Raw genomic sequence first — 60,948 nt, forward strand, 5'->3', positions numbered from 1 at the left:
ATTCTATTGTTTTATTCCAGGTTTTTAGAACATAGAGAGGGCTAAATGCACAAGCACTGTGCTGTCTATCATGCTTTAAAGGATCAGGATATTTACTGTATTTTCTGGCGTATAAGACTACTTTTGAACCTCAAAAAAATCCCCCAAAAATGGGGGGTCGTCTTATACGCCGAGTATAATATCTCCAAGGTAACCTAAGTATAAGTATTACCGGTAGATGAAAATTAGGGGGGTCGTCTTATACGCCCAGTCGTCTTATACGCCGGAAAATACGGTATTTATTTATTTTAGGGTTACAACAATCACTTTAAGATCGTTATTGTACATACCGTAAATAAGACATCCCCTGAAAATAAGCCCTAGTGTGTTTTTTGCAGCCAAAATTAATATAAGACCCGGTCTTATTTTCGAGGAAACACGGTATGTCTTTTGTATAAAAATATTTTTTCAACTGTACTGTAAATTAAGCATGTATTTTTGAATATACGTCCTTTTTGTATCTATGGAAGAGATAGTAGGTCCTGAAAAAGCTTTTATTCCGTGAAAAACATCAACCTCTTTTAGGGCTCTTTCACACGGGCGCTCCGCTTGTCCGCAAATCATCCTATTTTTTTGCGGACATAATGTAAGTCAATGGCATTGCGGATGTCAGCGGAATACCATCCGCTGACATCCGATTTTCTTCCTTTCAGTTCTGTTCCGTTTTTTGGAACAGAACAGAACCCTATTTTTTCCTCCGTTCAAAAAACGGAAAGGAAGGAAAATCGGATGTCAGCGGTGTCATCCGCTGACATCCGCAATGCCCATAGACTTACATTATGTCCGCATATAATCCGCAAACGGATGGAATGATATGCGGACTTACGGAGCGGATGACACAACTGTCATCCGCTCCGTGAAAAAAAAAAAGTCCCGCAGCGGACAAACACAGCGGAGCGGCCGTGTGAAAGAGGCCCCACTGTCTTGTCTAAAACCACCATGGATTGCATCCGTTAGGTAGAGAATGATTGAGGACATCAATGTATAGACACACAAGAGAAAAATGTTTTTATTTACATTTTTTTAGTGGATAAAATAAAAATTGGTATACTTTTTATAATGTATTCTGTGCTTATTGGCAGGGTATCTAAAATCCTATTTATACATAGATGTACTACTTTTTGACTCGAAGGATGAGACCCTCCATTAGCACATATATATAGAAAGTACCTTCCCCACATGCACACCATATTTTGGATGAGCAATACTAGAGGAGGAGAGGTGTTCTGGGGGGGGGGGGGGGGGAGTGTTTTAGATTAGGAGAGGTGTTCTGGGGGAAAGTGTTTTAGATTAGGAGAGGTGTTCTGGGGGAAAGTGTTTTAGAGGAGGAGAGGTGTTCTGGGGGGGAAGTGTTTTAGAGGAGGAGAGGTGTTCTGGGGGGGGGAAGTGTTTTAGAGGAGGAGAGGTGTTCTGGGGGGGGAAGTGTTTTAGAGGAGGAGAGGTGTTCTGGGGGGGGGAAGTGTTTTAGAGGAGGAGAGGTGTTCTGGGGGGGGAAGTGTTTTAGAGGAGGAGAGGTGTTCTGGGGGGGGAAGTGTTTTAGAGGAGGAGAGGTGTTCTGGGGGGGAAGTGTTTTAGAGGAGGAGAGGTGTTCTGGGGGGGGAAGTGTTTTAGAGGAGGAGAGGTGTTCTGGGGGGGAAGTGTTTTAGAGGAGGAGAGGTGTTCTGGGGGGGAAGTGTTTTAGAGGAGGAGAGGTGTTCTGGGGGGAAGTGTTTTAGAGGAGGAGAGGTGTTCTGGGGGGAAGTGTTTTAGAGGAGGAGAGGTGTTCTGGGGGGGAGGTGTTTTAGAGGAGGAGAGGTGTTCTGGGGGGGGGGGAAAGTGTTTTAGAGGAGGAGAGGTGTTCTGGGGGGGAAGTGTTTTAGAGGAGGAGAGGTGTTCTGGGGGGGAAGTGTTTTAGAGGAGGAGAGGTGTTCTGGGGGGGGGGGGAGTGTTTTAGAGGAGGAGAGGTGTTGTAGAGAAGGAGAGCAGATGTACAGGAGAAGTGTTCTAGAAGCGCAGAAAGGTTATAGGGGGTTTAGTAGATCCCAATGTATCTGTTCACAGAAGTATTGCCTTGTATAAATGTACAGTATGTACGGTATATATCTGTTCAGTCTTATCTGACTCTCTGTGATTATGTGGACCATGTCTGATATGCTTAAAACCCTTTGCCATAGAATTTCCTTGGCATTTTTTTTTTTCTTTCATTTACAAGGTAGGCCATCGGGTCTTTTTTTCTTAACTTTCCCCAATTGCTCAGCCTGGAACTAAGATGCAGAATGCAGTAACATGTGAATACTAAGGACCAGTTTAGACAGGATCCAATTAACCTACCTGTATGTCTTTGGGAGGGCTGGAGGAAAGCAGACTATCTAGAGGAAACCCACGTGAGCATGGGGAGAATGTGCAGAATCCATGCAGATAATGTCCTGGACAAGAACCGAGGTCCCCAGTGCTGCAAGGCATGTGTGTTAATCATGAAGTCATTGTGCTGGCCAGGCCTTTCAGTAAGGCCCTTTTGAAGACCAGTGATGATCAATGTGTAGTAGCTCATAACAATTAATATTCATCTTTCACTGGCCTTATGCTGACCGTACATGTATTGATCTATCACACACTCAACTTTCTGGTCCAAAGATTCAACCAGAATGTGAAAACAGCCATTTCCACCAGACTGACAGATGTTTAGTCCGCTTTAGGCTATGGCATGCCTCCCTGCACTATCATTGCTCTATAAGCTGTTCTAATGAGTAAGTCCGATTGCTCAGACTTGTATACACCCGGAACTCTCTGTACACATGCATGCAAAAATATTTGAAATACTATCCATGTCAAGTAGAAAACTGTTTGAATGATCATTTCCGATGAACTTTTCTGTTTACCATTTCTTGTAGAAAATCTGATTTGTTGCAAACACCATCAAGCAGTGCAAGACATAAGGAGATGACAGAAGAAAGTGTACAACTCCAGGTAACCCTTCATATGAGATTTCCTATGACGATGTGCTGTGTTTTGCAGAACAGGATTCTGGGCTGTGGCTGCTTTTGACACACAAGAGTTTAGTTTGGAAATGATTGCAGCAGTTAACAATGGGATATTACTAGTGGCTAAAATGTAGGTTTTGGCCCCAATTCACACAAGTGCTCCAATCAGGTCAGGCTGTCCATTTTCCAGCCAGACCCTCCATTCTCCTACAGATTGCCAAATGTAAACGGACTTGTGTCCGTGTACACCCGGATACTTCCAGGTCTGGTTTGATCCAGCAAAAAAAAAAACAAAAAATGAAGGGCTCTTTTCCCCCTCCGTCTGGCCAGATTGGATCGGAGGGCAGTCAGGTGTAAATGGACAGCTGTTCTGTTTACATCCGGCTTCCCATAGAGCAGAGCGGGCTCTCTCTGTGTTGCCTCTACTTAACAGGAGGACAACCTGACCTGACAGGATAACCTGTCATCTGCCGCTTCACACAGCTCAGCATGGGATCAGTGGACAAGTCCCCTGCTGAGCAAAATGGGATGTGTGTTACTAATTGACTATAGTGGATATTTGCTAAAACCAAGGGCAAAATCTGGTGCAGCTTTGCATAGAAACCAATCAGCTTCCAGGTTTTAGGGTCCTTTCACACGATCCGCCTTCCGATAAGCTCCGTTCTCTGCTCAGCGGTTATTGATCCGCAGATCCCCGCTGAGCAGGCAGATGACAGCTCCGTCTCTGCGCTGTGTGCGGAGAGGGAGGTGTCAGAGCCCCGCTGCTCTCCATAGGGGAATCGGATGAAAAAGGACTGCCTGTCCGTTCTCATCCAATCCCATCCGATCTGATCCACTGGACGGATGGAAAATAGGGTTTCCATCCGTCCGGATTTCACGGACAGGATCAGATGTGAATGTCAGCGGAGATGTCTCCACTGACATCCGCTTCTCTATAGGGATGCATGGAGGATCCAATCAGATCCGCCTAAAAAACTGACAGGCGGATCTGATTGGATCGTTTCGTGTGAAAGGACCCGAATTGTCAAAGCTTAATTGAAAAAGCTGAAGTTAGAAGCTAAGTTGCCTACCATGTACAGCGGCACCAGTTTCTGATTGCTCCAGTTTTAGAAAATCTCCACTTTGGGCCAGTACACAGGCAGGCCTGTCATTAAAACAGTGTTCAACCCAAAAACAAAAATGTATATTGCAGCTTACAAATTCTTAGATGTGGTGGTTGTATTCCTTTTTATTTAAATTTTTTTTTTTCCTTTTTTTTTCACCTGTTTGTCAGGCCAGTATGTCTGATATTTTTTCCAACATCCTTTAAAGTGGAACTTTAATCTCCAAAATTAAAATGGGTTGGATAGGCCGGGATTTTAATGCACATGCGGCCCGGTGGGGAGTTTTAGGTGAGTATAGTTCCACTTTACCAAACCAAGCTCTCAGGAAAAAGTGGCAGTTAGAGGGTTGAGACAAACTTTTTACACTGACAGGGGCGCTTACAATGGTCAGCTTTTATTCATTTATGTAAAATCTTTATCCCAAAAGGGGAAAAAATGTTTCTGAAACTGCTCAAAAGGTGTTTAGCTTCAATTTGTTAGGTCCATTTGCTAGTGCATCTAACACTACCTTCTTCCCAGATTGATAATGCTGCTGTCTAAAGGTGTCTCTGCTGCTCTTCCGTCCACAAAGGATGTGTATTACTGATTGGATCTTCAGGTGAAAATGACCTTTTGGAATAAAGTTTTTTGTTTTTTTTTATATAAATTAATAAAAACGGACTATTGCAAGCACCCCTGTCATTGTTAAATGATTTGTCTCAATAATCTAACTGCTACTATTGCTGGTCTGTTTAAAAAAAAAAAAACACTTTACTGGCGATTACCAGGTGAAAAAAGAAATAAAAGAAAACTAATGTCGCCTCCACGTTTAAAGATTGCCAAACTGCAATATATTACATTTTAGTTTTTGAGTTTATAACCGCTTTAGGAGATCTTTTAGATGAGTGCACCACAGGGACTGGTGTTTGTGTTTTATTCCTTGACATGATTGTCAGCATTATATAGTGCATGTCTGTTGAGGAGAAGGGCTGGTCACCAAGTTGCCTTAAAGCCTAAATGCAGTAAAGGAAAAAACAAAATCAGAGCAAGGGACATTACTTGAAGTCAATGGGATGTATCCCTTATGCTCTGGTCGTCTGTTAGCTAAAATCCTCCTCTATTATCGCCCTGCCCTTTCCACCCATGTCACCATAATCTTGGTGTTGTGAGGATTAAAAGAACTAAATGCCAGTTCACACTGTTCTGACTTGTCAGGCGACTTGGTCCATGCTGTGCAATGGTTCCTGTTCTAATAGGAGCGACTCAAGTCGCTCCGACTTAGAAAAAAGTTCCTGCACCTTTTTTTGCAAAGTCGAAGCGACTTGCATTGACTTCCATTAAGTGAAGTCGTTGCAAGCCGCGCCAAAGTCGGGTCGGATCAGTGTGAACCGACACTAAAGGAGCAGTGGCAGGAATTTATCAACAGTGCTCAACTATGCCCACCCTTTCTCTCTCTCTTCCCCCCCCCCCCTTCTCCATTCATAAAGGCCATAATTATGATACCCATAGCATATTTAGCCTGCGACTTGGTGTACTCTTGACAAAATTCCTTTATTGGCTACACATAAAAGGACACCGTATCCAAAATGCAACGTGTTTCGGCTCACCTAGCCTTCCTCATGCCAAAAACGCATTGCATTTTGGATACTGTGGCCTTATATGTGTAGCCAATAAAGGAATTTTGTCAAGAGTACACTGAGTGGCTGGATATATATGCTATGGATTTCATGTCTTGGGAGTTGAACACTTTAGTCAGAGCACCAGTCTCCAGCTTCTGAATTTTAACACAGCAGTTGAGCTTGGGTAAGGTCAGCTATATAATTATGATATGTATATACGTGTATAAATAGGCAGAAAGGATAACCTGGCTGAATAATTTCTGCAGCTGCAGTGCATTCTACATTCACAGACCACATTTTATTGTTCCACAATTTACAAGTTTGGTTGAAAATCTTTCAATGACTTGGTGGATCAAACTGAAACCCGGCTTGTTGTTATATAGGCCAGCTGAAACGTCTGATCTCAATAAAGCTTAGTAACCACTAATATTGCAGCTGTTATTAAGATTGGTATTTTTATTTAAAAATGATCACATATCAATTTGTTTTACTGGTGAACAATTACTGCTTTTTGTTGTACAAGTTTGTTGAAATCAATTTACATTTCTAATCATTTTACAACAGCAGGAGCTTGAAACGCTGAAGCAGGTGCATTCATCCATCAAAGCATTGGATCATATGACTGTGACATTATATAAGGTAAATACAATGCTCTTCATGTAATATTGAGCTGCCTGAAAACCAATTTACATACATTCCTTAATCTGTGTGTTATTCCTTACCTAGGATATTCAGTAATTCCAGACCCAGATTTAAATCAATATTTGTAAATGAGCAAACTGAAGATTGCTTGGTGAATTTTAAGTGCACAGACTATGGACATGAAAGTATTTGCATATTCTTAACAAGCAGTAAAAGAGCTTTAGGCAGCCCATAGATTCATCATTTTCTGTCTTTCAACCAGTGGGTTGAAGGAAAAAAAATATGACCCAATTCCCCCATCCACTCATTCAATGTGGATAGGGCAATCACTCCTGCTGAGTTATTGTTAACACACTGATCAGTCCTGCTGGCTATAGCAGCCAACCCAATCAACAGGCTGGTTGCACAAAAGTTGGATCGTTAAATCGACTTCTGTACAACCAGCCTGCCCCCATACATGGATCAAAATTTGTCTGGTTCATTTGTCTGGTTAAAGTCATGTAATAACAATACAGCTGCATATACTTTGCAGTAATTAATTCTCAAAGATCACATTGTAGACACTAAAGTTGTCAGTTGGTTTCTAACAGCGTAGGCAAGGCTTTGATTGATCAATTTTCTTTCCTTCCAATGCCTCCCGCAGCGCCATTGTATTCTGCTGTCAGGGGTGTGGGGGGAACAGGGAGCCTTCCAGATTGGCAGAATAAAATTACTGCTCCCGGATTTAGCCACTGGCATTTGTATTCATTTGTATGCAGAAACATCCAACAAGCTGGTTGTACCCAAGTCAATTGATGGATCAACTTGGGTAAGATCTGCCTGCCCATACATGGAACGAAATTCAGCCGGTCCCTACTGAACCAGCGGAATTTCGATCCATGTATGGCTGGTTTTAGAATCATCTGCTGGTTGTTTGCTATAGGGCAGGGGTTAGCAACCTGTAGATCGCAGACAGGTGACTGGTAGATCGAGGTCTGGGCTTTTTGGCGTGTCATTCCAGAGCATCAAACAGAGTGCAATGCAGAGGGACTACTTGTAAAGTTGAAGCTGTAAGGGGGAGCCAAGGGCCACATAAGCCGATGCCTTCTCTGTAGTGCTGGCTCCTGTTCCATGCGGAGTGATGCCAACTGCACTCCACCTGATCTTCAGGTCAATGTGAAGCAATACACTAGGCATATTAGTATAGGGCTGCTTTCACACTTATGTGCTGTGGGTTACCCGCACTGCGGGTGCAGTGCAGTGTACCTGCAGCTTTCCTGTGGGTTTGCTGTGGTTAGCCAAAGACTTATATTATATGCTGTGGGTTTGGTGTACTTTCTGAATGCAGGAGCTTTCAGAAAGTGCAACACACCGGCAGGATATAATAGAAATCTATGGCAAAGCGCAGCTAACCCAGGAAAGTTGCAAAATGCGCTGCACCCATGGTGTAAACCGCAGCACATCTGTTTAAAAACAGTCTTATAGGGGTACTCAGAGCAGTAGGAGTTAATTTACACTTTCAGTTTGGGGGGTGGTAAAACCCCATAGTTTAGTCCATGTTTTCATCACCCGCACCCCCACCCCTGGCCATTGGTGTACACATGTCGCAGCACCAGCAGGAGTTTTACGCCATTTCATGGTTGGTGGGTGTAGCACTTGTCAAACATGACTCATTCAGGTAAAGGTCGCTCTGCCAGTGCCCTGCAACCCTGTGCAGTACAGCAAACAAGGGGTTAAAGAAGGCAGTGTTGTGTTGCTTTCTCACCCCTTGCTTTAACCCCTTGGCCCCCAAATAAGCATGCAGAGTGGCCCCATTTACTTGGCTGGGTTGTGATTTGCACCCACCAAGAGCAACAGGGACTTTAATTCTTGCTGCAGCATGTGTATATCTTTGGCTGCTGCCTCAGCAGCTAAAGGGGGTAGGAATTGGGGTGGTAAAACCACGCCTCAACTGCAAGGTTTTATCACCCAACTTTACGTGTGAATGTTTGGGGGAAAAAAGGAGAGGTTGGAAACGGCGCTACCTGGTATTATAGATGTGCCAAGATGCTACAAAATGATCTTATTATAAATAACAATATTTCTCTATCGCTCATTGACAGACGTAGTTCTCGGTGATACAGCACCTTCGGGTTATGTTGCCTCCACAGGAGTAGGACTAGACAGGAAATAAAATGCTCTGGCCACACCCTAGGGGCAGTCCCAGAGGGTATATCCTCTCTCTCTCTGCCTCAGCAAATCAGTTTTTTTCTGTCTAGTCAGGAGTAAGGACCTAGATACCTTGCTGGGATCTTCGGTCCTGGCAGGATTTTTTTCTTAGAAAATAATTTTTTAAGACAGCTTTTTTTCTCCAGTGTTCCTGTGAGATCTTCAAGCAAGAAAGCTGAACTGGGCGACGGGCTGGATGTTGAGATCCAGTGGTCACCCCAGTTCAGCCTACGAGCGCGTGCAGGCCATAGCTCCGCGCTGGGTCGGCCGCGACATAGTCCCACTGGACGGGGACTGACCCTGCGAGTTAAACGTCTCGCTGAAACGCCAAAGACCATGAGTCACGGCGCCCGTATTGGTCGACAGCCCTCCTACCTCGGTGGAGAGGGGTACTGTCAGGAGTTGGCGCCCGCCTGGTTCCGGTATGGTGAGTAGTATGTTCCCCCTTTCCCCCTGACGGGTCTTGTGGTGAACGCGGGCCCCTCTCTGTAATGGTAAGGATGGGTTCCCCTCTATCCTACAACATGTCACAGATCCCCCTAATTGAGTGTGATTTTTGTGTACAAGAAGCCAGGAGGCTTGGTTTGGGAGCTGACAATCTAATTGTAAAGATGTGTAAATGATTGTAGTCAGTGGCAGTACTAGAACTTTACTGTGATAGTATAAGGTATCCTACCTGTCAGTAGCCACAGGGCGATGTCTATACATGTATACTGCATTCCAGATCATTCCTCCAGCTAAGCAGCGGTCCGCATACGGCCCGCTAGGGTCCGGTACCTCCGACCACGCTGACCACCATGAGGGTGAAGGGTTGCGAGGCCGAGATCCTTCTGCAGACATGCCGCTATTCTGTGCAGGCCGCCGCCATTGTCTGGTAGATCGCACGAGGCCGCCATTTTGGTGTAGCCTCGTGTCTCCAGCATGGGGGCGGCCATGTTTGAGGTGACTCAAACACCTCATGGAGCCAGGGGGAGGAGCCGGCAGGCGTGTTAAGGGGCGGAGCCGCCTCTTTTACCCAGGAAATAGGGCCAAAGACTTCCTGTCTGTAACAAGACAAGCACTGAGCAAGCTGATGAAAACTTCTGTGCATCAGGGATGAGCCTTGGGGTCTGTCTCTCTCTCTGTGGGGTCCAAAAAGGCAGGTAACACTGAGGGGCGCTGTTGCGACTGGGGGACAAAAAAAAAAAAAAAAAGTTTTTTTTTTTTACTTTGTCATTTTTTTTGTCGCTGGCAAGTGTCTTGTATAATCATTGACCCTGCCGCATAGGTATCCCCACCTGATCCCCTCAAGGTGGCCGCAGGACCCTCCAGTACCCCACTTGTTTTTAATGCATTATCGGCAGTTTTGGAGTCTTTGGTATCCCGGGTGGAGGTGGCCTGTCAGGGACGGGGGTCAAGTAGCGACCCCCGCCTACCCCTATTGTTTATCAGATACTTCAGATACGGATTCGGAGCTGGTCAATGCAGTTGCAGGTCCCTCTTAGGGGGCTGTTGTCTCAGGTAATATCTCCTCAGCAGTGAGGAGCATGTTTCTGCCTCCGCCATAGCACAAGAGTGGTGGATGCACTAGTTGTGTCCGTCCGGGAAACCTATAGTCTTGAGGTTACACCGGCAGAGGTAGCTGAGACTGAGATTCCTTTTTGGTACTTGTTAGCCTACCAAAAGGGCGAAGGATTTTCCTTTACCCAAATGGGGTCGTTTTGAAACCCCTGTTATTTCCAAACGCATGGCTAGGTGCTATCCGTTTGAGGAATTCCTCTTTATAGGATAGACGGTACCACCTGCTGTCTTGCCACAGACTGTTAGGATAAAAAGACCTCGTAACTAACGAGGACCTTCCTTTTCTGCTCATATAGAGTTGTTCGTTCCGCGAGGGCGGGCGATAAGGCGATACCCTCCAAAGCCCCTTTAGAGGGGTTTCAAAGGGCGCTGGTCGGGTAAACAAAGAGTCCGGCTCAGCCAAGCCTGAAGAATATAGCCTGATGCGCCCCTACCCATCTCTGGGGTGGGGGGGGGGATGTCTTCACCGGTTTCTGGAGGACACAGGATCGAGTTTCGATCACTTCCACCGGTGCGATTCTTCCCTTCTAACATTGAACGGTTTCAGGGGTTCTATTCGAACCTATTCACAATGCCCAGGAAAGAGGGCAAGGTGCGTCCAAATCTGGACTTGGGAAGAAATAGTCCATCCGTACAGTGGTGGCCTCCCTGCATCAAAGAGATTTCCTGGCGTCCATAGACATATAGGATGCCTATCTTTATATCCCCATCATCGCAGGACATCAGCGTTTTTTCGCTTTCCCAAAGATCATCCCTGGTTCCCACCAGGAGACTGAACTATCTGGGCCTAAGGTTGGATACATCCTGGGCAAGAGAGTTTCTCCTTGCTGGGAAACTCCAGAAGGTTCAGTCAACGATTCGGAAGTTGCTGTCCGTCAATTGGCTGGGACTGATGGTGGCCTTCTTAGAGGCAGTACCGTATACCCAGTCTCATACCCGAAATGAAGGAGATTCTTTTTTAATGGAATCAGAATTCCGATTCCCTGGACAATCGGATCCGGTTGAGCGAGCGGACCAGGAAGTCTCCGATGCTCAACCAGGGGAAGTCCTTTCTTCCGATAGTATCCAGATTACCAATAAGGGTATCGGAACTGAGAGCGATCAGATTTTGTCTGATTTACTGGATCGAGCAGCTCTAGAGCAGCCCGATTCGGATCCAATCGCATATGGCCTCTTCATCCAGAGGTTTTTTCCCTAGCTGTCCGTTCATTGGGACATCCCGGATGTGGATCTGTTGGCACCTTGGCCTAACAGGAAGGTGCGGAGGTTTGTAGCTCGCGCCACGATCCTCTAGCGGACGCAGCATAAACGCTGATCGCCCCGTGGGGGCAGTATCAGCTACGGCATGCCTTCCATCCTCTCAAGTTGCTGCGGGAACTTCTTCGCAGGATAGAGGTGGAGGGAATTCCAGTTATTCTGGAAATTCCGGATTGACCTCGTCGAGCCTGGTACGCCGACTTGGCGAGGCTAGTCGCGGATGCTCCTTGGAGACTTCCTCTCAGGGAGGATTTGCGGTCTCAGGGACCGATCTTCCATCTTGCTTTACAGTCGCTGGCTTAATGGCCTGGCCATTGAGACCCAGGTACTGAAGGACAAGGGAGTGTCAGCTTCAGTTATTCCTACCTCCAGTTAAAGCAAGGAAAGCGACTTCCAGCACATGGAAGTCTTATATTGCATGGTGTGAATCTATTGGATTTCCCCCACATACCTATTCGGTGACCCGAATTTTTGTCTGTCTGCAACAAGGGGTTGAGCAGAAACTATCCTTGAGCACGATCAAGGGTCAGGTTTTCGGCGTTAGCAATCTTCTTTCAAGAAACCTTTGGCTAATCATTCCTTGGTGCGGAATTTCATCCAGGGGGTGCGACATCTGGCTCCGCCAGTGCGCGCACCCTTACCGCCTGGTATCTTAATTTAGTGTGGTCGGTTCTTCAGAAACTTCTCTTTGAAGATATTAGGGAGATTCCCTTGCTTACATTCCCAGAAGGTGGCCTTCTTGGTGGCCATTACTTCTGTACGCAGGGTGTCAGAACTGGCCGCATTATCCTGTCGTTCCCCAGATCTGGTGGTTCATAGGGATAAGGTGGTTCTTCTTTCGAATCCATCCTTCCTTCCTAAAGTGGTTTTCGTAAGACGGACTCACTTTTTGTGATCACGGATAGCCCTTGAAGGGGGTTGCCTGTGTCTGCCGCAACCATATCTACATGGATCAGTCAGACGGTGGTACAGGCTGATTCTATTAAGGGTCGGAATCCTCCGTTCCCTGTTAGGGCGCACTTCACTCGAGCGCTCAGTACTTCCTGGGCCTTTCGCCATCAGGCGTCAGTGGTCCAGGTATGTAAAGCGGCCACCTGGTCGTCGGTACATACCTTTTACAAAATTTTATAAAATTGATGTGATGGCATCGGCGGATGCCTCATTTGGCCGCAAGGTTTTGCAGGCCGCAATTTGAGGAGACCGGTGGTCTACCTCGAGGGTTTTTTTCTGTTTGAAAATTTTTTTTTGTTGAGTCTCATCATTAAGGATGAGCATTGTAAACTTCTAGTTGGCACCGGTTGGGCCTTCTAGATTTGGATTTGATTTCCATTTTCCCACCCCTCATTTGTGATACTGCTCTGGGACTTTCCGAAGGTGCTGTATCACCGAGGACTACGTCTGTCAATGAGCGATAGAGAAAAATGGATTTTTGTAAAATCTTACCGTAAAATCCTTTTCTCTTAGCTCATTGACAGACGTAGTACCCGCCCCTCTGTTTTTTTGAGTTGGGTTGGGTTAAATTCTCTAAAGACTGCTTTTATGACATAACTGATTTGCTGAGGCAGAGAGAGAGAGGATATACCCTCTGGGACTGCCCCTAGGGTGTGGCCAGAGCATTTTATTTCCTGTCTAGTCCTACTCCTGTGGAGGCAACATAACCCGAAGGTGCTGTATCACCGAGGACTACGTCTGTCAATGAGCTAAGAGAAAAGGATTTTACGGTAAGATTTTACAAAAATCCATTTATAATAATAATAAGGTGCAGAGTTCAAAAACGCAGAAACAAAATCGCAGAGACAAAAAATGGGCTAAATGTGATACGCCCCACAAATGCTTGAAGTGTTTTGAGAAAATAAAGCTAATATCACTAAGTGCAAAAAAATATAAATTTTTTTTGGGAAGTGTAACAGAATGTATCAGAACAAGGATGTGCACCAGAATCTTGAGTGATAAAAAATGAAAAAAAGTGCCAATAAATGGTATAGTGAAGAAAAATGGGGGAGAGAGGGGCCCCCTATACAAAAGATATTTGTGCTGGACTAATGTCCGTGATAAAGTGTGGAGGTGAGTATCAAGGAACATAGGTGCCTGTTCCTAAAGTGTCCACTAGATGTAGCACTCACCCTTAATATACACCCTAAATGGCAGAAAATGATACGAGAGTGGATGTAATTCCACACAGGGGTGGATGGGGTCCAAGCTGTGATTACTGAGCCGAGGTTCCTGGAATCCTCGCGGATCGACAAGTCTCATCTAGGTGCTCAAACACAGAGAGAAGATCCCCATAGTGTAGTAAGTACAATCAAACCAATAGGCAAGTAGTAAAAACTCACGGTTCAGTCTGATTCAGCAGTATGTTGCAGGGCCTTCCGCACTCCAAGGGAATGGCAGAATGCAGACCGGAAGTGACACGTAGAATACCGCCCTACGTACGTACTCTAGTCAGTCAGACTGCTCCAGTAGAAGTCCAATGACGAAACGTACGTAGGGCGGTACTCTACGTGTCACTTCCGGTCTGCAGTCTGCCATTCCCTTGGAGTGCGGAAGGCCCTGCAACATACTGCTGAATCAATCAGACTGAACCGTGAGTTTTTACTACTTGCCTATTTGTTTGATTGTACTTACTACACTATGTGGATCTTCTCTCTGTGTTTGAGCACCTAGATGGGACTTGTCGATCCGGGAGGATTCCAGGAACCCCGGCTCAGTAATCACAGCTTGGACCCCATCCACCCCTGTGTGGAATTGCATCCACTCTCGTATCATTTTCTGCCATTTAGGGTGGAAATTAAGGGTGAGTGCTACATCTAGTGGACACTTTAGGAACAGGCACCTATATTCCTTGATACTCACCTCCACACTTTATCACGGACATTAGTCCAGCACAAATATTTTTTGTATAGGGGGCCCCCCTCTCCCCCATTTATCTTCACTATACCATTTATTGACACTTTTTTTCATTTTTTATCACTCAAGATTCTGGTGCACATACCTGTTCTGATACATTCTGTTACACTTTCCCAAAAAAAAAAAATATATATATTTTTTTGCACTTAGTGATATCAGCTTTATTTTCTCACAGCACTTCAAGCATTTCTGGGTCGTATCACATTTAGCCCATTTTTTGTCTCTGCGATTTTGTTTCTGCATTTTTGCACTCTGCACCTTATTATTATTATATATTGTCTCACCATTTATATGTTTAAGAATAAGATCACTTTGTAGCATCTTGGCACATCTATAATACCAGGTAGCGCCGTTTCCAACCTCTCCTTTTTTTCCCAAATGTTGTGGGCTCCTAATTTTTTAGGGGCTGGTTGGTGGCAGCTTCTACACCTATATACATTTGTCTCCATCACTCCATAGCGCTGGTCACCCCCCATTCATACCCTTTACGTGTGAATGACCCCTAAGGCTGCCGCTGCCGAATGCAACCAAGGGATCGTTCACAAGTGCAGCAGGCACTGCTACTCCTCTGAAAAGCGATCAGAATGTGTTTGACAGGTGGTGAAGAGGCGATATGTTGTCCCCTCAACACCTGATTTTTAAACCCATGATTGCTGTGCAATGCAAGTGATTGTGACACTGTAGTACGGCAATTGGAGGTTTAAGCCTGCGTTTACACTGGGTACAATTTGAAGTAGTTGGATTTAGCCCCCATTCACATTGGGCCGATTTAACATGTGATTTGACATGTCAAATTGCATGCCAAATTTGAACCTATTGCCGGCAACGGCACCGCATGATTTGGTGCAACGCCGCACCGGTTCCCAAAGGTAGTTTCTGCTCTTCTTTTGGTGACTTCAGGGGTAATTTCAATAGACATCTGTGCATGAACCCACACAGATGACTCTCAAATCGCCCCCAAAGCCGGACTGAAATGCCGGTTTGAAATCTGAACTCGCACGATTTCAAACCCTCATTCAGTGTGAACCTAGGCTTAAAGCCCGACTTCAACCACTACTTCAGCACTACTTCTGTGAGATTTGTAACGATTTGTAAAGGCTTCAGTGAGCCGGGCTGTCCATGTCACGGGGAGGAACAGTGATGTTAAGAACACAAGTTTAACTAGCAAAGGGTTAATATTTAATTTCTTTCAGGGCTCAAGTAGTGTGTAGACACAGGTACGATTTGCAGCATGAAGTAAATTATAGTCCATGGCAGTGAAATCGTGCTGAAGTCCTGAAAAAGTAATACATGAACTACTTCTCAAAACGCACTACTTGAAATCGTACCTAATAAGACACTGCCATAGAAACACATTAGATGCTACTCCAGGTACGATTTGTAAATCGCATGTTGTGACCAGGGGCTAAATCTTAGGGGCTAAGTGTGAGGAGGCAACACTGGGCAACACTTTTTTTTTTTTTTTGCGGGACTGCGACATTGCGGCCAACAGATCGGACCCCTGACTGACATTTTTGACACTTTTGGGGGTACCAGTGACATTACTACTGTAATCAGTGCTATCAATATGCTACTGTCAAAATGACACTGGCAGGGAAGGGGTTAACTTTATTGGTGATAAAGGGGTTGAGTGTGTCCCTAGGGGCGTGATTCTAACTGTCAGGGGGCGTAGCTTGTTAGATCATCACAGAGACATATGATCCTACATAGCAGGATCGTAAAGCCTCTGTGATGATCTAAGGGAGAATGACAGATGGCTGTGTTTACATCAACCGTCTGTCTTTCTCCCTCTGCTGCGGGAGATCGTGAGTGACCGGCGGCCACCGGAGCCGCTGGTCACTCGCACTAGCTCCCCAGGAAACTAGTGGGGGCGGGAACACGCCGCCGGCAGCGCGCGCTCGCCCCCCCACAGGCGGCTGAGCGAGTGACGTATGGATACGTCACTTTGCCCAGCAGCGGCAGAGTGCAGCAGTATATGTGCGGTGGGCGGGGCGCAAGTGCCTACCCCTGCTATAGAGGGTTGGCAGACTGCTCACTGTCACTCTTGACACTTCTTTAGCATTTTTTGTTATATTCCTCAACCTTTCCGACTCGGTAACGGTCCACCATGGGATCTGGATATTCTAAGTTTTGTTTTGCTGGACTACAGAACACCCTCCATAATATAAAGGAGATGTTTTTTGCAGTTCAACAGAAGGGCTGACAACATTGTTTGGGATATCATTATAGCAGAAGCAGTGCTGGGAGCTCAAACAGGAAGTCAGGAGCTCACTGAATTTCTGGTTGGGATGGGCTCAGGCGTGTTCGAATCATACCCACCAGAAAGCCGTCACTGCACACCAACAGTCAGTGGCAGTAAGGCATTGCTCAGCCTGCAGCTGCATATACACACGCCGTCTATGTTTGGCGGTGTGCAGTCACGGCTTCCTGGCAGGTACGATCCGAACACGCCTGAGCCCATTAATCATTTCTGGCAGTTCAACAGGTATTTTTTTGTACTTTCAAAAACAAAGCATGGAGAAATATGTATGCATTGCAGAGATGTATGTCTCCCAGACACACACTTAAAGCAGAAGCAGATGTAAATGAAGTGCCAGCCATGTGTACTGTTTTCAGTGAGTCAGCAGACTCCCAGACTTGCACTGTGAGAGGCAGCCGTACAGCCAATGTGTGACACTGCAAATTATATAAAATTAGCAAATGTGTCTGCCACATTCAAACATTATTTACATCAAGTTGATCTCATACATGTAAATCTAAAAAAAAAAGCTTTCACGTGTCTTTACTTAACTTTTCATTGAACATATGCAGTCATTTTCTGTCTTGGGCAGCAAAAGGAAAATGCTATTGTTAATATGAATCATTGAACTGAGTAGATTATTGCATCATCTAAAAGTAAAACACTTTTTTTGGATAAGTAGCATTAATCTGCTGCCCCCTGTGGACAAATCTACATGGTGATCGAAAGTTTGGGCACTCCAGGTAAAAATTTGTATTAATGTGCATAAAGAAGCCAAGGAAAGATGGAAAAATCTCCAAAAGGCATCAAATTACAGATTAGACGTTCTTATAATATGTCAACAAAAGATAGATTTTATTTCCATCATTTACACTTTCAAAATAACAGCAAAAAAAATGGCATCTGCAAAAGTTTGGGCACCCTGCAGAGTTAATATCTTGTACTGCCCCCTTTGGCAAGTATCACAGCTTGTAAACGCTTTTTGTAGCTAGCCAAGAGTCTTTCAATTATTGTTTGAGATATCTTTGCCCATTCTTCCTTACAAAAGTCTTCCAGTTCTTTGAGATTTCTGGGCTGTCTGTCACGCACTGCTCTTTTAAGGTCTATCCATAGAATTTCAATTATGTTGAGATCAGGAGATTGTGAAGGCCATGGCAAAACCTTCAGTTTACGCCTCTTGATGTAATCCCCCGTGTGTTTTGAGGTGTGTTTAGGATCATTATCCATTTGTAGAAGTCATCCTCTCTTTAACTTCAGCTTTTTCACAGATGGCATCAAGTTACCATCCAAAATTTGCTGAAATTGTATTGAATCCATTTTTCCTTCTACTCATGAGATGTTCCCTGTGCCACTGGCTGCAATACAACCCCAAAGCATGATTGATCCACCCCCATGCTTAACAGTTTGGACAAAGGTTCTTTTCATTAAATTCTATGCCCCTTCTTCTCCAAACGTACCTTTGCTCATTCCGGCCAAAAAGTTAAATTTTAACCTCATCTGCCCACAGAACTTGTTTTCAAAATACATCAGGCTTGTCTATATGTTCATTTGCAAAGTTCAAACGCTGATTTTTGTGGTGAGGACGAAGAAGAGGTTTTCTTCTGATGACTCTTCCATGAAGACCATATTTGTAAAAGTATCTCTTTATAGTGGAATAGTGTACCACAACTCCAGTGTCTGCCAGATCTTCCTGGAGGGATCGTGCAGTCAAACGTGGGTTTTGAATTGTTTTTCTCACAATCCTGCGAGCTGTTCTGTCTGATATTTTTCTTGGTCTTCCAGATCTTGCTTTAACTTCCACTGTTCCTGATGACTGCCATTTCTTAATTACATTCCGAAGAGAGGATATTGACACCTGAAAACGCTTTGCTATCTTCTTATAGCCTTCTCCAGCTTTGTGAGCGTCAACTATTTTCAGTTTCAGTTTTCTAGACAACTGCTTAGAAGATCCCATGGTGCTGATTGTTGGGGCAAGGTCAGATGAGTCTGGGCATTTAAAACCTTTGAGAATGACATCACCTGGTCTTCCCAGACGATGATTGAGAACAATCCATGACACTGGCAGGTCTCAGCCTTGCAAAGGGGGAGTGCATGCTATAAATTCTGCAGGGTGCTCAAACTTTTGCAGACGCAATTTTTTTGTTTTCTGTAATTTGTAAATGTAAAAATGTCAATGATGGAAATAAAATCTAACTTTTGTTGACATATTATAAGAATGTCTAATCTGTATTTTGATGCCTTTTGGAGATTTTTCCATCTTTCCTTGGCTTCTTTATACACCTTAATTCAAATTTTTACCTGGGGTGCCCAAACTTTCGTTCACCACTGTAAGCTTTGAGACTGAATCAGGCTAATTGGTTGCTGTTTGCCGAATCTCCTAGCTGGCTGAGTCCGTGGCAGTGTGTGGGTGAAATATCCTGATTTCACCCTATGGAATCTCCTTCTACGTCTCGTTAGCCTGATGCACTTTAAAATAAGATTGCCCTATGTCCTTAATTTGTTTAGGATCTCAGTCGGCTGACCTTTCTAATTAAGTTATATTTTTTTTCCTACTATCATAATCTACTTTATAGTAAATGGGATTATATTTTCTGGACCTATGGTTTTGGTTTTCTTAGCGGATAGGTGGTATTAGACTGTTATATTTCTGAAAGCATGTTAGGATTTAATGCCTCGTAATGTCCTAGCCTGTGTTATCCACAGTTTTCATTTTAATAGAAGATCTGTTCAATCAAATTATTAAAGGCAATATATACAGTTCTTTGCAAAAGTATTCGGCCCCCTTGAACTTTTCGACCTTTTGCCACATTTCAGGCTTCAAACATAAAGATATAAAACTGTAATTTTTTGTGAAGAATCAACAACAAGTGGGACACAATCATGAAGTGGAGCGAAATTTATTGGATATTTCAAACTTTTTTAACAAATAAAAAACTGAAAAATTTAGCGTGCAAAATTATTCAGCCCCCTTAAGTTAATACTTTGTAGCGCCACCTTTTGCTGCGATTACAGCTGTAAGTCGCTTGGGGTATGTCTCTATCAGTTTTGCACATCGAGAGACGGAAATTTTTGCCCATTCCTCCTTGCAAAACAGCTCGAGCTCAGTGAGGTTGGATGGAGAGCGTTTGTGAACAGCAGTTTTCAGTTCTTTCCACAGATTCTCGATTGGATTCAGGTCTGGACTTTGACATGGCTATTTTAACACCTGGATATGTTTATTTGTGAACCATTCCATTGTAGATTTTGCTTTATGTTTTGGATCATTGTCTTGTTGGAAGACAAATCTCCGTCCCAGTCTCAGGTCTTTTGCAGACTCCATCAGGTTTTCTTCCAGAATGGTCCTGTATTTGACTCCATCCATCTTCCCATAAATTTTAACCATCTTCCCTGTCCCTGCTGAAGAAAAGCAGGCCCAAACCATGATGCTGCCACCACCATGTTTGACAGTGGGGATGGTGTGTTCAGGGTGATGAGCTGTGTTGCTTTTACGCCAAACATAACATTTTGCATTGTTGCCAAAAAGTTTGATTTTGGTTTCATCTGACCAGAGCACCTTCATCCACATGTTTGGTGTGTCTCCCAGGTGGCTTGTGGCAAACTTTAAACAACACTTTTTATGGATATCTTTAAGAAATGGCTTTCTTCTTGCCACTCTTCCATAAAGGCCAGATTTGTGCAGTATACGACTGATTGTTGTCCTATGGACAGAGTCTCCCACCTCAGCTGTAGATCTCTGCAGTTCATCCAGAGTGATCATGGGCCTCTTGGCTGCATCTCTGATCAGTCTTCTCCTTGTATGAGCTGAAAGTTTAGAGGGACGGCCAGGTCTTCGTAGATTTGCAGTGGTCTGATACTCCTTCCATTTCAATATTATCGCTTGCTCCTTGGGATGTTTAAAGCTTGGGAAATCTTTTTGTATCCAAATCCGGCTTTAAACTTCTCCACAACAGTATCTCGGACCTGCCTGGTGTGTTCCTTGTTCTTCATGATGCTCTCTGCGCTTTAAACGGACCTCTGAGACTATCACAGTGCAGGTGCATTTATACGGAGACTTGATTACACACAGGTGGATTCTATTTATCATCATTAGTCATTTAGGTCAACATTGGATCATTCAGAGATCCTCACTGAACTTCTGGAGAGAGTTTGCTGCACTGAAAGTAAAGGGGCTGAATAATTTTGCACGCCCAATTTTTCAGTTTTTTATTTGTTAACAAAGTTTGAAATATCCAATAAATTTCGTTCCACTTCATGATTGTGTCCCACTTGTTGTTGATTCTTCCCAAAAAATTACAGTTTTATATCTTTATGTTTGAAGCCTGAAATGTGGCAAAAGGTCGAAAAGTTCAAGGGGGCCGAATACTTTCGCAAGGCACTGTGTGTGTGTGTGTGTGTGTGTGTGTGTGTGTGTGTGTGTATATATATATATATATAATTATTTTTTATTTTTTAATAACAAACATGTTCTACTTACCTGCTCTGTGCAGTTAAGTTTGCACAGAGCAACCCCGATCCTCCTCTTCTCAGGTCCCACGCCGGCGCTCCTGGCCCCTCCCTCTCGTGCCGAATGCGCCTCCAGAGCAAGCAGCTTGCTATGGGGGCACCTGAGCAGGCTCGTTTACCGAGCCGCGGCTCTGTATGTCCATTCACACACAGAGCCGCGGCTCGGCACTGCCCCCTCTCTCTTTTCATTAGCTCACTGGCTGTGATTGACAACAGTGGGAGCCAATGGCTCCTGTTGCTGTCTCAGGCAATGAGAAGGGAGAGTCCCCGGAGAGCTAAGGTTTTCATGCACATCACGGCATCGCAATGGGGCTCAGGTAAGTTTTTAGAAGGGGCTGGGCGGGGGGCTGCTGCACGCAGAAGGTTTTTTACCTTCATACATAGAATGCATGAAGGTAAAAAACCTGAGCCTTTAGAACCACTTTAAAGTATAGGGCAGCAGATGGCTTCTAGAGCAAACTGGAAACCACAAAATCCAGGGCACACCAATATACATATCCTCACAGCTGTAAAAGATAGCGGAGCTTTACTCTATTCCTCTTCCCTGTTTTACTGCTAGATTTTCAGGTTGCCATTCACTCTCAGTGACAAAAAATGAGGAAGGGGTGGGCCAGAGCTAGACTTTCTCTGCAAAAGTCAAGCATTACATGATCTAGCACAGGGATCTCCAAACTACGGCCCTCCAGCTATTGTGGAACTACACGTCGCATGAGGCATTGTAAAACGCTGAAATTCACAGACATGACTAGGCATGATGGGAATTGTAGTTCTATAGTTTGACCATAGTTTGGAGACCCCTGATCTAGCGCCATGATTTTGGGGCTCCAAGGATACCTGCTGTAAGAAGATCTTTTAAGCTAGCCTTATTTGCATGATTTTCCCTGTCCACGCAGTTTTGGAGTCTTCACTACCAGCTATTGTATTTAAGCAGCCACAGCACCCGCTGCTGCCTGAGTACCCAAACAGTGATTCAACCTGACGGGATGCAGTCAATGTTTGGTTGACAATTTGCCACCCGGCTCCCTTGATTTTTTTTTTTTTTTTTTTTCTTTTTTTTTATGCTTGTTGAGCCATGTATGACTTGCCTATGTTTCATCAGTGTATATTTGATTGGGGTAATGTCATGCTATATACTGGAAATTTAGGGCAAAATGTTTTTCAAGACCTTTAAACGAACTTGTGCTTTGCCTATGCAAAGCTAAACAGCTTTTTATTTAAGAAATTTTGGCATTGGGAAAAAAAAAAAATGACTAGGTGTAGAGGCCCTCAGAGTTGCCTTCATATACCTGCAGCAGTCTCATACCTTCCTGTCATGGCTAACTACTAGGCTGTTCTGACTTACAAAGCTTTAGCACTTCCGGGTTGTTCTGGAGCTAGCTCACCTATTTCTGTTGTTGCTGAGTTTTTCTTTGAAGAAGGGGGTATAGACCCCGAAACAATGGTTTATGATGTTTGTTTCTATATGGATTTTGTTGTGGTGAGGTCCTTTTTGGTTCTATGCCTCCATGCAGGTTAAAGTGTATCTGTGCCCAGACTATGAAACTTAAAGCGGAACTGCACCCAATAGGCAAAGTTCCGCTTCTCCTCCTCCTCTCCCATATTTGGAATGTCTTTTTTTTTTTTTGGGGGGGGGGGGGTTGACTGGTACCCCCTTCCACTCTGACCACCTAGGCGATCGGACTGGAAGTTCCCTACAGACAGCCCCCCCTAGACCTGAAGACCAGCAAAGAGGACATTGCTGGCTCTTGGGACAGGATAAGTGTGTGTGTTTTTTTTTAAAAGTCAGCAGCTACAGTATTTGCATTTTTTATTACAGGGTGACGATCCTCTTTAAAGGGGAGATGGGGAAGTAGAGCAGACCAAATCTGGGGCAGTTGTGCATGGCAACCAATCACCTTCTACCTTCAGCATATTCAATTAAGATTTGAAAATGAAAGATAGAAACAAATTGGTTACCAAAGCACAACTGCTGTAAAATAGCTTTCAGTAAACAATCACTGACCTCTGTAGTTGCATGTACTGTGAGATAATTTGACCTCAAACATTACAATGGAGACCATGAAGTCTGGAGACCATGAAGTCTATTCTAATGGCTTAGAACAGTTGCTGTGTGTTTACATTAAAGGGATTGTAGGCTTCCGAGTCCCTACAGCCAAAGAAAATAATTAGAAAGAAGTTGTGATTTCTAGTGCCTCTCTTGCCAACTTTAAAGAATAACTTCTTCACAATGCCTGCAGCTACAGAAGTCAGTCAGGGCATATTTTAGGTTTATTTTACTACTAGTTTAGAATATTTTAATAATATTTAATTTATATATATGTGCTTAGTTTAGCTTACATTCAATCTGGAGTTGAGCTTTAAATCTGAAACTTGTTTTTTCTTTATCGTACATCACGGGACACAGAGCAGGACATAATAATTACTATCCTGGTTATATGCCACCTATTGGTGAATGGACACTGGCAAATCAAGAGACAGGAAGCCCCCCCCCTCTAAAAAAAACCCTCTCATACAGGAAGTCCTTCGTTTTTTGGCCTGTGTTTTGAAGGTCATGGCTGTTAAGCTCTCCAAATATGATAATGGTCCAAGGAGAAACGGGCTATGTGATTGGATCCATTCGGATGGTGCCTAAGCCTCGGGAAGGAAGAAGCGTGATTTTGCCTGTAATGCGACCCTTTGGACACTGGACCCTGGATGATAGAACCCTGGTCAGTATTTCCAAGGCATATTTCCAGCAGGGTGCTGTACAGGTCCAAGGGTGTGGACCGCAAATTATAAAGGGGGACCCTGAAGGTCTATGGGTGACAGGGCCAGCCATGATGGGTGAAAGTTGGATCTTTTGCCTATAGGCAAGATCCTGCGGCGGGATTGGTAAATTGACTCTCCTTTTTAACCACTTGCCGACTGCCTAACGCCGATCTACGTCGGCAGTCAGCCCCTCACAGGCAAAGTGACGTAGGGCTACGTCACTAGCTTGTGAGGGTCTAGGGAGCGAGCGCGCGCCCCCGGAGGCGCGCTCCCGCTCCCGCGTGGTCACGGACCCCCCCGCGCGTGTGACCGGCGGACCCGATGTCCGCCGGTCACTCGGCGATCGGCGGGGGAGAGGGAGAATGTCAGGCAGCTTGTGTAAACAAGCCACCTGTCATTCTCCTTGCTGTTAGGATACTGATCACTCGGATCTAGTATGTAGATCCGTTGATCAGTGTCCATACAGCTCAAGCCCCAGCCAATCACAGTAGAAAGCACGCCCCTAGGGATACACACAGCCCCTCCCTCCCAAATAAAGTTAACCCCTTCACTACCAGTGTATTTTTACAGTAACAGTGCATATATATAGCACTGATTACTGTAGAAATGTCACTGGTAACCCCAAAAGTGTCAAAAATGTCAGTCAAGGGTCCGATCTGTCCGCCCCAATGTCGCAGTACCGCAAAAAAAATCGCAAATCGCCGCCATTACACGTTAAAAAAAAAAACAACAAAAATGACAGAAATCTTTCCCTTTGTTAGTAAACGCGATAACTTTTGCGCAAACCAATCAAAATACGCTTTTTGCGATTTTTTTTTACCAAACATAGGTAGCATAAAACAAATTGGCCGAAAAAGTAAAAAAATTTTGATTTTTAATTTTTTTTTTGGGGAATTTCATATAAAAAAATGTGAAAAATATTGCTATTTTTGCAAAATTGACGCTCTTTTTTTGTTTATAGCGCGTGATCAAAAAATCGCACAGGTGATCAAACACCACCAAAAGAAAGCTCTGTTTGTGGGAAAAAAAGGACGCCAAATTCGTTTAGGTACAGGGTCGCACGACCACGCAATTGTCCGTTAAAATCACGCAGTGCCGAATCGCAAAATACCCCCTGGTCGGAATGGGGGTAAAATCTTCCGGGGCTTAAGTGGTTAAAAAAAAAAAGGGGGGGGGGATATGCCTTTAGGCATATACATGTTTGTGCACTTATTCCAGCAGCAGCCAGATACCGTGTGAGTTGGATTACTGTGTTTTCCCACTAGATGGCAATGGGGTCATGTGTCTGAATTGTTGAAGCATACCTGGCATTTTTTGCATTCCTCACATACTTAAGGAACTGCAGACCGTTCAGAGAAGCTCGACAGGGCCACTAGGCCCATAAAGGACTTCCGCCGGGAGCGCGCATGGTGGGTGCGCACGTGGAGTAAGCGGGCATGCTCGTGACATGGTGGGCCTGCACGATGCAGGGGCATGTTATTTAAAGGAAGACAGTTCCTTGAATGTGGGGCTCCTCTGAGGCGGCTGTAAGGGACACAGAGCAGGCTTCCTTTAAAGTAAGCAATGTCTTCCAGAAAACGGAATGTTGGGGGGCACAGCAGGAAGGGGCACATTTGTGCCGCCATCAGGATTGGAGGATTCTAGTCGTGGGTTCCACTGTGCTAACTTCCCCTGAAAGACCAAATCCGATTGGCCAATCTGAGCAATTACGCTTGTGAGGCATTGTAGCTAATGCCTCTTCATCACCCTACGTCACAAAGGACGACTTGGCATCAGCTTTAGCTGGCCTAGAGGGTAAAATAGCTGGTATGATTGCCTCAATGTCACAGGGAAGGGAAAAGTGTGATAGATCTCCCTCTCCTGAGCTCCTTGGGTATGAACACGGTTAGGCAGAGGATGTGGAAGAAGTAGCTTTGAATGATCTGGAGGAAGGTCAGGCTGAGGATTCCACTTCTGGGAAGAGCCAATTTCAGCTTCTCGGTCCCAGGGGTTGTTAAATCTGTCTTTTACAGAGATGGTCTGGTCTGGGTTTGAGTTAACTTCATTAGAGGTTTCCTTCTCCTCATCTGGCTTGTTGCACTCTCTGCAGAGTTCTCAGGCCTTATCTTTACATCCACTACTAGAGCAGGTAGTATATGCTGACTGGGATCACCCTGATAAGGTTTTTGTGCCACCTAAAAGGTTCTCTCTTTTGTATTCCATGGAGGAAAAGTTTACATTAAATGGATTATGCTAACGGTTGATGCTGCTGTTTCTTCTGTGAACAAAAATGTAACCTGTCCAGTAGACCATGCCCAGGTTTTTAAGGATCCAGCGGATAAAAAGTTGGAATCTTTACTAAAGGCTTCATTTGCGGTTGCCGGTCCCGCAGTACAACCGGCTGTGGGGGCAATAGAAATTTGTCAATCTTTACAATCACTAAATTTGACGCTTTGACTATTGAAGCCAGGATCTTGAAGGATCGAGGGGTCTCTGGTCCAGTGCTTTCTACTCTGCTACGTAAATGCCAGGAAGCCAGTCGCTAGAAACCTCTACTACAAAGTCTGGATATCTTACATTTCCTGGTGTGAGGCCAAAAAGTGTCATCCCTGAAAATATGTTATCAGGAGAAGTCCTGCCTTTTTACAACTGGGGGGTAGAAATGAACCTGGCTTTGGGAATGATAAAGGGTCAGATTTCGGCCTTATCTATTTTCTTTCAGAGACCGATTGCATCACATTCATTGGTGCAAGCCTTTCTACAAGGAGTGATTCACACGATTCCGCTGGTCAGGCCACCCCTGTGTCCTTGGGATTTAAATCTGGTACTGGCTGTCTTACAGAAGCAACATTTTGAGCCCATTCAGCATATTCCGCTGGGTCTTTTGACAAGAAAATGTGTTTTTTTGATTGCAGTAACCTCGGCTAGGAGAGTGTCAGAGTTGGCGACCCTTTCTTGTAGAGAACTGTTTTTTTATCCTACACCAAGGTGTTGCGACCCCTCGCGTTTTTTTGCACAAGGTGGTTTCAAATTTTCATTAAAATCAAGATATCACACTACCTTCTTTTTTCCCAAATCCTCCTTCTGCAAAGGAGAAGTTACATTCTCTCAATGTAGTACGGGCGGTCAAAGTTTTTTTTTAAAATGTCAGCTCAGATTCGTAACACCGATTCTTTCTTTGTGCTGCCGGAAGGGGTAGGCAGCATCAAGATTGACTATTTGCCGTTGGATCTGCCATTTGATTGTTCAGGCGTATGGTTTTATGGGAAAGGCCCCACCCTTTCGGGTAAAGGCACACTCTACCAGGAGGGTAGCTGCTTCATCAAGTGTCTATGGCTCAGATTTGCAAGGCCGCTACTTGGCTTTCAGACATTCACTAAGTTTTATTAGGTAGGTGGATGTTGAAGCTCCAGATGGGGCTGAGTTTGGCCACCGCATGCTACAAGTGGTCTGATGGTCTTTGTAATTACTGTCTTCCTCCCCTTAGGGGCATTGGCCTGCTCTGTGTCCCGTGATGTACGATAAAGAGTTGGGATTTTTCCTATACCTTACCTGTAAAATCCATTTCTTGGAGTACATCATAGGACACAGAGGTCCCTCCCCTCTTTTCTGGGATCTTCATTGCTTGCTTCAAAACTGAGGACTTCCTGTATGGGAGGGTTTATATAGATGGGGACATCCTGTCCATTCACCTATAGGTCACGTATAACCCAGATAGTAATTTATTATGGCCTGCTCTGTGTCCTATGATTTACTCCAAGAAATGAATTTTACAGGTAAGATATAGGAAATATCCAATTATTCCCAAAAAACTACCACTGACGCCTTTACTGAACAACTCGGCCTGCATGGAGATGTGGAGAGAAATCTAAATAAAGACATGCAAAATTAAAAAAAAAAAGTTAATTTGTTTACTGAAAACTATAACTTCATGCAGTAACCCCATACAATTACAGGGGTTTATATTCAGTACTGATCTGTAAACTTTTGGATAGTGTCTGGAAGTTATAAAACTTCCATCAGTTTTTAGCTGTCTTTGTCCCCACTGGTTAGGTCATCCTCTCTATTTGTCTAGATGACCATTTAACCGGGAAAGAAAGTGATGGGAAATCTGAACTTTTACCTTTATCACCAGAACATGAATATAAGAGAGATCATTCAATGGGGTTGCCTGTTCTGATGACAGTTCTTAAGTAATAGATTTCCAGTTACTTTCTGTTATAACTCCAGGATCTGAATTGATGGGAAATCTCCCAAGTACATAGACGGCAAAAAATGTTGTTAACATGGGTTTTAACTATTCCCTACCCTATTCCCTACATTCATGTGCATGGCTAGAGCTGCATGATTACTCGTATGATAATTGAGATCTTGACTCACCCCCCCCCCCCCCCCGCGATCTTAATCCTCAATTTTCACGATTCTCAACGCAGTGGGTTAAGCGTTATGTGTCTGGGTATGACACATAGCCAGACATCCCAAGTCTCTGGCATGTGGGCTGCAGCTGTCTGACACCCGGGCGATATCCAGGCTGTCTGTGTCAGAGCTCAGCTGACAGAACAGAGCCAATGCTTCCTGTGTAGTTCTGGCTCCGTTCTGTCACAGACGGGGTGATATCAAATGCACTCCGCCTGTGAGAGGAGACCAACAGGAAGTAACAGCTCAGCGTCACTCCTCACACTTCGCCAGCAGTATCCGCAGCAGTACCCAGCAGCCAGCAGTACCCATAGCAGTGCCCACCAGCCAGTAGTACCCGCCAGCCAGCAGTACCCACCAGCCAGCAGTGCCAGCCAGCAGTACCCACCAGCCAGCAGTACCCGGCAGCAATACCTGCCAGCCAGCAGTACTCACAGCAGTACCCACCAGCCAGCAGTACCCAGGGGTAATCCATGACAGAGGAGGGGGGGGGGGTAATCCTAGTCACAGCTTTATTTCAAATGGTTAATAAAATCTATCTATCTATCTATCTATCTATCTATCTATCTATCTATCTATCTATCTATCTATCTATCATAAAAAAAGATTTTGAGAATCGTGAGAGATCTTCATTCTTAGCAAAAAAATCCTGATTCTCATTTTTGCCAGAATTGTGCAGCTGTATGCATTGCTATGCATTTTCAGACTTTTATGAAGTTTTTTATGAAGAGGAGCTCCAGCCACCTATAAAAAAAAAAATAAGTCAGCAAAAAGTGTAGCTGCTGACTTTTAAAAAAACAGGCACTCACAAGTCCCACGGTCCAGTGGTGAGCTCACCCCGGCCGTCTTAATCCACTGTCCACCCTCGCTGGCACCGGCACCTTCACTAAGGTCGCCCGCCTGTGACAGCTTGCGGCTTTACAGCCGGGTACCTACTGAGCATGCGCGAGTCACGCTGCGCATCCTGGATTGGTGGATGCAGTCTTATGGGACCTGTCAGTTTCCCAGAAGACTGCAGGGGGGAGGGAAGGAGAACTTCCATTCCTGAGTGCCGCGAGGCTCGGAAGAGAGGTGGCAGCAGGTACCTGTCAAAAATCGGGTACCTGCTCCCCCCCTTTTGGGTGGAGTTCCACTTTAAGGACCCTACTCAATTGACTTTAATAGGAAAACCCAAGACCTCACATCAGAAATACGGAATTCAGGATAGCTTCACAAAGCAATGCATTCATGAGCTTGTGTCCTATATAAAAAAAAAAAATATTGTATTTCTTCTTTATGCATTCGATGGAAAATCTTCTTAAATACTCAGCAATACTTCCAGCGTAAACTTAGTTCCCCGGGGGAAATGTCAATGTACAGTATAGCTTTTCCTGAGTGGGCAGTAGTTATTTGTCTGACCACAAGAGGGCACACATTGTCTTCATTCTTCTGAATGGTAGAATCGTTTTTGGATCTTTTAGAAACGTACTTCTTAGCAGTTCCTGCACTCCCAGAGAGAGAGAGAGAGATACACCGCTTTTATTTTTTTCTCTGGTCCACTTTATTTTCCTACAGATAAAACACATGGGTACAGGTTACTCTGGTTATAATACATTCCACCTGTACAATTGCACTGTCAAGACTGTCATAGATTGATCAAAGCTAAATGCTGCATTTTTCCTCTTTGTAAGTCCATAATCTTTAGTAGCTTGTGAACAAAGAGTGCCTAATGCGCACTTATTTGGCCAGAAAAATATACTGAACATGCTGGGGCACTGCAAGCAAAGAAAAGCTGCACAAATATAAATAAATTGAATATGAGATTAAATTGATAAATAACAATGCAGACATTTTTCTGTAAGTGCTCCGTTACCACATCTGGTGTGTTTTGGCATCAGGTTTCTTCTTGTGTTTAACCACTAGAGCACCAGCCTGTAATACCCCTTCATGGCCAGGCCATTTTTCAGTTTTCAGTGCTATGATAGTTTGACCTTTGGTAGCAATTAAAGTGATTGTAAAGTGTGTGTGTGTCTATATAATTTTTTATTTTTTTTTTTAAATAAAAAACATGTCATACGTACCTAAAGTGCACAGAACAGCCCCGATCAGCTATTTCTGCGGTCTTCCGACAGCATCCCTGGCTCTTCCTCATCTCGGTGTGCCTCCATAGGAAGCCGCATTCTATAGGGGCTTACTTGAGGGCTGGTCCTGATCCGCACTAATCAAGCACTGGAATGAGTGAGGGCTCAGGTAAGTATAAGGGGGCGATAATTTTACCTAAACATTTTTTACCTTAACCGCTTAGAGCCAGCACCTGCCGGCCCCCTAGAGGGATCTAGAATGCCGGGAGACAGGGCAGGGATTATGGTCATGTGACTGACTGTCACGGCGGTCACATGATTGGAAAGTTTCTGATCTCAAGTGGGGAACAGGAATTTCTCTTTCGTTCATTGACGGACACAGCTCCTGATATTCTTAATCATTGGGTTATACTGCCCCCTACAGAAGTAGGACACTGGGCAGAAAAAAAGTCTGACTACGCCCATGGACAGTCCCAGGGGGTATGCTCCCTCTCTCTGCTATAGACACTCAGTTTTTTTCTGCCTAGTCAGGAGTAAGGACTTAGTTCCCTGCTAGGATCTTTGGTCCTAGCAAATTTTTAGATAGAACATTTTTCTCCTGGATTTTTCCTGTGAGATTTTCAATTAACTGCTGGACTGGGCGACGAGCTGGATAATCTAGATCCAGTGGTCATCCCAGTCTGGCCAGCAAACGTGCGCAGACTTCAGCGCTGCGCTAGGTCGGCCATAGTTGAACGCCTCGTGAGGTCGCATACAACGGGGTCTCGGCCCGAGTCGCAGCGTTCCTCTTGACCAACAGCCCCCCCATTTCGATGGAGAGGGGTTTTATCTGGAAAAGTGCCCGACTGGTTCCTGGTATGGTGAGTAGCTGTCACCCCCCCCCTCCCCCTTGAGGGGTTTGGGGTGGATTTGGGTCACTCCTTGGGACGGTTGGAAGCCCCGGGTTCCCCTCCTTCCCGTCATACACCCCCCCTTTCCAGTGTCCCCCCATCCTACCCCCCATTACATATGCTGGGGTTGTTTGGGTGGTCTGGTCCACCTCCTGGGGTGGGGGCAGGGCGTTAGCTGGGGATGGGGACTGGGGGGGTCACCGCTGGTGACCAGATGATCGACTGTGTGGGGGCATTGTACCTGGTGGGGGCTCCTGCCAGGACCCCCCATCCTGCCTGGATCTGTCCTTGAGGCCTGGGTTCCATCCTGGGTCCCTGAAAGCCTTGTGGTGCCATGCAGGGCCACCATTTTGTTGTAGCCTGTGTGTTTCTATACACTGTGGCCATGTTTGTGTAGTCCGTCGGCCATTTTGCTGTGGTTTGAAATTGAAAATAGTGGCGGCCATGACAGTGGAGCCCTGTGGGCAGCGATTTCAGCAGTGGGAGCCCCTCCTTATCCCCTGGTGCTGACTCCTGGATCCTTTTACTTCCTGATCACAGCAAGTGTAGTGCAGATTACCTTGGTGGCTGCAGGTGCCTGCTTCTGCTGGGTGGTGAGTCTGGTGGGGTCCTTTCCCTCTCTGCTGAGGATCGCTTGGTACTTGTGCCTAGCAACCGGGTGGTGCTGCCAGCGTGGAGGGGGTTGTCCCTTTTGCAGTGTTTTTACACTTTGTGGGATCCCCCTGGTGACTCATGGAGTCTTTGGAGCACATCTCCCCACCTGATCCCCTCTCCCGACCATCCATCATTGCACTGGCGGTCCCTTGTGTCCTGGGTGGAGGTTGCTTTGGGCCGACACGCTGGCAAAAAGCACCCCCCCGCCTTCCCCTGTCTCATCAGATACTGAATCTGATTCGGCCGCCATGGACTTGGGTCACCCTGCTGGGTCTGCAACCTCGGGGCTGGAATCCTCTGATAGTGAGGATGATTCCTCCATGTCTGCAACTGCGCACAAAAAGGCGTTGGTGGAGGCACTGATTGTATCTGTGCGTGAGACCCTGAAGACGGAGGATGCAGGTGCGATGAGGGGCAGGTTCCCTTTGGCACTCACAAGACAAGTGGGTTCACAAAGTCATTCTGTCTGGCTACAAGATCGAGTTTCGATCTTGTCCCCCAGCAAGGTTCTTTCCTTCCAGCGCCTGTCCCCGGACTGCTTGCAGGGCCTGTTTTGGGGCAGTACAAGATCTGTTACTTCAAGAAGTGATTGTCCCATTTCCGACTCCAGAACGTTTTCAGGGGTTTTACTCAAATCTGTTCCCAGGAAGGAAGACAAAGTGCGTCCAATCCTGGACCTCAAGGCGCTAAACTGCTTTGTGCGGGTGCAGAAGTTCAGAATGGAGTCCATTCGAACGGTGGTGTCATCCCTGCGTCAGGGGGATTTCCTAGCCTCTATCGACATCAAGGATGCCTACCTTCACATTCCAATATGTGCTAGTCACCAGCATTTTCTCCACTTTGCTATGGGAGAGGAGCATTATCAGTTTGTGGCATTACCCTTTGGTCTCAGGTCTTCACAAAAGTGTTAGCCCCAGTGCTAGCCTTGTTACGCCGACTGGGGATCGTGGTACTGGGCAACTTGGATGATCTACTTCTGCGAGCGGAGCCTCTTGCTCTGGTGGAAAACAAGTCTGCTTTGGTTCTGTCCACAAAGCCAGACCATCTGGGTCTGGCTCTGGATTCGGCCTTAGCCAGAGTGCTCCTTCCTCTGGACAAACTCCGGAACTTGCAGGCTGCAATTCGTCTCCTACTGTCCAGCAGATGGTCATCCCTTCGTACTTGCATGCGGGTGCTGGGCCTGATGGTTTCTACCTTCGTGGCTTTTCCGTTTGCACAGTTCCTTATGAGGTCCCTGTAAAGGTAGATTCTGGCCAAATGGTACAAGACTCCACAGTCTCGGACAATCAGATCTGACTTGAGTTGGGGAACGAAGGAGTCCCTGATAGGGTGGCTTCGTTCTCCGGCGCTTCGGCTGGGCAAATCCTTCCTCCCCTTGTATTGGACAGTGGTCACCACGGATGCCAGCCTGTCTGGCTGGGGAAGCCTCCTAGGCAAGCATTCTGCTCAGGGGATCTGGATGTTGGAAGAGCCCAGACTACCGATCAATGTCTTGGAACTCTGAGCGATCAGACTGATCAGTCTGGACCATTGGACGGATCGTCTTCAGGGTTGTCCAGTGTGCATTCATTCAGACAATGCTATGACCGTGGCTTATGTCAATCACCAAGGGGGCACAAGAAGTGTCCTGGTGGCTCTGGAGGTAGCTGGCATTCTAAGGTGGGCAGAACGGTTCGTTCCAGCCCTCTCCGTTGTACACTTTCCCAGGATGGAAAATTGGCAGACGGTTTACCTTGGATCAAGGGAGTGGTCCCTTTATCCGGAGGTGTTTTATTAACTGTGTCTCTGGTGGGGCACCACCGAGGTGGGTCTGTGGGCGTCTTGGCCCAACAGCAATGTGCAGAGGTTTGTTGCTCCCTTAAGGGATCCTCTGGCGGACCCTACAGACATGCTGGTGGCCCCGTGGGGTCAGTATTGTCTTATTTACGTCTTCCCTCCTCTCAAGCTTCTGCCAAGGCTTCTCCGCAGGATCGAGGCAGAAAAGATTCCGGTCATCTTGGTGGCTCCGGACTTGCCTCGCTGGGCTTTGTAGGCCAATCTGGTGCGGCTGGTCGCCAACATTCTTTGGAAGTTTCCTCTCAGGGAGGATCTGCTGTCCCAAGGACCGATCTTCCATCCAGCTTTACAGTTGCTGGCTTTGACGTCTTGGCTGTTGAACGCCAGGTGCTGAAGGATTTAAGGGGTTTATCTGAGTCGGTGATCCCTACCCTGTTGAAAGCTAGGAAATCTACTTCTAGGTAGACCTACCATCGTACGTGGAAGATGTACAATTCGTGGTGTGACTCTTGGGATTCATCCTCGCTCCTTCTCAGTGTCTCGGATCTTTGACCTTCCTTCAACGGGGGGGTTGAACAGAAACTTGGCTTGAGTACTATCAAGGGCCAGATGTCATCTTTGGCAGTCTTCCTCCAGTGACCTTTGGCCACACACTTCCTGTTGTGTTACTTTCTTCAGGGTGCCTGTCATTGGTTCCTCCAGTGCTGGCTCCGTTGCCACCTTGGGATCTCAATTTGGTGCTTTCGTTTCTCCAGAAGCCTCCCTTTGAGAACCTTCGGGAGATTCCCATGCTTACGCTGTCCCTTTTTGGTGGCTATCACCTCTGCGCGCAGGGTGTCGGGAATGGCGCCGTTATCCTGTCGAATATGCCAAAAAGCAGCGCTTCCAATAACGGTGAAATATGAATACTTAGGTATCAGTGGAATATGGTGCTCAAAATTCTGTGAATTGCTTCACTGTGGACATTGATATTGTTTGCACCTTTGCACTTATATTGAGCACCTTATTTTGGCTCAGTTCCATTGTATTTAATATTGTTTTGATTCAGCACTATTGCACTTTATACACTTACGTATGATCTAATTCAGCACTATTGCACTTTATTGTTTATGTATTCATGTTATTCATACCTAAGTATTCATATTTCACCGTTATTGCAAGCGCTGCTTTTTGGCATATTCATCATTCTGAGTTTTTACTTAGTGGGCAGCAGCTGCAGTACACATAATTTACCACTAATTTTTATTTTTAACACATTTAACTCCAAGCGCGGGTTATAATTTTTTGTGATTCGCCGTTATCCTGTCGTTCATCTTACCTGCTGATTCACAGGGATAAGGTGGTTGTTCACCCCTGTCTGTTCCTTCCAAACGTTGTCTCTGTTTTTCATTTGAATGAAGACATTGTGTTGCCTTCCCTGTGTCCCGGGCCTAAACATCCAAAGGAAATTGCCTTGCATACCTTGGATGGGGTCCAGGTTATTTGGATGTACCTGGCCACTACAAAGTCTTTCAGCAAGTCAGACTCTATTTGTGCTCACAGATGGACCTCGTAAAGGATTGCCCGCTTCCTCTGCGACCATTTCCAGATGGATCAGACAGTTGGTGATTCAGGCCTATTTTATCAGGGGGTCAGACTCTTCCTTTCCCTGTCAAGGCGCACTCTACTAGGGCGCTTAGTGCCTCCCTGGACTTTCCGTCATCAGTCCTCAGTGACGCAGGATTGCAAGGCGGCCACCTGGTGGTCGGTGCACACTTTCACAAAGTTCTATAAAGTGGATGTGTTGGCATCGGCAGATGCTTCTTTTGGCTGCAAGGTTTTGCAGGCTGCTGTTTAAGAGGACCAGATCCTCTTTGAGGGTGTATTGTTTTTTTTCAGGTGTGCTCCAGTTGGTTTGGTTGAGCTCCTGTTTACCTGGTTGTGTATAGTTTAGCCTTGGGAATTTCTTTTTCGCTGTTCCCACCCCTCATGTTTTACACTGCTTTGGGACTTCCCAATGGTTAAGAATTTCAGGAGCTGTGTCCGTCAATGAACGAAAGAAAAGTTGGGATTTTTGATTTACCGTAAAATCCATTTCTCTGATGTTCATTGACGGACACAGCACCCACCCCTCTGTGGAGTTGTAATTCTCCTGACACTGCTTGTAACTAAACTGAGTGCCTATAGCAGAGATAGGAAAGTATACCCCCTGGGACTGCCCATGTGCGTAGCCAGACTTTTTTTTTCTGCCTAGTGTCCTACTCCTGTAGGGGGGCAGTATAACCCAATGGTTAAGATCAAGAGCTGTGTCCGTCAATGAACATCAGAGAAATGGCTTTTATGGTTAGTCAAAAATCCTTTTTTTCTCTGTTAGCCGCCAGTAACTGTGCCGGGAGCGCGCGCTTTATCAGTGCTATTGCATACATATATGCCGCCGCATATTTGCGTGCGCACGGCGTAAAGAGGTTAATGCAGGGAATTAAGGTAAAATAATGTTTAAGCTTTAGAACCACTTCAGTAACTAGGATTTATTATATTTACTATATAAAGGAAAAGACCAAACCACTTAGAAAAAACTGTTTGTTATAAAATGCATAAAAATTCCAGGCCAGAACACTCCAAAAATAACCCATGTTTGTAAGAAACCCCAAGATGATCATGCTTTTTGCTACAATTGTATTGGAAATGAAGAAACATGTTGATGTTGAGGTGGTTAAGGTGCACTTAGCCTTTAAAAGTCAACCGCTGAAGCTTTACACTCTAACCCCCCCCAAAACAATTCCTCAATCCTTGGTGGTCAGTGGCCCTTTAACCACCTTACTACCTACTAGTACATATATATATATATACGGCCTTATAATGAGGTGGTTGAACAAGGGTCATGGCTGCAGTTACAGACATCAACCTGGTACCATTATTTTCAGCTGGCTATACAGAAGCTTGATCATTTTTATAAGCGGTGGAATGGGGTCCCCCCCCCACCTCTCACCACCGCCTTTCCCAGGCTCTCCCGTCCCACCAGGGAGCCCAGGACTGATCCAACCTGTCCCATTGGATTCAGCTTGAAGGGTGGAATGAACGGAAGTTCCTTCCTTTCTTCTGTGATCTCAGAAACCACGAGTGATGAGGATTTTGTCATTTCTGGTTTCAGTTTATTTAAAACCATTACTGGCTTGGTCGCATAGTCTCTACTGTAACCACATGGGGGGACTGATTCTGGTCTCCTTGTCAGCAGAGGTTCCTCAATCAATGCTTTTGACATTTTGTCACTGGATCAGCGCATCACTCATTGCCCCAAAACTAACATAGCAGTTATGGGTGGGTTTAGTTTTTATTAGCATAGATTGTGTGAGGTTAAATTTACGAAATTACGTGTGTGTGGTATTCTTTAGCATCACCAAAGTTATTCTGGCTGAATATTTCTCATTCACGGTATATTATTGATTTTGGCGACCAGTAAGATGTTTGTGCTTTTTTTCTAATTGCAGTGGTTTTCCCATATGGAGGAAAGGGATGGTTAGCTAGATTCTAATAAACAGTCTCTTGGACTGTTTCCCTCAGGGGATCAATGACATTAGGTGCTTTGAGTTGCATTAATTAGTATTAAAAAATGCAAGGGCACATAAAAAACAATTGTTCTTTGTGTGCCCTCTTCACATTAAATGTGTGAGGTGGCGTGTTTTAGATGAATGAAGTGGCATTTTGTGACATTTCAGTGGAGTAAAAAAGATGGTGGGAGGTAAACAGTGTGCAATGCGTGACAACCCATTGCACCGCCTCTAAAAAATGCATACCAGTGTGTATGCGTTAAACGGAGCATAAGGTGCATGGATAGGTGGGAACGGGTCCTGAATTTCTAAAAGGCATGCACATTTCTGAGTACTATCACATGTCATTTGTAGACCTCTTCAGACATTGAGGTTAAAAGTGAATTAACTAAATTTCTTGCTAATCATTCCAGCTATTGTGCTCTGATTTGATCTTTGCACACACTGTCTTTGGAAATGATCGGAACTGTTTATATCACACACCCGCCATTTATTTGTGGCTGTCATTTGCTTTCACTCACACTGGAGTGAAAGCTGATATTTTGTGGGTTCTGATTTTGGCATAAAGTAGGATCATGGAAGATCTGGCTGGTCATTTTGCTGCTTGGCAATCTTCTGAATTAAACTGGGAAAAAACTTCAAAATCTTTCCAGACAAAATGTGAACCCCCTTCTGCAAGGTTTCTGGTTGTTTGCAAAAGTCCCTCGCCTAGGGCTCTTTTCAGATGAGTGGGGTCACTAACCCAGCACTGGAGATGATCCCTCACTCCTACTGATGTCACTTTTCCTCTGGATCCTGAGATCACACAAACGCTGGACAGCCATTCGAAGGGATATCATGCACCTGAGGAAAGACCCTGCCGAGTGTACACAGAAGAGGAGAGAAGGCTCAGCACTGCAGCATCACATGGCCACAGCTTTAGAAAGTAAAAAGGGCTTTTAGATACTGCTGCGTGTGTTGTTTTTTTTTTTTTTTGTAAATCCAGCAATCGGTTAAAGAGGGGTGGAAGAGGGTTCACATTATCCCAGAGATGTACAATAATTTTGCTTTAAATAAATTGCCCTTTTTTATGTAAATATTATTATTAGTAATAGTGTTATTTGTATTCATTGTAATTATTATTATTGTTATACAGGATTTATATAGCGCCAACAGTTTGCGCAGCACTTTACAATGTTAGGGCAAACAGTACAGTTACAATACAAATTAATACAGAAGGAATCAGAGGGCCCTGTCTGTTAGAGCTTACAATCTAAAAGGGAGGGTCAAGTGATACAAAAGGTAATAACTGTAAGGAAAGAGCTGATGAAAAAAATAAAAGTATAGTCGTTAGGTGGCGACAGGATAGGCTTCTCAGAAAAGTTTTCAGGGATTGCCTAAAAGTGGATAGAGTTGGAGATAGTCGGATAGATTAGGGTAGGGAATTCCACAGAATGGGAGAGGTTCGGGAGAAGTCCTAGAGGCAAGCATTGGAGGAGATGACGAGGGAGCTAGAGAGCAGGAGGTCTTGGGAGGAACGAAGAGGACAATTTGTTTGGTATTTTGAGACTAGGTTAGTGATGTAGCTGGGGGCAGAGTTGTGGATGGCTTTGAAAGTTGTTAGTATTTTGAATTTAATTAGTAGGGTGAGTGGCAGCCAATGGAGGGATTGGCAAAGAGGGATAGCAGACGCTGAGCAGTTTGTAAGGTGATATTCATTAAATTATTTCTCTTTGATGGGTTAGCTCACCTTTTTAAAAAAAAAAATACCCTATGCACTCCATGAACATTGCCCCATTATTTTAAACTAGTCTGATTTTTAAAAATATCCATTTAGACTCCTCCTGTACCTTTAGGCCAATTGTGCAAGGAGTGAAGCCTGCCCCAAACACTTCTGATATTTTTCACAGCTCTGTCCCGTTCTCTTCTCTAGGATGAGTGCCCCCTAGTGGTGCAGGAGTGAACACTGTCCTTCTGAGCCCTGCATATGCACAGTACTAACTGTTGTTGCCGTAGATAGACCTCTGTAATTGCAACGCTCTCTCTCATCACAGCCTCTCATTTACTCAACGGACAATTCAATAAACATGTGTGGGGCGGGAAGGACGGGACTCCCTCCTGTAGTGCTAGGGGGCACTCCTCGTAATTGCTGGTTTTCGCTACAGAAGAGGACAGGACAGAGCTATGAAAAATATCAGAAGTGTTTGGGGCAGGCTTCAATGTGTGCACAAAAGGGCCCTCAGGTACTGGAGGAGCATAAATGGATATATTTAAAATTGGAATAATTTAAAGTAGTTCTAAAGCATTAAGGTTTTTCACCTAATTCATTCTATGCATTAAGGTGAAAAACCTTCTGTGCTGCAAATTCCCTCCAGCCCCCCTTATATTTACCTGAGCCCGATGGGATTCTGTAATGTTCATGAGAGCAGCAGCTCTCACCTTGTCTCCCTCCTCCCTGGGCAGATTGATAGCAATGGCTCCTGCTGCTGTCAATCAAATGCTATGCCAAGCAAGCGGGGGGGTGGGGCTGAGCTGCCTTGTTTGCATCTATTGAGTGAGCACATATGGGTGCCAAAGAGGAGGAGCCTGGAGCGCCGGCGGGGGAACCCAGAAGAAGAGGCTTGGGGCTGCTCTCTGAAAAACCATTTCACAGAGCTTTAATGTCACTTTAAACTTATGGAATGGTGTTCATGGACCGCATAGAGTTATTTTATTTTTTTAAGGAGACCTAACCCTTTAAGCCATGTTAACAGGTGTCATGGTGGACAATGGATCCCCAAATGAAATACTTAACCTCCCACGTGTCCTTCATACAGAATTTCCTGTTCTTTTAGAACTGAGGCTCCAACCCATCCAATAGTGTTTAGTAACCTAAGGCATCCAATCATAAATAACTTTTAGTAAAATGACTGCTTTTAACCTATTTCTGATAAATAACCAGGTTGATATATAAAATAAATATTGTGTTTACCAACATTTGTTCTTTCATATATAAAAAAAAAATATATATATATATATAATATTGTAGTCTACATGTTATAGTATCTTTATAGTGTCTTCTTTTCCTGTATATTGCCATGTTCTTATACTGAATTTCTATGTATTTATATTACAGACATTGGAAGCGGTTGTTAAAAACAGTAATGACCTCAAAGGTTAGTATTACCTTTTCTTCTTCTTTTTTTTTTTTTTTTTTTTTTTAATACATAAAAATGTATTTCATTGCAAAAAATTCTGCTGATCTAGGGAAACTTATTAAAACATCCCTCTTGCTGTGCTAAAGCGAAGCTTCCCTCTCTCAATCCACACTGACTATTTTTAATCCTTCTGCTGCTTGCACTAATAGATAGGAAAGTATATCATATTTACTTGTTTGAAGCCCTGTTCACACTAGGAATCACACAGGACCGTGCTGTTACTGTGCCATTCACAGGTGATTCAGTGCAGTGCGATTTTGGCCCATTCGCTATAAATGGGCTCAAATTGCACTGCACCGTACCATAAGTAGTGCGTGCAATACTTCTGAAAACTCACTGCAACCGGATCGCATGGTACTTCTGTACCATGTGATCTGGTGCAGGCAAACACACTGCATTTGCAACCTGTGCTTGGGTTAGTTGCAGAGGATGTCTAAAATCTGATTTGTATTTTAGTGCAGACTTCTGAAAAAATCAGTAGGTCAATTACACAAGCAGGAAATGACATTACTGGAGGCGTTCTGTACACCAGTGGCTCCAGGTTGCCATATTGCATTGAATTTTGCAGAAAATATAGCTGCAGATTGAAAAAGAAAGTTTTTTAAAATGGTACTATGTTATATTATTTGTCTTTTTTTCTCCCCCCCCCCCCCCCCCACAAAAGCAGGGTTGTCTTTTGACCCCCCTTAAAAAACATATGTGCTTTGCCCTGCTAGAAAAATTCCATAAATACTATCTTCTAGTATTGTGATCAAAATTAAATAGGTGAAAAAGAAATACATAAAAACAGAATGGTGTAGCGCTACACCATTCTGTTTTTATTATTTTATTTGGAACTTGTACTATTGTTTCAGGTGTTAGCTGCTTCTCCTAAAGCGCAGTGTTTTTTCACCATATACACCATAATCACAACACAAAAACATGAATTAAATGTGCTATCCCAGGTGAAACCGTGCAATGTGTTTAACTCCAGCAATAATACAAAATAAGTTCAATATGTTCAATGTAGTTCACAAAAGCAAGTCCAAAACACTGAAGATAAAGTGCTCCACCGCCAAACAAGTGATCCTCCACCGGTTAAATTGCTCCCTCACCTTGTGAGTGGACCCATAAACAAGTACAGGTCAATCAATGGTGCGATATTCCCCCAGCTTAGGTCATCAGCTTTGAACCCTTTAAATGCAAATTGCAATCTCGACTGGCCCCATCTCCAAAGGTTCACCATATATAGAGACAGAAAATGGCCGTATCTTCCTGATGAAGCCATGGGGGTAGTGGCATAATGCATGGAGGAGGAGCCTGGTGATATCACTCCTGGACCAGATCGTGTGTTCTCAGAATTCATGTGAGAGCCCATACAGGCAAATATTTGTGCTATTTTTCATTTTACTGAATGTAAGTAGTTTTTAAAAGGGATTGGCAATTTTCTTTTAACAAAGGAGCATACTGCACTATATATGGGCGTTTTCTGTCTTTGACTTGTAGTCCAGACTTCTGGGAAAGTCAGTAAGCCAATCACACAAGAAGGGAATGACTTTTCTGGGGCGTTTACACACCAACAAAGGCCCCCAGGTTGCCATATTGCCATGGTCCAAACTGCAGCCTGGGGGCCAGATACAGCCTTTAACTTGCTTTTATCGGGTCCTTGGGGCACTATTTTATCTAATGATATCTACAATTGAGCATAGTTCATCCCCTTCCCACCGTTCACTAACACCAGTTAAAGGGCAAATTTCCTTCCAATGACCTCAACAATTAGGCCCAATGACACCAATGATGGGGCACAATTTTTTTCACTGACATTAATGATCGGGCAAAATTCCTCCCAATGACACCAAGAACTGGGCCCAATGACACCAATGATGGGGCACAATTTCTTCCACTGACCCCAACAATGGGGCACAATTCCTCCCAATGACACCAACAATTGGGCCCAATGACACCAGTGATGGGGCATAAATCTTCCCAATGACACCAGTGATGGGGCGCAATTGTTCCCACTGACACTAAAAATTGGGCATTGTTTTTTCCCGCTGACATCTGGACCTTTTCTACTCCCAATGACCACAGTCTGGTCCCCCTAAAGTCAGAAGACCCGTAAACTGGCCCTCTGTTTAGAAAGTTTGAGACCTCTGCCATATTGCATTGCATTGTACAGCAGCTGCAGATTGAAAAGGAAAGGTCATTTTTAATAACATTCAATTACAACATGGATTGTGCAGCAGTTGTATATGCTATTACATTTTTCATTTGTTTTATGCACTGTACTTTTTTCCCATGAAATTGGAATTACCCTTTAAGGTTAGGATAGACGAGCTGTGAACTGTAATGGGAGAGTTTGTCAGTGAGTTCCCAAGAGATATATGATTTGGCTGGACTGATTTATAGTTACTGCTCCTTTATATAAGTCTGCAGTATATCAGAACTGGCATTACATCCAAACATTTCTTTTAAATAAGGAAAGCAGTCACTCCAGCCTAGTCACATCTGGGAATTGCTGTCTTAAAGTGAGATTATTAAAATATAAAGAGTGTGAAGCAGTTATAACAGTTCATATGTACTCTAGAACATGGCATAGTGATAACATGCACAGACACAGCTGGGGTAGTTTGTACAGGAACTATTTGCACACTGTAGGTTTTAATCTACAAATGTTCAGTTAATTCCTGTGCAGTCAGGCTGTTCACCCTCTGTGTGCATCCAAGGCCAATCACTTGCAGATGATCGATTCCAAGAGCGATTATGTGCAAGTAGCTGCAGTAGCTGACGGCCTCCTATTGCTTGGAGTCTCGTTCACACCAGAACATAGCGCAGGAAATCCACATTACGTGCACTGCAGTTGCGATCTGCAGCAGATGTCAACATTAACATTAGAAACCCTGGATGAACCCTGCACACTGCTATATACACTATATTGTCAAAATTATTGGGACACCTGCCTTTACCCACACATGAACTTTATTGGTGTCTTAGTCCGTAGGGTTTAATATTGAGTTGGCCCACCCTTTTGCAGCTTCAAGTCTTCTGGGAAGGCTGTCCACAAGGTTTAGGAGTGTGTCTATGGAAAAGTTTGACCATTCTTCCAGAAACGCATTTGTAAAGTCAGGTAATGGTGTTGGACGAGAAGGCCTGGCTCTAATTCATCCCAAAGGTGTTCTATCGGGTTGAGGTCAGGACTCTGTGCAGGCCAGTCAAGTTCCTCCACCCCAAACTCGCTCATCCATGTGTTTATGGACCTTGCTTTGTGCACTGGCCCCAAATATTTGGTGGAGGGGGCATTAAGATGTGGGGTTGTTTTTCAGGGGTTGGGCTTGGTCCCTTAGTTCCAGTGAAGGGAACTTAAAGTGTCAGCATATCAAGACAATTTCATGCTCCCAACTTTGTGGGAACAGTTTGGGGATGGCCCCTTCCTGTTTCAACATGACTGCGCATCAGTGCACAAAGCAATGTCCATAAAGACATGGATGAACGAGCTTGGGGTAGAGGATACCCGATATAACACCTTTGGGATGAATTAGAGTGGAGACTGCGAGCCAGGCCTTCTCGTCCAACATCAGCGCTTGACCTCACAAATGCGCTTCTGGAAGTATGGTCAAACATTCCCATAGAGACACTCCTAAACCTTGTGGACAGCTTTCTCAGAATTTAAGCTGTTAATAGCTGAAAAGAGTGGGCCAACTCAATATTGAACCCAACGGACTAAGACTGGGATGCCAATAAAGTTCATGTGTGTGTAAAGGCAGGTGTCCCAATATGTTTGACAATATAGTGTACCTTTTTCTAGCAAATTTTGCAATACAAAAACATGGATTTTTAGTTCAAACGCATTGAAATACATGTTTAAGTTGGTCAACTGCGACATGTACAAGCTATTGGGATCTGAGCACAGTTAGATCTTATTTCTAATGTTAAGGTAAAGTGGGTGTCCAGTCTGTAAAAAAAATAACACTAAATAAAGGTCAGCAGCTACAAATCCTGCAGCTACTGACTTTTAATAAACGGACACTTTCCTGTCCAATGATCCAGCGCCGTCCTCACCCTGGCTAGTTTTTCACTAGCCTCCTGGTTCCCAGCACCAGCATCCTAACTGTGGGTATCTGGCTGCGCAACTTTGACTTTACTTTGTGAATGGTCCCGTAGTCTTCTGGGACCTGTGACATGTCCCAGATGACTGCAGCGAGGGGGGGAGTGGGAGCAAGTACCTGTCAACCTAGGTACCCACTCCCTCTCCTCCAAAATTACTTGCGAAGGGGGGGTGTCTTAAAATGTCCCCTTTTTGTTGGAGCTCCACTTTAACAACACTCCAAATGTAGATTGCAAATGCAGTAAGTTTGGCTGCATCAGAACACGTTACCGAAGTACCATGCAATCCAGTTGCAGTGTTTTTTTTTTTTTTTTTTTTTAAGTAGTGCATTCACTACTTTTGGTGCGGCCCAGTGCGATTCCGACTAATTCAAAATAAGTGCACTTTAATCACACCGCATGTGAATCGCACAGGAACACGCTGCTGGTGTAAACCGACCCTCAATGGGGTTGCCTCCCACACCTAATCGCCGACAGCCCCTACTGGGGTTCTCACATGTTAATTGGTGATGGCCCCAATCGCAAAGTGTGAAAGGTTGCTGGTAGGCAGTTGGTAGGAACATGCAGTACCTACTGTGTACATTTTCCATTTATTCCTAATGATCATGGTTTCTGATTAAAGTTTCTTTTTTCGTTCTCAGGTTTGAATGAAGGCTGGCAAATATTATTTGGACAAAAATGAATTCTTTGTACTTCTAAAATGGCAAAAACTGAAGAAAACAGTGTGGAGCCTGGTCATTTTACAACAGACTAGTAAAAGAATACCGTTTATAGCAAACCTGTCCAAGTCATTACTGAGCTACATCCTAACACACAAAACTTGTGTGTCTCAGTAGTTTTTTTAAACGTGTGTGTGTGTGTTTGCGTTGCGTGTGCGCACTGGTTCAGGGTTGTTTGGGTGCACTGGAAAATAATTCAGGAGGTATACAGGTTCAGGGGTTGTTGGGGTACACTGTAAAATAATTTGTCGATGCATTGCAGTTATGGCAATTGTGTAATGTGTTTTCTAAGGATAGATTTACTTTAACCGTTTACCTAACTTTTTGAACACATGTTAAAATTTGTATTTTTTTGCTAGAAAGTATTTAGAGCCCCAAACATTATATATTTTCTGAAAGCAGAGGCCCCGAAGAATAAAATGTTGGCAGTTGCAATTTTTTATGTTTCACAATATTTGAGCAGCCGAAAAATGGGGGAGCAGCAGAGAAAAGGAAGAGTCCGGGAACCACCGCGGTGAGTGGGTGGTCACGTTTTTGGATCTGGAAAACCAAGGATATAGTTTTTTAAATGTATGTATGTGTATCTTTTACACTAAATATTTAAGTAAAGGGAACCAGACCAGATATTTTAATGGAGTCCTGTTGATCTAATTTGAAATTCATATACTGTGTTAAAGTTGTGCCAGCTTGTTGAAAAGGTTGGTACTGGGCAATGGGCATCCTATGAATTTGGGTAAGTTTAGGGGTACCAGTACAACACCGCTTCATATCTCTGTCATTAGAACTGTCAACTTATAGGTGCAACAGCAGTTAACATGTAGCCAAAGATAGTGATATTTCTCTTACGTCCTCCGACAGTCGCCGCCTCTTCATATTCGTCACATATGGGGTATTAGACTTTGCTCCGAAGGAGTAGCTAGGCAACAGAATATGTTAACAATAAAGCTTTAACATATCCCACCCTCAAGGGGTGGTCCCCTCAGTCAATACCCTCCTACTTCCTGCAACCATATCTCAGTTTTAATGTCTAGCTTGTCAGGAGTGGCTGGCTCTCTCTGTGCTGGGACTTTCTGTCCCAGACTCTTTCTTCTTTTTAATATTTTGTTTGAGTTTTTCTCTCTACCTTTATTTAGCTGTTATTTTGTCAGCGTTAGTTAGTTCTTCGGACGAAGAGGATCATGCGGACTGGGTCTCGGGCTGATCCCCCTGGTCGCAGGTCGTGGGTCAGTGGCTTCCCAGTCTGCCATCGAGCGTTCAGCCAGGTAACGCTCCTGGCACAGTGAACGACCCATCCCTGTTCGGTGCAGGGATGATTGGTGAGGTGGCTACCTCACTGGACGCTGTGCGGTTTCTTAACCCCCATTTTGTGCGTCTTGAATTGCGACTCTCCCTGCCTCATGTGCAGCGGCTTGTTCGCCTGTGCGGGTCCCCCACGCCATGTGAGGTAAGTGTATCTATGTGGGGACCTGTCTGTCTGGGGGGGTGTCAGTCTGGGACTGTGTAACCTGCCTCTATTCACACTGCTTGTCTCCCTATCTCTCGGCTGCATGCTGTGGGCTGCAAGGGGGGGGGGGAGCTGTATGACACTGTGTGTGTCAGACTGGTCAGTGTGAGAAGCTGTGTGCTGTGGGGCATGTTTTTTTGGCATGTTTGGGCACTATACGGCGATCGCTGCGGCGATCTGACATGTATTCTGATATTGGAATGTAATGTGTGTTTTAATGCACTGTGGAGCGGCGGTTTCGGCGCCAAACGACGCCATTTTGCCTACACCCGCTCCGGCCGCATGGTTTACATGCATGGCGGCCATTTTCTTGTAGCCTCCATAGGCTTACATAGAAGCGCCCTGGCAGCATCACTTCCTCTTTCCTGGAACACCGATCGAGGCAGCAGCAGCGGCGAGGGTCTCCTCAGGTTTTATCCTTCTGTTCTTGCTATCCATTGCCTGTGTTCAGTTTGCATATTCCCTGTGGGGGTCTCATTGTGCTTGAGTGTGGTGCGGTGGGCTGCGCTTGCCGCGCTTGCTTAGAAGGGGCAGTTAACCCTTGGTTGTCTGGCATTACAGGGGCAATGGATTCTCAGGAGGGCAAATTTCCTACAGTATTGGTGGAAAGCCAGGGGACCGCTGTTTCCCCCCCAGGGGGGGATTTAGCCACTATTGTGGCTGGCCTTGCTGCTCAGGTGCAAATGCTGGTGGCTGCTCAATCTACTAAAAGGCCCAGAGTTGCTCTTTCCTCTGATTCTGAGGGTGAAGGTGATGGGGCTGTTCTGGCAGGGGCCTCCTTATCGGGGTCCCGCTCCTCTCTTGATCTAGTGGGGTCTGAGGTGGAGGCTGAAGTTGAGGGGGTTGATAATTCTCCCCCTGGCTCGCCTGAAGAGCTTGCAATCATGGATGAGTTGATTGCTTCCATTAAGCAAACGCTGCGTTTGCAGGACGAAGTGTGTCCCCCCGCTGCCTTGGCGGCTTATGGGATGCAGAGGAAACGCAGGACGCCGCAGGTTTTTCCCTGCAATGCTGATTTTCAGCGCGCTGTTCAGGATCAATGGCGCGATCTGCGCAAGCCTTTTGCGGTACCGAGTAAATTCAAGCTGCGTTATCCTTTTTCGCCTGCCACTGATGAAAGGTGGTGTGTGCCTCCACCAGTGGATCATGCAATTGCGGTTTTGAACAAAGCCACTGCGATTCCTGCAGAGGGTTCCCCTGTTTTCCGTGATGCCACGGATAGGAGATTGGAGTCTCTTGCCCGTCATACTTATTCTGTTACGGGTTCTATGCTTAAGGCTCTGTTTGCTTCTCTCATGGCGGCCCAGGCGATCGCAAGTTGGACGCAGATGCTTAGGCGCGTCCTAGTGGCCGACTCGGCCTCGCCGGCGACCCTGGATATGGTGGATCAGATCCACCAGGGTGTCATGTATCTGTGTGATGCGGACCTGGACCTGATTCCGTTGGCTGCACGTGTGCACAGCGTGGCGGTGTTGTCTCGCCGCCTGGTTTGGTTGAAATGTTGGTCGGTGGACCAATCTTCACGTAAGACCTTAGCCAATCTGCCTTATGATGGGTCTCGCCTTTTTGGGGAGTCCTTGGATGTGTTGATTAAGGGGATCACCGGGGGTAAGAGCACTCTCTTGCCCCATTTCCCCAAGGCTAAGGGGGCTTCTGGGAAGAAGCATGCTAATTTTCGGCCCCCTCAGGGGTCCTTTCGTGCCTTTCGGCCGCACTACAAGGGCAAACCGTTCAAAGGTCAAGGCTCTCAGAAGAAGCCCTGGTCTGGTAAACAGAAGTCCGGCCAATCCGGACCTGCAGCCCATAACAGTTCGGCCTGAAGGGGCGCCCTCACCCAGTTTTGGGGTGGGGGGACGCTTGCTCGGTTTTCTTCAGCCCTGGTTGGCCCGTGTGCGGGACAGATGGGTTCTGGAAATCGTTCGATCTGGTTACAAGATCGAGTTTCTCTCTCGGCCGGAGAGCAGATTTTTTCCCTCAAATCTTCAACTGTCTCCAGAGCGCTTGCGGGACCTGCACCTGGCGGTGCGGGACCTGAGGGCTCAGGGAGTGGTGGTTCCGGTGCCTCATCGGGACAGGTTTCGGGGGTTTTATTCCAATCTGTTCACCGTGCCCAGAAAGGAGGGCAAGGTTCGTCCGATTCTGGACTTGAAGGCTCTGAACCGCTCTGTGCGGGTTCGCAAGTTCCGCATGGAATCCCTGCGGTCGGTGGTGGCTGCCCTGGCTCCGGGGGAATTCATGGCCTCCATCGATTTTGAAGGATGCGTACCTTCACATCCCCATATTCGAGGGTCATCAGAGGTACCTTCGATTTGCCATTGCGGAGGATCACTACCAGTTCGTGGCGTTGCCCTTTGGTCTCGCCTCGGCTCCGCGGGTCTTCACCAAGGTGCTTGCACCGGTTCTGGCATTATTGAGGGCCCAGGGCGTTTCTGTCCTGGGGTATCTGGACGACATTCTGGTTCGGTCTGCGACCAGCCAGGGTCTGGAGGAGGACCTGTCTGTCACGATGCAAACTCTACAGGAGTTTGGTTGGACGATAAATTTTCCAAAGTCGACACTGAGTCCGTCGGTTCGTCTCCCCTATCTGGGAATGATACTGGACTCGGTGCAGGCGAAGGTCTTCCTGCCGGAAGACAAACTCAGGACTCTCCGGGAGGAAGTCAGGTCCCTCAGGGACGTTCCGAACTCGTCTCTGCGGACGTGTATGAGATGTCTGGGATTGATGGTCTCGGCCTTCGAGGCGATTCCTTTCGCACAGTTTCACACGCGGGGTCTCCAAGCGGAGATCCTGTCCAGGTGGGACGGGCGACCTCAATCTCTGGATCTTCAGATCTCGTTGAGTCTTCGCACCAGGGAAAACCTTCTGTGGTGGCTCCAGTCCCCGTTGGTGTCCGGGGGCAAGTCGTTTCGTCCGATCTCGTGGACGGTAATCACCACGGATGCCAGCCTGTCGGGCTGGGGTGGAGTTCTGGGCGTTCTGTCCGCTCAGGGGACTTGGTCGGAGGGGGAGTCTTCCCTTCCGATCAACATTCTGGAATTGCGTGCGATAAGTCTCTGTCTTCATCGCTGGACGGACCGGCTGCAGGGTTGCCCGGTTCGGGTGCAGACGGACAATGCCACGGCGGTGGCCTACATCAACCACCAAGGGGGCACCAAGAGTGCCCGAGCGGCTCGAGAAGTGGCCGACATTCTGTCTTGGGCCGAGACTCATGTCCCGGCGATAACGGCGGTTCACATTCCGGGAGTGGAGAACTGGCAGGCGGACTATCTGAGTCGCCAGACCCTGGATCAGGGGGAATGGTCTCTCCATCCGGCTGTCTTCCAGACGTTGTGCGCGAAGTGGGGTCTTCCAGATGTGGACCTGTTCGCGTCTCGCCTCCACAACAAGGTGAAGAGGTTCGTGGCAAGGACGCGCGACCCTCGGGCAGACGCGTCGGACGCGTTAGTGGCCCCGTGGCATCAGTACAGACTGATGTACGCGTTTCCACCGATTCAGTTGCTGTCCAGGTTCCTTCGCAGGTTACACTCGGAACGCAGCACGGTGATTCTTGTGGCACCGGACTGGCCTCGCCGGTCCTGGTACGCAGACCTCGTGAATCTGGCGGTCGACGCCCCGTGGCGTCTGCCTCTTCGAGACGATCTACTGTCTCAAGGACCGATATACCATCCTGCTTTACAGTCGCTGGCTTTGACGGCCTGGCTGTTGAGACCGAGGTCCTGAAGGAGAGGGGTCTCTCTCCGGAGGTCGTCCATACTTTAATCAATGCGCGGAAATCTTCCTCGGGGAAGGTTTATTACCGTACTTGGAAGGCCTATTTTGCCTGGTGTGAGTCCAGGGGGTTTTCACCCCGCACGTACTCGGTGTCCCGTGTGCTGTCTTTCCTTCAAACGGGTGTTGATCAGCGTTTGGCGCTGGCTACGATAAAGGGTCAGGTGTCTGCTCTGGCCGTTCTGTTTCAACGTCCCGTGGCTTCCAACCCATTGGTTGGCACCTTTATTCAGGGTGTGCGGCATCTGGTTCCCCCGAGGCGGGATCCTCTGCCCCCTTGGGACTTGAATCTCGTTCTATCTGTGTTACAACGTGCTCCTTTTGAACAGATCAGGGAGATCTCGTTGTCTATGTTGTCCAAAAAGGTCGCCTTTTTGGTGGCGATCACTTCGGCTCGCAGAGTGTCGGAGCTGGCGGCTTTGTCCTGCAAGTCTCCGTACCTGGTTATTCATTTGGATAAGGTGGTCTTGCGACCTAATCCTTCTTTTCTTCCGAAACGAGTTTCGGACTTCCATCTTAATGAGGATATTGTCTTGCCTTCGTTGTGCACGAAGCCTAAACATCCGAAGGAGGTGAGATTGCACTCTCTGGATGTTGTTCGGGCGATAAGGGTTTACCTTAAGTCGACTGAGTCTTTTCAAAAGACGGACTCCTTGTTTGTTCTTCCAGAGGGTCCTCGGAAGGGCATGGCGGCTTCGGCCTCTACCATCGCCAAATGGATCAGGCAGACCATTGAACAGGCCTATGCCTTGCAGGGGAAGGTTCCCCCTGTGCCTGTGAAGGCGCACTCGACTAGATCTCTGAGTACGTCTTGGGCCTGTCGTCATGGGGCTTCTGTAGCCCAGGTGTGTAAGGCGGCGACTTGGTCGACCGTGCACACTTTCACAAAATTCTACAAAGTAGATGTTCAGGCATCGGCGGATGCTTCCTTTGGCCGCAAGGTTCTTAGTGCGGCTGTTCCCTAGGGTCCCTTGTTGGGGACTCCTGGCTGTTGGGATAAGTTTTGTATCCCCTGGTTTTTTTGTCTTTTCCTGGGTTGTTGCTCCTGTTGAGCACTTGTTTTTTGCTGTTGCCCAGCTGGTTCCTTCCTTTGGTAAGGTTCCTTCTTTGATGCGGAGACTGCGTTGCCTTTCGGCGCGAATGCGTTTCCCACCCCTCATGTTTGCACTGCTTTGGGACGTCCCCATATGTGACGAATATGAAGAGGCGGCGACTGTCGGAGGACGTAAGAGAAAACGGAATTTTTGTAAAATCTTACCTGTAAAATTCCTTTCTCTGAGTCCTCCGACAGTCGCCGCCCCCGCCCCTCTTTTGGGGTTTGATTGTGTACTCTACTGCTATTCCACTAAAACTGAGATATGGTTGCAGGAAGTAGGAGGGTATTGACTGAGGGGACCACCCCTTGAGGGTGGGATATGTTAAAGCTTTATTGTTAACATATATTCTGTTGCCTAGCTACTCCTTCGGAGCAAAGTCTAATACCCCATATGTGACGAATATGAAGAGGCGGCGACTGTCGGAGGACTCAGAGAAAGGAATTTTACAGGTAAGATTTTACAAAAATTCCGTTATTTCCTCTCTGCAGCTCCATCATTGTTATGCTTTATGTGCCAGGCTTTGCAAGGACTGTAAACTCATGCCCTGTAATATTCAATTACCATGCACTTAACTGGACAGCTTGGAAAGCTCCCAATCTCAGTGATGAATAATTAAAACAATAAATCCTGCTTAACAAGTCAGTTACTTTTTTTTTTTTTTTTTTTTAAACAAAGGGCCAGTTTACTGTCCTCCAGACTTTGGGGGGGGGGGGGGCAGACTGTGTAAACATGTTCTGGCATTAGTGGGAGTAAACAATGTATCTTTGTATTAGGGGAAGGAAGTTTGCCCCATCACTGGTGTCAGCGGGAGGAAGAGTGCCTCATCACTGGTGTCAGTGGGAGGAAGAGGGCCTCATTGTTGGTGTCAGTAGGGTAAAAAGTACCCCATCACTGGCATCAGTGGGAGAATTAGTGCCCCTTTATACTTATCTGAGCCTGATCTCGATCCAGCGCTGTGCCCAAGAGTGGTGGCTCTCTCAACTCTCTCCCTCTCCTCACTGGCAATGGGAGCCATTGGCTCTTGCTGTCAGTCACAGCCTGTGAGGAGAGAACAGGCGCTGAGACTAAGGGGCACTGTGTGTCAATAGACACACAGCGCAGCTCAGGATGGAGCCCTATGATTGCCTCTGTTGCAAGCTGCTTGCTATGGGGCGCTCAGAAGCGCTGGCAGGGGACCCCAGAAGAGGAGGATCAGGGCTGCTCTGTGAAAAACCATTGCACAGAGCAGGTAAGTAGAACATGTTTCTAAAGGGATTGTTTTTTAAAATCACTTTAAGGGTTTTCTGCTGGAAATATAACACTTGTAAATTGTTAGAACTGAACTACCAGCACAAAAACTTTCATTTAAATATATTCCACAATAAATCCACTTTTCTAGCGCCAACATGTCAGAATAGTAACACGTGTATGCTGCAATGGATTGCCACCTGCAAAAGGAAAATTACGGCAAGTATTTGATACATTTTTCCTGTTTTATGTGCACCAAATGTCTTTGCATACCCCGTTATTACCTAGTAAAAGTAGCAGTGACATCATCACTGTGCTGCACATAAACTGTGCAGAGCTTTAGGAGGGACCCAGAAGATTCATCCACTACAGGCTGCCTGCAGAAAACTACAGGAAGGGGTGGATACCAGACCAGTCAACCTGCACCAGAATAACCTGTAACTGGTCTTAAAACATTTCTAAACCTAAGAGCAAATAAGTAATAGATTGCCTCTTACCATGCTTTAAATGCAAGGGCTGCATTCATTTTCCCTTGCTTTAATCTGGGGATCCCGCCAGAGTCACATTTCCTGTCTTAGGGTGGCACAGCTAACTATACCACTATATCCATGAAGGAGCTATGCAACCACCCTTTGCCAGCAGTATTGTCAACTTATGGAGAGGGTAAGTGACTAATAAACTGAACAAAATTATAAACGCAAAACTTGTTTTTGCCCCCATTTTTCATGAGCTGAACTCAAAGCTCTAGGAAAACTGGGATTCATCCATGAAGAGAACACCTCTCCAAAGTCCCAGACGCAATTGATTGTGAGCATTTGCCCACTCAAGTCGGTTATGACGACAAACTGCAGTCAGGTCGAGACTCCAAAGAGGACGACGAGCATGTAGATGAGCTTCCCTGAGACGGTTTCTGACAGTTTGTGCAGAAACTGTTGCAGCAGCTGTCCGGGTGGCTGGTCTCAGACGATCTTGGAGGTGAAGATGCTTGATGTGGAGGTCCTGGGCTGGTGTGGTTACACGTGGTCTGCCGCTGTGAGTCTGGTTGGATGTACTGCCAAATTCTCTGAAACGCCTTTGGAGACGCCTTATGGTAGAGAAATGAACATTCAATTCACAGGCAACAGCTCTGGTGGACATTCCTGCAGTCAGCATGCCAATTGCACGCTCCCCCAAAACTTGTGACATCTGTGGCATTGTGCTGTGTGATAAAACTGCACATTTTAGAGTGGCCTTTTATTGTGGCCAGCCTAAGGCACACCTGTGCAATAATCATGCGGTTTAATCAGCATCTTGATATGCCACACCTGTGAGGTGGATGGATTATCTCAGCAAAGGAGAAGTGCTCACTTACACAGATTTAGACAGATTTGTGAACAGTATTTGAGAAAAATATGCATTTTGTGTACATAGAAAAAGTCTTAGATCAAGTGTTGCATTTATAATTTTTTTCAGTGTAGATTGAAGCAGGAATGCAGCTAATACTTTTAAGCAGCTACAGAAATAGTTTTTTCCCTTTTACAATAGCAGACTATTGTGCCCCTGTCGATTAGTAATTGGCTTGGCTCAGCCCCTAACTGCCACTTTTGCTGGATATTTGTTAATGGAAGCTTAACCACCTCAATACTGGGCACTTTCACCCCCTTCCTTCCCAGACCAATTTTCAGCTTTTGGTACTCTCGCACTTTGAATAACAATCACTCAGTCATGCTACACTGTACCCAAATGAATTTTTTATCCTTTTGTTTGCACAAATAGAGCTTTCTTTTGGTGGTATTTATTCACCACTGGGTTTTTTATTTTTTGCGATATAAGCAAAAAAATAACGAACATTCTTTTCTGTTATAAAAGAAATCCAATAAAATCTAATTTTTCTGTGAATAAAACCAGGATGTTGCCCTCCTGGGTCTGAAGTGTCTGTATGTACTGTAGCCGCTCACCTGGTTTTGTGGTGAATCTGCCCGCCTGGTGGGAGAGAACTGGTCTGGAGAAGGAGCAGTGAGGAATCTCCCAAAATGACCACAAATGACTGATGCCTTCGCCCAAGAATCTGCACAACTTGCTGTCCAGGTACCCATGCAGCATGCCAATCTGGCTCCTAACGCAAGAGTTGGGGCGTGCATTCATCAAAGGGCTTAATGGGTTCCTGTGGCATATTTAGGGTTTTTTACTTTTGGGCCTTGAGAAAGGTTGTCTGTTTCCTTCCGTCCTCTACCTGGGACACTGGTCTGACAACAGGCTCTAGGCTCCCTGGACCTAGAGGAGCGGAACTGGCTGGGAGAAAAACATTTGAATCCCTTTTTCTTCCCGTCTTGTGGGAGAAGACTGGACTTGCCACCTGTAACTCCTGATATGGCTGTCTCCAATTTACTACCGAACAGAGGTTTTCTGTCATACAGTATCTTACACTAATTTTGCTTTGAAGAAGCAAACACAGTCTGAGGTTTCAACAATAGGGCCCTCTTAGACATGCCTGAGTATAGCATTGTCCTTCCTGAGCACCTGATTGAGTCTATTGCCATCTCTCCAAAAGAGCTCGTCGACACATTTATTTTGGCTAGGGCCCGAATTATATCAGCTTTAGGGATTCCTTCTTCAAATGTCCTGGGTCCAGAACCCTTGACCACTAGCCGCCGAAGTAAGGGCCACTGCTGGACAGTCACCCCTCCTGGCCACCTCTTTACTAGACTACTGTTGCATCTACTGTAGGCAGAGATTCAAGCGATGCTATATCCAATTCCTGACAAGGATAAGATTGAATATAGTCAATTTTTCAACTCCTGCTTTATTATTAAAATGTGTAGTGCGCTAATTCTGTGAAACTTATAAACATAAATATGTGAACAATAGTAACACCAATGTCATTAATAAATAGGGTGACATAAAACATAAAAGTCCATGAAATTCATAAAAGGTCCATATATGCAACAGTTCACATAAGTCCTTGAATGAAGAGATCCCAATACCAAACAAGTGATTTCAATGAAAACAAATAAGGGAAAGGTGTTTCAAGGTGCTTGTTTAAGGTGCAGGTATTCCCCTTACCAGACGGGTAAAAAAATAAGGTGCAATATATCTCCAAACAAAAAGATGCGTGCAGTGATATAGATAGCCCAGCTCTGCCCACCTCGTTGCCGGTTTGAGAGTAGATAAGACTCTTACCAGATGACATAAAAGTTAAGGTGTATGGATAACTTCTGGATATCTTTCAGCTCAATGGTAATGACCGTCCCCCAAGCTTGCGGCTCCCTGTTGTCCCTTGGAAGTGAAACTTCATCCAGGTGTTCGCAGGTGATTTCCCAAAAATAAACAAGGGGGGACTAATAGTGCATTATCCTTATAACTTTTATTGCTGATAATCAAAGATGCACTTACAGTTAAGACGATATAATAAGCTTGCTGGAACCCTGTAGATCCGTGGCCGCCTGCAGTGCGTACCGCGGATGTAGTTAGTGGCGGCGCGTTTCCTCCGAGCGGACTTCTACTGAGACAGGAGGGATGTCCGTGCCGTCACTTCCGCCTTGTAAATACACATCCATCCAACACAGTCCTTCCGGTGTCAGCAATGAAAAACAGGAAATGGATTGTCTTTTGTGTAAATCGCTATAAAACCTTCTCTTGTTACAAAAATATATATTACCATCTGCATTAGGAACATAAAAAATACTAAAATATCCGATGTTTATGCTGTTTTTTCACAAATACAATGTTTGAGCACAAACAGGAAGTGATGTTAGTGCAAACCAAGGTCACTTCCTGTTCTAAGGTCACTTCCTGTTGACACCGGAAGGAATGTTTCTCTACTTCCTCTTCAACGTGTCACTCTGACAGGACGGTGAACATAGCTGCGAGTCTAAAATTCTCCCATATTTGCATATATTAACTTGAAATTAGGATTAAAACCATATTAAAAACATATTAAACTTGGTGATGGTAAAATTAAAAATATAAAATTAAAACAATATATTAAAATGATGCTAAAATCCCTTAAAACTTTTACCTAAAAGGTTACCAGAATTAGGTTACAATCACATTATAGAGATTTAATTGGATGAAATTTGGTAAAATTTTTAAAAAAGGAAATAAAAGAGTTGATCAACTGTTGTTGATGTGGGAATTAATATCCCACTCTATGTTATGTCCCCACGGACGGTAGCTTTTGAGCTCATAAATCCAGAAGGTTTCCCTTCTGGAAATCGTTCTTTTCAAATTGCTACCCCTCCAATGTGGTATGTATTTCTCTATCACAATCACTTGGAGATTTTTGTGTTTCTTTTGATGGCAAATGGCAAAATGTTGGGACAAATTATGTCCTGTGAATCCCTTGGCAATATTTGCCAAATGTTCTCCTATTCGTATACAGCCAGTGCGTATGGTCCTACCCTGCTTTATCACCTACTGTAATTTTTTTTTTTTCATGAACAGAAAAAAAAGAAAGTAGAAATACGACCTTGTCTTTTAACTCCTGTAATGGCTTGCCTGGCTGCCTTGGGTATATGGTTCCCTGAGGGAACAACTAAAACCAAGCAACTCTGGGTCTTCCTCTTATGAAGAGGAGCTACTATTGTTTGCAGACTGCCCACTCGGCAGGGTAGAAGAACTAAGTGGATAAGGGCTACCTGCCTAGGTGCCAGGTTGCTTTTCCAGTGGCCTGACTGGCAACTCGAGCGACTGCCTAGCTGGGATTATTGATATTTTCAACATTCAAGTTGCTAAGTGAATAGCAGTTTTAGCAACTGAATGCCCGGGTCTTGAACTTGGGTCCCCCACAGACTTGATCATGACTTACCAGGTCGGCCACTACAGTCTTTCCACCCTCTTTAACAATGATGACATTTTGGTCATTGCATGTTGACTGCAAACGTTTCCAGGCAGCCTTTACACACCAATCTGTTGGGCATAGGTACTGCGCCACTGGCCCTGCAGGATTCAGACTTGCATTTGCTTGAAAGATGCATTCTACTGGGGCTCTGGCATTGCTCTGGGAAAGAGGAGGTAAGACAAGATGTCTTCCTTGGAATTTTTCCCTTGAGAAGGAGCAGCATCTAGGGCTATGCTCCACTTAAGAACGTCTGTCCTCTCTGGCTTTTGATCTTTTAGAGCATGAGCATGCGGGGGCTGAAACAAATCAAAGCAATCTGCATAAAGAGTCACTCTTTTTCCTAAAAACTTACCAAGACGGTGGTCCCTTTAAATTTGAGGGTCTTTTTGCAGTGGTGGTTTTGAAGTGGTGACTGACTCATGGTTGAGGAAAATAGGACAGCCAGCTGAAATAAGGATAGCTGAAAGGAAAACGGTAACAGAGAGAGAGTTTTAGACAAAAAAAATAAAAACTTTTTTTTTTTTGGGTGCTATACTTGAAATAAACATCAGAGGGCACAAGAGGGAAGCCTACTGATTAAGAACCGGAAGTAGTCACAGCCAGGAGCCAAATCTAGGAGTCTGTGCATTACCCAACAAACAAAGGCAGTCTGAGCCTTTTGGTTTGTCCAGGGAAAGCAAGAGACTCCCCCCATCCATTGATGGCAAGAAAACGTCCTGTACCCCAAACCAAGATGGTGCCCGGCCTTCCCTGCCAGCCAGTGCATGTGCAGACCAGCATGGCCAAATTACATCAGCAAGAGCGTACTCTGTAAAGAAAATAAGCCCTGGGTGGCCGCTCTCTCCCTATAGGGACGCTGTGGATGCCCCAGGTAGTGCGGCATGGATCCCCACCCATGCAAGCAAGAGGGCAACAAAAACTATCTAAAAATTGGGACAAAAGGAGCCAAGAAAGAATGAACAAAGGTAAAAGGAAAACAGAAATAAAGGGAAAGGCAACCCTGTGTGGTACAAGGGACCAAAAGAGAGAAGGAATGAATAAGCTGGCTGCCCCAAACCCTAGACTGCAAACACTTACATGATGGCAGATTTTGTTCTTAATGAGGAAGCACTGCAGTCCCCATCAAGACCCACAGAAGGAGCTCCCAGGCTTTTTAGGGCATTTAGTAGCCCGAGCGTTGGGACTGCATCTGGGAGAGACTGAACCCAGACAGATACTGCCCTGAGGCAGAGGTGGGGACATAATACTATTTACTCTTCACTGGTGTGTTAAGGTATGAGGAAAAAAAGAAGAAAGGGGGTGGCTAACTATGCCTTTTTTTTATGCTATTTACTGGTCTTGAGAGAGTGGTCAAAAGGCGGAGCTCTATCACTAGTATGCTGCCATGTTGGCGTCAGGAAAACTTTTCTTTAATTTTGGAGAGAGCAAGGGAGGAATAAAACCCCTGTCAGATTTTTTTTTTCGCCATCTGTGTCCCATTATGGAGATATCCCTTCGCTTCCTGTCCCAGGTCACCAGAACTAGTGTTGTCATTGGAAGATTTCCCTCTATTACCTTTCTGGGGACAACCCAAAATGTGGGATTTTCTTTTACTTTCAATGATAATGGTAAACAGGACAAATAGAGAGGATTAGGCTCCTTAATGGGGGCACAGACAGCAATAAAAACTGACAAGCATTCTAATCCCTTTACACTCTATCCAAAACTAAGCAAAACCTTTTACCTTTAGTTATACTTAAAGGAAGTTGTGACTTTTGTTTCCTTTTTTTTTCTTTTATTTAATGAATAAAGTGTGTTTATATTGATAAATTTATTCCAAACTGCCCCTCGGAGATCCTTAATTGAATTTCACCCTTTTTGATTTGTAGGGAGTGGTAGAGCCACAGGCAGACTTTTATTGGTTTATTTCTTTCATGCATCTTTCTTATACAGGTTAGGCTTAGGTGTTAGGAGTGGGGAGAGAGGAATTTTATCATTTAAGTTTTATCTGGAATTCTACTTTAAGCACTGTTCTGTCCCAAGAAGCAACATAGAATCATCATTAAACTCCTAAAGCCCAAAGCTCAGCTTATTCTCCTTTGGCATGTCAGTGCAAGACCTGCAAAACTGCAGCCACTGATCCAATTCACTTACAAAGGACAAAATCCCTCGTACTTTTATAGACCTAAGTGGCAGGATCCTGCTTAAATACGCTAGATATGGATTATATTGCAATACTCTTGCATTCTTCAAGTGAGGATGTGAAAATGTTCTACATTTTTGGAAATACCCACTGCTGAGATCTCTGTCTGCTGTTGGCATGTAATGCCAGGTAAGAATAGCCGGATGCAGTGCACAGATGGCGAGGACATAAGAAGCAATATGTTTTCCTGCTCCAAGAGCTGCAGGGAATCATCTTGTGCATTCATGAGTCAGATATGGACAGGCGGCTGTATTATTAATTATTTACTGCTACAAACGGGAAGTTATTATTCCAATTTTAAGGGAACTTTGTGATTCATAGGACTCCAGTGTAAAAATAGACCATGCAAATAACACCCAAAAGGATCACAATAAAACAACATTTAGGGATTTATTAAATAACTAAAGCATAATTTATAAAGAAAAATAAAAAAAAAAGTCTTTGAATAGGCTGTGTCTGTGTTGTTTGCAGGAACTGATTAGACCTTAAAATAGATGTGAACCCAATCACTAAAAACTCTAATAAGTTTTAATTTCAAAAGTCATTGAAAGCTTTTATTAAGATAATACCTCATGATCCCACCATGAAGGTCTTTGGGTGACAAGGCTCTCTCTCCGTTTCCCATTTGTGCTCCTGCATTGTCACCCTGTTACATTGGGCTTCCAATGGAGTCTGAAAGTTCCTGTTTTGAACACACATTACACAGGTATGGTCCATTGTTACCTTTTGGAGAGACTCACACTGAGAAATGATATTCCCACATTGGTGGCGTGCATGTAGATAGGACGTGGATGCAAATAGGTTGAAAGGGTTCAGTAACACTGTAATGAAGACAAGCATTTTATTTTAGAAATGGCATTTGTTCATGATTTAAAGTGTTCTAACAAATGTCCATCAGTTGAGGTTTACATTTTTAGAAGACACCCCTGCCTAGTGAAAATAGTAATTTATACTTTTCAACACAGGCTGAAACGTTGCATGACTTTATGTGATACCTTATGTTCAACATATGTCTGCTTTCTCACAACATGGGTTATTTTAACATTAAAATGCAACATTCTGTGCATATACTAGGAACGAGTAGTCACTCTGGGGTTTGAATAAACATAGTGGATCTTGCTGGTGAGAAGATTTTTCCTAATTGGCATTTATTTCAACAGATCGAACAGAAAAAAAAGGATGCTCTACTATTTAATACAACTCTACTGAATAAGCTGCCCTGGGAGATGCACTGAATTAAGTATATGCATATCAGGTAAACAGAACACTGTGAAAAGGTCTGATTACTTGTTTCCGGGTGATTAAGGTCTGCTTGTAAGGTCAGCCT

General features: G+C 45.2%; 1 long non-coding RNA gene across 1 annotated transcript; it reads left to right on the forward strand.

Moving 5' to 3' along the window:
• The first annotated feature begins 2,874 nt into the window (after positions 1 to 2,874).
• On the forward strand, positions 2,875 to 45,078 carry LOC309547494. The gene is made up of 4 exons (XR_014224969.1): positions 2,875 to 2,985; positions 6,265 to 6,339; positions 40,140 to 40,179; positions 44,946 to 45,078. It is a non-coding gene; the product is annotated as an uncharacterized lncRNA (long non-coding RNA).
• Positions 45,079 to 60,948: the final 15,870 nt, after the last annotated feature.

This window comes from Pelophylax lessonae (genome assembly GCF_965119305.1).
Source record: "Pelophylax lessonae genome assembly, chromosome: 2".
Taxonomy (NCBI): domain Eukaryota; kingdom Metazoa; phylum Chordata; class Amphibia; order Anura; family Ranidae; genus Pelophylax; species Pelophylax lessonae.